This window comes from Talpa europaea, assembly GCF_964194135.1.
Source record: "Talpa europaea genome assembly, chromosome: 9".
NCBI classification, from domain to species: domain Eukaryota; kingdom Metazoa; phylum Chordata; class Mammalia; order Eulipotyphla; family Talpidae; genus Talpa; species Talpa europaea.
Genome location: NC_140076.1, coordinates 6,534,135 through 6,604,539, shown reverse-complemented (window position 1 = coordinate 6,604,539; position 70,405 = coordinate 6,534,135). Strand labels below are relative to the sequence as shown.

General features: G+C 50.7%; 4 protein-coding genes across 5 annotated transcripts; all 4 read right to left on the bottom strand.

Annotated features, from left to right (window-relative positions):
• Window positions 1–5,567: 5,567 nt before the first annotated feature.
• Window positions 5,568–12,593, bottom strand: CFAP107 (cilia and flagella associated protein 107; the record flags this gene model as incomplete). 2 transcript variants are annotated; one of them, XM_084241514.1, is made up of 4 exons in its annotated part: window positions 5,568–5,749; window positions 6,603–6,780; window positions 9,842–9,955; window positions 12,480–12,593. In XM_084241514.1, the coding sequence occupies 4 exons, from the start codon at window positions 12,591–12,593 to the stop codon at window positions 5,568–5,570; spliced, it is 588 nt and encodes a 195-aa protein (XP_084097640.1). The 2 variants fall into 2 exon arrangements, with proteins under 2 accessions (XP_084097640.1, XP_084097641.1); XM_084241515.1 differs by lacking the exon at window positions 9,842–9,955.
• A 7,107-nt stretch (window positions 12,594–19,700) lies between these two features.
• On the bottom strand, window positions 19,701–25,674 carry LOC311177839 (arylacetamide deacetylase-like 3; the record flags this gene model as incomplete). The annotated part of the gene is made up of 4 exons (XM_084244077.1): window positions 19,701–20,475; window positions 22,136–22,199; window positions 23,338–23,554; window positions 25,504–25,674. 4 exons carry the CDS (start codon window positions 25,672–25,674, stop codon window positions 19,701–19,703), a joined length of 1,227 nt encoding a protein of 408 aa, XP_084100203.1.
• A 14,132-nt stretch (window positions 25,675–39,806) lies between these two features.
• On the bottom strand, window positions 39,807–46,038 carry LOC311177838 (arylacetamide deacetylase-like 3; the record flags this gene model as incomplete). Its single annotated transcript, XM_084244076.1, has 4 exons — window positions 39,807–40,581; window positions 42,232–42,295; window positions 43,726–43,942; window positions 45,868–46,038. The coding sequence occupies 4 exons, from the start codon at window positions 46,036–46,038 to the stop codon at window positions 39,807–39,809; spliced, it is 1,227 nt and encodes a 408-aa protein (XP_084100202.1).
• Window positions 46,039–56,490: 10,452 nt separating this feature from the next.
• On the bottom strand, window positions 56,491–63,210 carry LOC311177351 (arylacetamide deacetylase-like 3; the record flags this gene model as incomplete). Its single annotated transcript, XM_084243302.1, has 4 exons — window positions 63,057–63,210; window positions 60,374–60,590; window positions 58,926–58,989; window positions 56,491–57,265 (listed from the first exon to the last, which is right to left on the bottom strand). Exons 1-4 carry the CDS (start codon window positions 63,183–63,185, stop codon window positions 56,491–56,493), a joined length of 1,185 nt encoding a protein of 394 aa, XP_084099428.1. The 5' UTR covers window positions 63,186–63,210.
• Between the last annotated feature and the right edge of the window lie 7,195 nt (window positions 63,211–70,405).

Sequence of the window (70,405 nt, the reverse complement as noted above, 5' to 3'; positions counted from 1 at the left end):
TAGCTTTCCAGAGGCTCCAGCTTCTCTGCAGAGGCGGTTCTTCTAGACCAGCAGCCCTGCCAGGCCCAGAGCAGGCTTGTCCTGGCACCAAGGTCAGGAGCCAGATTCAGGGACCCAGAGGAATTGAGTGCCCAGGCCTCGACATCAGAGAGGGCCCTACTGGAGTCTAAGCTCCCCTGCTCCTGGGCCAGGAACGGGCTCAGTTGTGTGGACTTTCCACTGAGCTGCCCTGAAGTTAGGATGACGTGAGAGACGCCCAGAGACAGGAGAGACATGGCGGAAATGGGAAAATGCTGTGCATCCCGGGACCAGCCTCATCCTGGTAGCTCCATCTGAGCACAGACTCCTCAAGGCTTTTTATTTCAGCGCCTGACCCCTGACATTCGCTTCCAATGATGTGAAGCCAATATCGAGAGCAGGATCTGTGTCCCAGGAGCTCCAGGTCCTAGAGGTCACCTTGCCTGTGCCCGAGAGAAATTTTTACAAACTCCCAGTGACAGTGTAGGGAGGGGGAAATACCGGCTCCCCAGCTGCTTCTCTGGATGCAGAGGCGCCAGGAATGTCGGAGAGCGCCACCTCCTGGTGCAGAGGAGGACCTGACTCCCCAGCCTCCTGGAGGCGCTAGGCCTTGCAGAGGCCCTGGGACCAGTCTAGACGCAGCTGTCCTCCCAGTGCAGCCCTGGCGGTCCAGTGCTGAGCAGACAGAGTTCCCCTGGGATCCAGTAAGTCTTTCTCTCAACAGACATCCTCTCCACCCTACTGTGGTTGCTGGTATTCCAAAGGGTCTGGCTCCACTTTAGACCTAATAACCTCTTGCCCTCAATTAGGGGGTGTGCCTCTCTCTTCCCCTGCAATACTAATAAGCCCCACTTGGAGAGCACCCGTGTGGGGGTAGGTGGGGGAGAGCACGTGAACTGACTAGTCCAGAGCAGGTGAGGTAAGGAAGAGGGAGGAGAGCGGGAGATGGAGGAGCTGCTATGGCCAGATGAGGGGGAGGAGATTGTGTCCCCTGGTGAGCCCTGTGGCCAGAAGGGCAGGATCTGGGGACTGTGACTTCCCATGGGTCTGGCTTTTGATGGTTGAGTCCTATTGCCCCTGGGCACTTAGACCCAATTTAAAAAAAACCCATGGCTTAAAAAAGAAACAATGGGCATAAAGATGAAGTCATTTTTGCCATGTCCCCTCAACTTAATTCACCTACACTTTAAGCCTCTCCTCAAAGTGGAATTTTAAACCAATTCATCTGGTTCCCTGATCCGCACAGCACTAAGGAAGCTATTAAGATAATTCCCTGATAAGATACCCTCCCTTCCCCGAGGGAAGGTGGCTTTGCCCAAAATTATTACATTTCCTTTGCTAATGAACTCATCCCAACTTCTTTCTGATTATAAAACCTTCGACTTTTGGAATAAAAATAAGCACACAGATCAATGGAATGGAATCAAGAGCCCAGAAATAGAACCACGTCTGTACAGAGTTTATTCAGGACACAGGAGCCAGGAGTACACAGTGGAGGGAGGAGCGTCTCTGACGGGCATTAGGAAAACTGGGCAGTCACAGGCAGAAGAATGAAACTAGGTCCTTATCTAGAAATCTGATGGCAGAATTGAGGATATCAGGGGAAGGGTGGAAGCAGGGGGCAGGGGTCCACTGGACTGGAGTGGAGGAACTTTGGTGCTTAGGTGGTGGATACAGTCACACACATCTGAAGCCGTGTGAACCTGTACCCTCAAATCATATACCGTGTTGTAAACCAATGTTACATTGATAAAAAGTAATACCATTAAACAAAAATTCCCACTCCTTGGAGCATCCTTCCCCTGGCTGGGTGGGATGCTGTGGGGCCCATGAGCCAGAGGCATGCCAATTAGATCCCCAAATTCACTGCAATGAGCTTTATTTGTCAATCCATCCACCCGTCGAGGACATTTCTTGTGCTTGATAGTTTGACTGATGATTCATACGGCCGTGGACGGGAATGTGCAGAATTCTCTGGAAGATGCTCACGCACAGCTTGGGGACTCCGGCTGATAAGGTGGTTCTGTATCTTTCCTGTTGCTTAAAGTAGATCTTGGGAACTCTCACCATGCACATGCAAACTTAACTATGGGAGGTGCTGGGGATGTTACTTAACTTAATCCGGGTAATCCTTCCACAATGCATGTTGTAGGGTAAGTGAAAAAGCATCAGGCTTTTCTGCCCTCCAGCCATTAGGATGGATGATGGATCCCTGCGGTCCTGAGTCCATGCCTGATGGCGGGCACCTGGAGTGGGGTGTGGGCATAGGTAGATGGGATTCACCTGGGCTAAGACTGTGCTTATAAGGGCGGCGTCAAGGAGACGCCAGCAGAAGCAGAGCAGAGCAGCAGAGAACCGCAACAGCAGCAGAAAACAAGACCACTAGAGAATGCCAGAGAGCCCAGGTAGAGTGAAGACTTGCTGGGGGCTGGGAGGCCTGCCAGCCTCCCGGCCCCCCAGCACCCCTGCCTGCCGTGTGCCTGGTAAATCCCAATAAAAGCCTGAAAAGCCACTGAGGGCTCCAGGACTCTCTCCTCCTTTACCCCATCTGCTCAGATCATAGAAAACCTGCCCTGTGTCCTCCTGCCCCTACGCATGTGTATATCAATGAATCTGTACCCTCTGAAGAAATACAATTCCAGGACCTGGTGAGCAGTACCCCTCAGTGGCTTCTACCAGCTGGTCATCTTTGCCAGAGAGTTAACATGAATCACGAACTCAGAGCTGGCCCAGCCCTTGTTGCCCAGACGCAGTTCTTCCGACCTGGAGGATGTGGGCACGGGGGTGGCTGGGATTCTGCAGAATCCTCAGGCCTGTGACCGCCCTTACTCCACCCCAGTCCTGTTAGGGTCACTGAACAGCCTGGTGGGATTTTGACCCTCACACCAGGTCTCTGCAAGTGGACCAGGCATTCCTGGGCAAGGAGGAGACTCGAGTCCAAGGCCCAGGCTAGACCTTGGGAGTGGCCCAGCTCAGGCCCAGATGCCTCGCCTGCAGACCGGAGGCTGGTTGGAGGGGAGGGCCTGGAGACCAGCTTCCTGCCCTCCCAGATGTGCAGACACAACCCCGCTGGCTCTCGGTTACACTGTGCTCTGTCTCAGGAACATTCCCTGGTCTTCTCCCAACCCTGCTCTCCAGGGCCATCACATCCCTGGGACCCTCTCCAGCCTCCCGGCCTCTCTGCTCATGGAGCCTTCCAGCCAAGTAGAGCCCCCAGCCACCAGGGAAGCTGTGCACCACCCCAGTCTCTGCAGAGATCATCAGGGGTGTCTCTTCTCTCAGATGAAGAAATCAAGGCCCAGGGGTGTGAAGTGATATGTCCAGCAAGCCCATGTCTGGCCAGAATCGGGACCTGGACAGGAGACCCACAGGCCTTTCCCAGCCTCCAGGGATTTGCCTTCAATTCATGTACAAACTCTCAGCAACCGTTCACCCAAGTTCGTCATCAGCCCCCAGATGTTTTCCAAGAATTATCAGAAAATAGCTGGGGGAGGTCAGGGAGGGGGATCTGGTTTTGAATTATTTCTACATGTGCCCCTTAGAATGAGTGCCCATCACAGAGCCGGACTGAACCTGAGACTCTACCCACCTGTAAATTAGCATCAAGTTGGCCACCAGGGGGCAGGCTTAACCGGCCGTGGGCCAAGCTCGGGCCTGCACCCAACTTGGCGCCTAGAGTTTTTCTGCAGCAGCTTCCACAGCCAAAGCACCCTGTCTTGGAGGAGGGAGTGCCTGCATGTGAGTGGACTCCGCCCGAGGTCTGGGTCGTCCTTGAGATTGTGGCTCCATCACACCTGTTGTCCTCGATCATACCTGTCAAACAGTAGGCCCTGCCATGTACTAGAGATTTCCTCTGTCCCAAACTCTGGGCTCAGTATTTTTATCTGAATTCGGGGTTACCATTATACTCATTTGAGACAAGAAGAGATGATTCAGAGAAGGACAGCAGCTCCTTCAAGGTCACACAGCCTGTAAGGGGTAGACTGGAAATGCTCATTTGAATGCTTTGTAACAGATGCCGGAGGAAGCCTCGGACTGCATCAGGCCTAGATGGGTACACGGCTATTTTTCACTACAGAATCTTTTTCCAAAGAAGTTGCACAAATAAAATAAGAGTGGAGTAGCTCTGCCCACCCCGGGGGTCCCCAGGGCGGGCTCCCCACACCAGCAGCCTCAGCAGCACCTGAGACCAGACCCTCAGGAGGGTCCTACCTTAACATTCCCTCCTGGGGATGCTGCTCAGGTGTGAGAGCGGAGACATTAAAACCCCACCCTGGAGGCGCCCAGCTGGGCTGGTGAGGGTCAGGACCACCCCCTTCGGAGCAGCCAGGCCCCCAGGAAACACTGACTCAAGGGGTTCCTGCCCTTTGCTTTCTTCTTTAGTTGCTAGAATGTGAGAGCAGGTGCCCAAAATGTCCGGAGAAGATCCTTGGAGGAATTGTTGTATCCATTATTGTTACTGTTATTATTTTGCAAAGTAGAAAACACCTGTTGTTTATTTGTGCTCATCTGCTTCTGTGGCAGGATGCATGGGTGGACGTCGGAACCGCGAACACCTGGCCCGGTGAGTGCTCTGTTTCTAGAGGTGGCGCAAGCACAGGGCTCCTCTGACCTGAGCAGGACTCGGGGGGCTGCTCTCCTCGGAGGGGAGAAGGGAGACACAGGGTTCCATTCTCAGGATGGCTGGGTCCACCTTGGTGGACACGGTGGGCAGAGACTCCGAGGGGAGCGCGAGAGGGAGACTCCGGAGGCCGACAAGCCCCCGGCCCGTGCAGCTGCCACCCTCCGTGTCTGCCAAGCGAGGGAGACCGGCGAGGTGGAGGCCGGGGCTCTCGCTCTCAAATCCCGGCAGAGCAGGCACCGCAGGGGTGTCCTCACCCCACTGGCTCCACATCAGGGGACAGCACAAGCCCAGGGAATCTGGTCCTGGGCCAGGACAGCACCCGAGTTCTTCTGTCGGGGGTTCCCCCTCGCTCCAAAACTGCTCACCCCAAGTCCCCTGTTCCCAATCACTAAAACGATTTGGGATCGCAGGGATGGAGGGGAGACGCGGGTGTCCTCCCTCCTTTGCCTGGGGTGCCTAGGGCACAGGGCTTGGCTGCCCCCCACCTGGGGTCCCGCAGAAGCAACCCCATGGGGAGGTCCCCGGAGTTTTCCGTGTGGATCTCAGAGTCAGATCCGCTTCTTGGCTGAATCCGACCCTCGCGGAGGTTGTGTACCCAGATGTGAGGCTGAGGAAGCCGCATCCTCTCGCTGGGCCTCAGTCGCCCCTGTGTGGAAGGAGGAAGTGGCACCCAAGTGCCTTCCATTCTCTGTGACATTCTGTCTTCCGCACACATGACACTCGTGGTGCCGAAAGCTTTAATGGTGGGATGGACCAGAAAGGAGCCTGAGGGGTTAGAGAAGGGGCAGGGACCCCAAAACACAGACCCTGACTCAGGGGCCCCTCGGAGGGACCGGATGAAACACTCTAGGGCTCTCCGGCTGGCCAGACAGTGCTGGGGGGTCCGGTTGGCTCTGCCTGCATGCCGGGGGGTTGGGGGGCATCCTCAGAAGTGTGGGATGGGGCTCAGCCGACGGGGAGGGACCGGGATGGCGTGCTCCCGCTGAGACATGGCACTCAGGGGGGGTCTGGGGTAGGAGGAGGTGTAAATGCTCTCCCTCAGGCCATGCGGGGGGGCCAGCCATCGCTGCTTCAGTTGCTCATAGAAGCCGTAGTTTGTAGGGGGGCCTGCAAGAGAAGCCAGGGTCGGGGTAAGAAGGACCCTCATTCGAGGGGCCTAAGCTTTCCCCAGGAGGCTGGCTCGGGGCCTTGGTTGCCCTGCTAAGGTTATGCAGAGGGCCAGGGGACTCACCCTGTCACTTCTGACCCTTTGCGTCCAGGGCTGCAGAGACAAGCAAAGGATGGGGGCCCCCAGGGCAGGTCAGCTGGAGGACACACTGGCCCACGAATCCCTCGCATCTTGTTGCAGCAGGAACGCACGCTTGCTGTGGCCTGTGGGCCCTGCGTGGTCTTCCTCTTTCACCCGCACTCCCGTCTGGGGGTGCTGTCCCCTGCAGACCCTGCCTGGCCCCCTCCTTCTAGCTCAACTGCCTCAAGAAAGACCATCCCTCATCCTTTCACCCGAAAGTGAGATGTTCTAATTCCAAGTACCTATCCCAGCACAGACCTGCCTTCTGTACTCGATTCTAAGTAATCTTGCTCATCAGTGGTGTCTTATCTGCCTCCCCACTGGAATGTTCGCGCCGCGGCCAAAAGTTCATGTTCGTCCCTGCTGTGTCCCCAGAGCTACAGCAGGGCAGGGCGCCAAGGCAGGTGCTGTGGTATTGCTCTCCCAGCTGTGCCCCAGGTGAGCGTGCCGCAGGGGTGCAGGGGAGGGCTTCCTTGCACTGTCCACATGGTTCAGGGTCAAAGGGAGGGGTGGGTGCAGCTGTGGGGGGGGTGGGAAACAGGGCCCGCCCTGTCACCTCATCCCAGTGCTGCCTGGACCAGGGTCACCTGTGGGTCCTTCTGCAAGGGCCGGGCACATCCCCGCCTATCCACACCCCTGTGGTGGGGGCCCCTCCCAGCCCCACTCAAGCACCGAGAAGGGGGAAGTCAGTTTTCTCCGGGAGCCACAGCAGCTTCTGTCCGCTCCAGGTGCGGCGCGAGGGCACCCCTGGGTTATAGTTGTGCCGGTTGAAGTGGTCGTCATAGCTGCTGACCAGGTAGCGGTGCGAAGGCTCCTGGTGGTGTGTGATCAGGTGTTTGTACGGGAGCCCCTGGATGGACAGACACAGCGGGCGTTACAGCTGGCCTGGGTGGAGCCAGACTGCTATGGGGGGGTAGACGGAGAGGGACCCCCCCAGGACCCCCCAACGGAGACATGCATGTCTGTCTCACCCAGTGCAGCTCACCTTCAGTCTCATGTCCAGCTTAGCTGCGCCCAGTTGCTGGTACGAAGGCCCCCCTCACCCATGCCAAGTCAGTTCACCCCCAGAATGAGGTATGGGGGCTGACGTGACAGCCCACCCAGCTGAATAGGAAAATCACACCCCCTGGCCTGAAATCACACCCCCTGACTCGTCCTGTGTCTCGTCCACCCAAGTGCCCATTTCCATGGCAAGTAGAGCCGTCGCCTACCGGGCCTGGCGCGGCATCTTGTATTTCAGTGACTGTGGGAAGAGCCAGAGAAACCCCATAAATTGTCTTCTGCAAAGGATTTACAGCTCCCTCAGCTGGAGACGTGGGGAGGGATTTCTTTGGTGGGGAGTTATTTACGGGGAGAAGAAAGTCGTGTCTCCTTACTCTGGAGTTTTGCCTGAATCAGTGCTTTTCCTAAGAAATCCTCTTGGCCCTGCATGAGAATCCCGGGGGCTGGGCTGATTTACAGGGGGACGATGTCGATTTCCATGCCCATCCTCTTGTCTGGAGCAGACAGGGAGGTCTGTGTCTGCCCTGGTCTGGAAACGCAGGCTGCACCCAATATTTCAAGTGCTGGTGCCATAAATAAGTCAGACCACAATGCCCGAGGGAGACAAAGGAGTGGACACAGACATTAAGCAGGGGTTCCCAAGATCTCCCTCGCCAGGTATCCAGAGTATACTTCAATGCCCAGGAAAGCAAGCTGGAGGGGTTCCTGGCCACAGAGGGAGCGGGCGGCGGCACTGCAGTGGGAAGGAGGGGCACCCTGCTGTTCCTCGGGTTAGGGCACAGCCCGGCTGCCTGGATCAGTGCCCAGGGTTTGATCTAATCAAATATGGCAGGTGACAGGCAGAGACAACAGCCTCTGCAGGAGGAGTCTGTTACTTAGTTCCCGAGAAGGTGGGGGCGTGTGACCTCCTGCAGGGCCGCCCCTGGGGCTGGTCAGGGGCCAGGAGGAGGGCAGAGAGCCTGGCCCAGAGCCTTCAAGGTGACTTCCCAGGAGGGACCGGGTTAGAAGTCTGGGATCATGGAGTTTGAACAGTTTCCACGGGCTCTGGGCTATCGGTGTCTCTGGTGTGGGTCTCGGGGCCGGGATGACTTAGCAGAGGGGGAAGCTAGACTAGCGTGTGAGCTAGATGAAGGGGGTGGCTGGGGGCCTGGGCCCCTGGTTTGCCTCTGAAAGGCCTGGTGTCAGGCGAGGTGTGTCCTCTCTAGGAACACGGCAGCCTCGGGAGGGATGTCTCTGCAGGAACAGCAAGGCCCTGACATGGCAGAACATCACAGAACACTCAAAACTCAGAACACACCAGCCTCGGGGAAGGGCGCGTGGGAAGGGTCCTGGGGGTGATGGCCCATCTATCCAGGTCCCCTAGGGGAGCAGAGGCCCGGTTGCTGAAGGAGAGGAGTGAGCAGGGGTGGGAGCTGGCAGAGAGATGCCCCAGAAGGGGAAATGGCACTCAAGTGGTTCCAGGGACCCAGCCTGGCATTTTGAACATCCCCAGGGGTGAATATCCAATTGTGTGTGTGTGTGTCTCGGGGAAGGGTTGTTAATTTCTATCATACTGTATGTATGTGTTACTCCTTAGTTAGGGTTTGTGATGGGCCCAAAGGTCTTGAAGAAAGGACACCTGGCGTGTCTTGACTACTAGGCTGTGTGTCTCCTGTGCGCTGGGGGCTGGGGATCTGGAACTTCAGAGGTTGGTTCTAATTTTCACCTTCTTAAGTGCATTTGTGTCCTTAGTGCACACTAATGCTGAAGGTGGCCAGTCTCAGACCATCAGCATGGCCTGAGGGTTTCAGCCAGGTGCAAGGATGCCAGTGTGGCCCAGGAGCCCAGCATGGCCCAGGGAGGCCAGTGTGGCCCAGGGGGGGCAGTGTGGCCCAGCAAGCCCATTGTGGCCCACGGAGGCCAGCGTGGTCTGAGGATGTCAACATAGAACTAAAATTAGGTGCTTTTTATCCTGACTAGGATTTCTAAATGCACAAGACAGTCCATGGTGGATGATGACAAGGGACATTCTTATTTGATAACAGAGCAGCCACCTGCTCAGACCCTTATCAACAGCTTCGAATATGATGCTTGCCACCCCCAGGCACCTTGTATCTGAAAATTAGGACTCTGGCTGAGCCGTCGCTTCTGGAATGTTCCCATTCCAGAGATGTTGCCCCTCCTTTCATGCCTCCCTGCCCACCCAGAGTTTGGGCAGGGGTTGGGAGGTGGGGTGAGGTAAGGGGATAGAAATCACCTCCCTGAGCAGCGGGCTGGAAAAATAAGCAACTTGGGGTATGTTCCAGAGCAGGATGGAGCACGGTGGTGCCCCTGGTGGGTGGGGGCAGGTGCCTGCTCTCCCCAGGTGCACCTGGTGGGCAGCACAGCCTGGGAGGAGGCCCCCCTCCTGCTCCTGGAAGAACATGATCTGCATCCAGGGAGCCTCTGGACACTCTCACCTAAGTTAACAGAAACCTGCACCCCACTTGGGTGTGGGGTGTGCTGAGAGGTCACAGTGTCCTGCTCCCCACCCTGTAGGCTGGAACACAACCAGGCACCCATGGGGCGGGGGCAGTGATGAATGGCCCTGTCTCTTCATAGGGGCCAACAGGAGGTTGGGGCACAAGCCATCCACAGCGTGGTTCTAACTCACACTACTTGCTTGTGGGGTTTCCTGTGGGGTCCTAACTAGTCACCTTGATTCAATATCTATCTTTTTCTCTGTTTCCCTTACCCTTCAGCTGCTAATAAGGGCGATGCTACTGGGCGTTCCCGGGCTGGGGAGGGTATGAGGGAGAGTCTCCCTGTGCTCCCAAGAAGGATCTAGACCTAGAAGAAGCTGGTGGGTGGTGTCTCCCCAGCTTTGGGTATGAGACCTGTGCACTGGGGGCTGGGAATCCGGATCCAAGTGGGGACCTGCTGTCTCTTACCTCAACTTTCTTCTTCCCATACCACCTGGAAATCTGGTCCGGCCTGTGGCCTGGGAAGGGGACATACTCTGCTCTGTAAACGGACTGGGGTGTCTTGTCAGTGGCTTTGGTGAACTGGAAAAACAAACAAATGTTCAGGAGAACCCCTGTGACACCCCCAACCCCCACCATCTCAAACTTGTGTTGCAGCCCCTCACCTGCCATCAGAGGATGGCAGAGAAAGAGCGCATATGAACCCCAGGGCACCCCACATGATGCAGGCTTAATTGTGCCCTCTCCCTTCAGCATTTGGAAAGGAATGGGGTCAGGACCCCGGCACTGCTGGGCTGGCCAAAGAAAGGCCATTGTTGGGGTCACCCAGCTGTTCTCACCCCTGCGCCTGCTCCAGTCCTCTCCCTTGTGCTCCCCACCCCTCCCTTTCTTTTTCTTCTCTCTTCTTCACCCTTCCAACCCCCATATTAGGCTTTATGGATGATGTTTTTTTTGATTTATTATGGTCAATAATGTATATTAACAAAATGTCATCGAGCACATTAACTATCAACATCATCCATCTCCAGAACTTTTTCATCATCTCAACTGAAACTCTGCCCATTAAACTCCCAACCCTCTCCCCCAGGCCCGTTTTCTCTATGAATTTGACTCCTCTGGGTGCCTCCTATGTCAGTGGAAGCATATGGGGTTTCTTTGTGACTAGCCTGTTTCACTTAGTGTAGTATCCACAAGGTCCATCTGCATTGTAGCATTTGTCAGAATTGTCTTTCTTTTTCAGGGTTGTGTAATATTCCATACCATGTAATGTCCCATTTTGTTTATTCATCTATCATTGATTTACTTCCTTTCCCATCCTGTGGGTTGTCATTTTATTGTTTTTGGTGTTCTTTGATGAAAACAAGTTTTTTTATTTTGATGAATTGAATTTATCTACTTTTTCTGTTGTTGCCTCTATTTTTGAGGTCACAAATAATTGCCAAATTCAAAGCCATGAATATTTTCTCCAATGTTATCCGCTAAGACTTTTATGGTATTAGGTCTTCCAACTAGGTCTTGATCCATTTTGAATTGCATTTTGTGTGTGACAAAGTAACGCTACAATTTCACTCTTGTGCATGTGGATTTACGGTTTTCCCAATGTCATTTATTTTGGTGTAGTTTCTCCATTGAAGAATCTTGGCATCCTTGTTGGAAATCATTTGACCAGATAGGTGAGGCTTCTCTTCTGAGATTTTTTTTTCCTATTCCATTGATTTATGTGTCTGACTTTATATGCCAATATCCCATTTTAATTACAGTTGCTTTGTAATTCATTTTGAAATCAGAGACTGTGTGTCCTCCAACAGTTCTTTTGCATATTTTTTTAAGATTTATTTATTTATGCATACAAGAGCTGGGGTACAGGCCAGAGATGTGGGGGCTGAGAAGATTCACAGAGACAGAGTGGGGAGCAGAGCAGGTAGAGCCACTGAAATACACTGCTGAGGGGAGCAGCAGGTGAGTCAGGAGAGGTCTGCCTCACCATGTGGGATCGAACTCGTGCTGCAGAGGCTACGGATTGCTTCATAGTGCGGTGCTTAACCCCTTGCACCACCAGGGAGGCCCCAAATTGGCTTTTTCTAACTTGGGCATTTGATTGGTTGCTGTAGATCGTTGGCTATTTTCCGCCTAAGAAGTTCTTTTAGTGAGACTATAGTTGTTTTCCAGCATTTCCATGGGAAAATGGGGTCTTGGATCTTTTCAGTCTCCCATCTTTCTGACACCACCATGACCCCACACTCATATGCAACCCCTTCTGGGTGTGAGCTGACTTGTCCACAGGGCCCAGGGATTGCCTGGCCAGTCCTTCCTGCCCTTGGAATTTCTCCCACACACACACACACCTGCTCCTCAAACCAGGGCAAGAGCAATCAACGCTAACAACAGTCCAGGCCACAGCTGGCCAGGGAGGTGGTGACTGCAAATGCTTTCCAAGAGCCACAGCCCTTATGGCTCTCAGAAGTCACTCGAACTTCCCCACATTACACAGAGATGTCCATTCTATCTCACCCTCTTGCACATTTCCCAAGAAGGCATGAAGATGTCTAGATGTGTCTGCAGGCATTGAAGTGACTCAAGACATTCACCTTTAAATAGGTCGATTCAAGCAAAGTGCTTCTCAGTGGCATTTCAATCACAGGGGATCCCAAGAGCCTATTTGCTCTGTCTTGAAAGTGAAAATTGAAATGCCCAGGCAGGGGCACGAGGATGGAGCAGGAACCCAAGGGTGGCAGAACCACCCTGGGTACCAGTCAGGGTTTATCAAACCTGGCTCAGCAGTTACCATATTCTAGAAGGATCAGGCCAGAGATAGCAGAGGTTCTTCAAATCAAGGTGCAGAGAAACTGGAGACAGGGATCATCAGATACCTAGAAACCCTCCTCAGACGAAATAACACTGGGAGGCACATGGTGCTGGCACACCTGCAGTGGCATTTTTAAGATACTAAGGGGACCTTGATGATCGCTGGAATGTAATTCCCCAATATGGAGCCCAGAGGCCTAACATCACTTTCCTAAGGCGTTGTTATCTGTGACCTTTGATTCGGAGACCTCCCACCCCTCCTGCCAATCCTCCCCCGAAGCCCTCTGCCTGCCTTCCTTACCTTCCTCCTCTCTTCCTCCCAGTTTCCCGTGAGCACTCTGCTGGAATACTTGGCCTCGACCTTCCAGCTTGGAGTAGAGAATGGCTGTGGACTTACTGCAGTCAAAAACTGCATGGTAAGGGTGTACCCCAAGTTTCTTCGACTCAGCCCAGTTTAAGGGATCAAGGGTAGGGAATAGATGTTATGCAGTTGCTGCGTTTGGGGTACCTTCTTTTTCTTCCTGGATCCCCTACTAAATGAACAGTAAATGACACCCTGCCAACTTCACAGGATACACAGGCCAAAGAGTCCACTTTCAGCCTGTGGGGAGAGGAGATAGGATCTTGGGTTCCCTGCTGTTGACTGTCTCCAAGGTGATGAGCTCTCCGTGGCAATAAACACTGTCCTTAAGGGAGCAGCTGATTCTTCAGGAGAAAAATCCACTCCACAAAAACAAATCCAATCGACTACCACCGCCACAAAACCAGGGGTTGGAGGGGCCTGGTTCCCCTGTTGTCACCCTGAGAACCGTCTCCCTTGCTGCATGTTTACAAGTGAGGTCATTGCTTGCTACTGTCACTTAATGAGAGGTGATGTGCCAGCCCCACACTGAGACATTCACACGCATTCACTTGTCTTATCCTGACAACGGCACTAGGGAGCCCTGGTGGTGTCCCCATTGCACAGATGAGGACACTGAGGCAAAGGAGAGCAGCTGCCTGAAGTCAGACATAAGAGAACAGGGATTTAAATGCATTCCAACCTGGGCCTGAACCCTGGCCTCCACTCCAAGCCTGTCTGCACCTAAGGGGCTTCCACAAGGGGCTTCCTAACTTTGTGCCTGAGCTGATTCAGTATGGTCTACTGGGCTCCTCTTCATTCTTCACGCCATGGTCATTTTATTGAGCATGTGCTACATCTTGGGCACTGAGCAGGTGCTGCCATGTCTCAGGGGCCCCATCCATGGGGCTCAGCCCCATGGGATAAAGGCTATTATCTTGCTTATCTCCTTGGGGGGAGGGGGAAGATCAGGATAATAAATCCCTAATGATAAATCCATGAACAGAGGACTGGTTCAATAAATTTTGCAAATGTGAGAAAGCTTATTGTCCATTTAAAATAAAGTGCAGATAATCGAATGATGGAGAGCAAAGACCCACAAAATCAGCAGGATCAAGATCAGAAACCTCAGAGGTGCCCAACGTGGCCCTCTCACCCCAGCCCCACTCCTGCAGCAGTTGTTCCTCGTTTGCTGTGTATGTCCACAGCAAAGGGAGCATTCAAAACACTGCTTAGCTGTGCTGTCTGTGAACTTTGGGTCAGCGCATCCTATCAGAAGCATTCACTTGAGTCACATCTCTTCTCCTCAATACAGTAAATGTTTCTGAGGTTGCCCATGCCGCCTGGGGCCAGGGTTGCTAGGATTTCTTGTCCATGGCCATGTCTTATATGCCCAGAAAGAGCCAACTCTCTAGGACAGTGGTCCTCAAATTGTTAAGGACCCAAAGGGCTTTTGAAAGTGGTGCTGAACGTCAGTTGCCTCAGCCAATGAGAACTGACTGTGGTCCTGTCCCCAACATCACAAGTTCTGTAAAGTCCATCTGTACCTTGAAATCAGTCGAGGTGGGAGTATTTATTTTTTTTTTAAAGATTTATTTATACAAGCACTGGGTACATTCAGAAGCCCGGGAGAGTGAGAGAATTCACCAGAGCCAGAGTGGGGAACAGAGCAGGCAGACTGACGAAATACACTGCTGAGGGGAGCAGTGGGCGCGGCAGGAAAGGTCGGTTGCGCCATGTGGGACCCTCGCCGGCGGCTGGGTATTGAACCAGCACTGCAGAGGCTGCGGGCAGCTCTCAGCCTTGCACTCAACCGCTGCACCACCAGGGGAGGCCCGAGGTGGGAGTATTTATATCACAGAACTGGCAGATACTACCTGTCAGTGCGGTTATTTTCCTTTAAAGAGTGGTAGTTACCAGCATGCCATTGGTTAATATCAATATTTAGCATATTAAAATCAAAATTGAGAAATTAAAATTATTTAACATTTATGACTATAGCAATGTTTATTGATTTATTGAAAATAAACAGATGGCATGTTAACATAATTGAATTGTATGAAAGCTCACTATGTTCTGAAACCCAGTTTAACCATAAATATACATTTAAATTAGTATATGAAAATACTAATTAATATGAAAATTAATATGAAATTTGAAATATGTTACTATGTTAACATAGTATAAATATGTTAACATAGTAATAGTTTTTCATTTCAAATAAGAACAAACTCATTGCATATTAACATAATTAAATGTTTACGAAAATTAACTGTTCTCCAAGCAAGACGTTTAGTGTACAGAGTTCATGTTTTTGTGAATCTCTTTAACATAGGACCCCATAAATGACTTCTGGGGGCTTACAGTGGCTTCTGCAGTCGGTCTGTTGTGATGTTATTTTGTCTAAAGGAGGAAACCCAACAATATGTAGTTAGGAGAGAGAGAAGTATTTTAATTGCCTTTGCAGTCATTGTGGCTGATGATAAACTTGGTGAGTGGTAGTTTCTTGGCGCTCTCCAGGGATTCCAGTTGAAATACTGAAAACCTAGGAGTGCAATGGCTGGGTCGTGGGATGCATGCAAGATAAAGCCAAACTAGGTTCCAATTGACATTCCTCCCATCGTACTGTTTGCTGCTATTACCCCATACTGTCCAACCTTCCAGAACCTTTTCGTCATCCCAAACAGGACCTCTGTACCCATTAAAAAATAACGCACGATCCTCTCCCACGCCCTCGTAACCTCTATTCTACTTTCTGTCTTTATAAGTTTGCCTTTTCTAGCTACCCCAAATGTGGGATCCCTGAATCTCCTTTTTCTTGGGGCTATTATCTTGGTGCCCAGAGTTCTTGCTGGTCAGCTAAACCTGCAATCATCCAGGAGGCCTCTCACCAAGGACAAAAGCCCTGGTGTGAGGTACATACCAGCATCTGCTAAAAACAGCTGGCAGATATTATGGCCAGATTAGCAGGATCAGCTGAAACTCCTTATTTGTAAGGATTAGCAGAAAGTTAGGTAAGAATGGAGATTAGAGATAACATGCTTTGACCAGCAGGAAGAATGAAGCCCCCAGGCAATAGCCTTTGGTCACTCCACCCTGACTTATGTCCCCCACAACCACCCCCACACATGCGTACTCCCTCCATGCCTGCCCCACCCGTGTATAGTGAGTCAGATAAACACGAGATACCTTTGGATGGGCCTGCAATTATTACTTCTGGTGTAAACCCCCTTGGTTGCTCATTGCTCCAACCCGCTTGGACTTTGTAATCTTTCCCTTGCCCGGCGCCACTCCCAGTGCTGCCGCTCTGCGAAGTGACACCCAAGTAAGTGGGATCACACAGTCTTTGTCTTTTTGTGTCTAGATTATTTCCTCAGCACAGTGTTTTCAAGGTTCATCCCCACTGTAGCCTGAGGCAGACGCTCACTCCTCTTCATGGCTGAGTAGTGCTCCTCTGCGGGGCACGCAGACCACACTTGGTTCATCCATTTGCCTGTGGCTTCTCCCTTTTGATTATTGCAAATAAAGCTGCTCTGCCTGCTGCTGGGCATTATGTCTGACCTACCCCTTTTCATCTCTTGAATGTGCAGCCAGGAGGGTTTGGCATCACCAAGCTGTTTTCCAGAGAGGCTGTGCTATTTTGTATTGCCACCAGCAATGTCAGTGGTCCTACTTCTCCACATCTTTGCCGACACTTGTATTTTTTGGTTCTGGTAGCAGTCACCATAACAGGGTGGGGGGCACCATGCTCGCTCTGCTGTGTGTCTCCCTGATGATGTAGCCAGTGCTCCATGGGCTCACTGGCCACTCGGATGTCTTTAGAGAACCCCCGTAGCTGTGCTGATAAAGAGAAGGTGCAGAGGCAACTCATGTTGATTCAGCACGCTGTGACAAGGGTCAGCTCTCTCGTACTGCATAAGACCCGATGAGCACTGCCTACACTCGGTACAGTCACCCCCATTTCCAGCAGGAAAGCTGAGGGACAGGGAGGCTAAGTGAACATGGGGCTTCGGATCGGCTCCAGACTCCGTGTCCCTCCCCGCCCCTCCTCCTCGAGGGCCTTTCCTGCAAGGTGGCAGGAAAATATGCAAAAGTGTCTCTTCACCTTAAAATTAAAACTGTTCCATCACCCTGTCATGATGATGACACAGGCAGGGAGTTGCTATATCATAGAGGAGAAGAGGCTTGAGAGTTGCTTTGAAACTGAGCCCAGGCACCATTTTACCTGATTTCACCTTGTGCAACAATTTGCAAAACAATGAGCTGAATGCTGGGATGGGGTGTCCTGGCCTGAACCTAACCCAATAAGGCATCAGCTTGCTGAGTCTGGCATCCTTTGCTCTGTTAGAGGGAGATAAGGAGGCTGCAATACCATAACCCGCCCCAGCTCCTTGGCTGATGCTGGTGAAAATTCACTTGAATTAAGGGACTTTCCTTTTGAAATGCACAGCTATCTGCTAACTGCCAAATTAATTGATTTTCTTTTTGCTTTGGGGATTGGTGGTTATAACCCTCCCTGCTGAGATCTGCTGTTAAAAGGGTAATGGTGTATCCACCCACATTTACAGTGTGCCCAGTCAACAGTTCTTGAATCCATTGCAGAGAATCACATTTGCAGAAGGGAGGGGGCTATGCAGAGAGTTCCTCAGATTTGTTTGCCACCAAGAAAAACTGGAAAGAGCAAACGTGTCCACTAGCGGGAAACAGGTAAGAACTGTAAGATAACCATTATGTGGAATACTATGCAGTCACTAAAAAGAGTGAGCTAAATCTATATTGTTTCTGAGGCTAGATCTCTGAGATATAGTGTTGAGTGGGAAAAGTCATTTGGTGCAACATGCACAGGAGAATATCTTTTGTGTAACAATAAATGGCAAAGTCATCCACAAAATAATACTCTGAGGGTACATATCTGTGTGTGTAAAGGCATAGAAACAGGTGTCGAAGGATGGGAATTTCACACACACACATGCTTGCAAAAGTTCACACACACATGTGCTTGTGTGTGCAAAAAAAAAAAAGGTAACAGAAGATCCACCTAGATTAAAGGGAATAATGTCTAGAGAAGGGGTTATTAGCCTTATCTCTGGGATTTTGAAGTTTTATTTAAAAGAAGACTATGGGGGCCTAGGTGCAACAGGTTGAGCACAGCGCTGTGAAGCTGTCTGCAGCTTCTGCAGCAGCACGGGTTCGATCCCGGCAAGCCAGGGAGATTCCCACATGGTGCAGCAGACCTCTCCTGTCTCGCCCGTTGCTCCCCTCAGCAGTGTCTTCAGTCCGTCTGCCTGTTCTACTCCCCGCTCTGTCTCTGGTGAATCTTCTCACCCTCCTGCACCTCTGGCCTGTACCCCAGCTGTTGTATAAATAAAAAAATAATCTTTAAAAAATAATAAGAAAAGAAGACTATGTTTTACAAATTATTTATATAATTTAACATTAATTTTTTAAGGATTTATGTATTTATACAAGAATCGGGGTACAGGCCAGAGGTGCGGGAGGGTGAGAGGATTCATCAGAGACAGCGGGGAGCAGAACAGGCAGACTGACTGAAATACACTGCTGAGGGGAGCAGCGGACGAGAAAGGAGAGGTCTGTCGCACCATGTGGGTATCTCGCCAGCCGGCCGGGATCGAACCTGCACAGCAGAGGCTGTGGACAGCTTCATAGTGTGGCACTCAACTGCCTGCACCACCAGGGGAGGCCCATAACATTAATTTTTGAAGGTCGGATGGCAGTGGGAATGTGATTGAGAGGGTGGTAAGCTGCACTGTGTCCAGAAATACCTCCTTCCCCTGCAGGGGCGGACTGTCAGGCCCGGCCATTTCACTTGCTCTGGTGGATGAAAACTGAGCAGATGTGATGAGCAGATAGCGTGGGGAGTAAGGCAGGATGCAATTCACTACATGCCATTCCCTCTACCACGAGACAGGAGGTGTCTCAAAGAGTAGCTCCTTCGTGACTTAGAACCCGGAGGAGCAAACATGGAGCAGTGACCCGTGAGGCCGTGTGATGTGATGTGTGAGAGGCCGTTGCTGTCACAAGCCGCAGAGATCCTAGGGATGTTTGTCATTGCAGCAGAGCCTGACTAGGATTAGCTACCACCCACCCAAGGATGAGAGGAGAGAACAGCGTGGGCAGGAGAAGGGGTCTGATTTGGGGAGAGAACAGTGTGGGCCTGATTTGGGGTCATAAAGGCAAAGAGATATTGGGGGGCCAGTGAGGAGTATCCGGAGAAGCACACTGAAAGGAAAGTGGGGTGAAAAGTGGCAGAGACTGATTTTTGCCCTTTTTACCATTTTGCCCTTGCTATGACTTTGTCCTCACTTGATTATTGGCCAGAGAAAGTGATTAGGGATGCAACTCGCTGTCTTTATCAAATGGTGCTCACCTTGTACACACATGTGGCAGGTATTTGCAGGGAAGCTCTGGGAATTCACTGAGAAAACACTCCTGGTGTATCTGGGTTAAAGGCGCGTGGGTGTGTCATCTCCCCTGAACCCCCTGGCTGTGCATTCCCAGAGGGGCCCGCAGTGACCAATGCTGGAATCTTTCAGACATTGTAAAAGCAAAGGAAATTAGAGGGTAAAAGACTTGACTCTCCCAACCCGATTCAGCTCAATAGCTGCTGACACCCTATGGGATGGAAAAGACCCCAGTAAGGTCCCTGTGGCACCACTGTCTTTCCTTTTAATCCTGAGTGATGGGAAAGACAGGAGCTGCAATTCAGGGCTAGTGTGCTGGAGGTGAGGGCTGAGACATGCCTCATGACCATCCCTGGGAACAAGCCACCCAGCCAGCTGGTGTGAGCCTGACTGGAGAGAGATAGGAAGTGGGCATTGTTATCAGTCTCTCTGGAGCCAGAACTCTCCCTCCAGGATCCCTGGAGCTCTTTCAGCTCGTCCATTCCTGTGGCCATTAAAGATTATCAGTCAGATTTTTCCAACATGAACAAGGCATAGAGTTCCCCTTACCAACCCCCACAGTCTGTCTGACCTGTGTGCTCCCTTCAGACATCAGAAACATGGAGCTATGGTTCTAGACTGGAGCAAAAAAGGAGATGATGACCATACCCCCTCCTGAGCTCACTCAACAAAACCTACATCCACACCAGAGAGGACGTCCTCACCCGTGGAGAACCTGGTCTGGTTCTGGTCTGGTCATGTGAGCGGGCCGGGGAGCAGGTCACAAGCCATTTATGAAGCAGATGGTGGCGTCCAGGATCTTCCTGGAGCAGGGGAAGGTGAAGAAGGGATAGTCCAGGTAGGACAGCACCCCATGGAAGCTGTCCTCCACGTGGTGCCAGGTCACCCGGACACCCTGGTCCTCCAGCCTCTTCTTGTAGAGCAGCGCGTGGTCCCGGGAAAGGTCGTGCTCGCAGCTGACGATGCAGGCTTCCGGGAGCCGCGACACCACCTCGTCCTCCGCGAGCAGGGGCGAGGTCGAGACGTCCAGGGCCAGGAGGCACTCCTGGTAGGCGTCCTCGTTCAGGGGCCCGGGGGTCTGGGGCTGGTAGCCTCTGGTCTTAAACCTCTCGGGGATGTTCTCTGCCCCCAGCCACTTCTGATACTTTGCCCAGACCTCCGGGGGCATGTGGGCATTTTGCAGGACGACGCTTTTCCACGCGGGGTTGATGCTCAGGCAGCTGCACCAACAGTAGAAGAAGAAATCCAGACTGAGCAATGGGCCATTCTTGTTCTGCTGATAGGACGGACTCTGGAAGTCAATACCTTGGAGGGCGGGGTAGACAAGGACCTGGGCACGGATCTTGGGGAGGTCTGGATAGCACAGGAGGTTTTGACAGACTATAGATGCCATCCCCCCTCCCATGCTGTCACCATAGACCACGACGCGGGCTGGATCCACCCCGTACAGCTTCAGGGACCTCAGGAAGTGGATGGTGGCGCAGATGGAATCTCTTCCCAAAACTGGAAACCTGCACTGGGGGACCATGCGGTACCTAAGAAACATCAAGGAAGACAGTTGAACTCATCGCCCCAGCAGAGCCCCAACACCTGTGTTTAGCACCCTTCACCCAGATCCCCCTCCCCAACCCCACACCCTCAACTTCCCCTTTTGAAGCCTCACCAGCTGAAGGTAAGGTGTGAGGCTGAATGAGGCGGCAGGCACACCCCAGACGTGGGGCGCGGGCTCAATACCTGGGAGCTGCTGTTGCCGCAGAACTCGGAGCCCTGGCGGTACCGAGGGCCAACAACCTGCCCATCCCCAGCCTGGCCTCTCTGCCCAAATCCCTGACCTTGTCTCCTGATTCCCCCGTTTTCCTGAATCTTCCATGAGCAACTCGAGCTTTGCCTGGTGTGATTCTAACCCGTCCTGCCACACTCACAAGCTCCTTAGGAGACTCCTGAAGACGTCAGTGCCACTGGGGCCAGCAGATGACACGCCTGCCTACCCCAGGCCAGCCACGGTGGACCAGGGCACCTACAACTGTGCTGAGCATGACCTGAGAGCAGGTTGCTGGCAGCAGATATGCCAGCCTGGCATGGCCAGACCTTACCAAATCCAAGAGAATCCAGAAATACAATTTGGGGAGACATCTCACCACTCTCAATGCTGGCCACAAGCACAATATGCACAAGGAAATTCTCCATGGGACCCACAATCTTTCTGCCAGACACATGCTCTCACCCATCCCCACGTTCCCAATTCTGGGCTCCCCAAGTCCAGGCAGGACAGCAGTGCTCTCAAGCCCCACACCCTGTCTGCCTTGGATTCAAACAATGACTGTCACAGACTCGCTCGTATGTTCTACTGAGGAGCCAGTGGCTCGGCACAGCCAGGCCGCAGGGTGTGTGGGGGCCACCAATGGGGTCAAGATCACTGTTCCCTGCAGAACCAGTTTTGGAGCCAGAAATGATAAAGTGAAGCCTTTTTCCAGGTCTTTCTCCCTCAGTCGGCATCTGTGTTCCTTCCTCTACTCAGCCAGCAGTGCCAGGAGGAAGCTGGCCAGTGCGCCCTGCAAGATGCTGGAAAGAGTTCCCTCAGCTGGTGCCCTTAAGGAGAAGTGCAGGAAAAGCCAATGGGCGGACAGGCCCTTCTTGTCCCCCCTTCATGTGATGAGGAGTCTGGCCCCAGGGACCTCAGGAAGAAATGGCCCCTTCTCTCTCCGCCCCACCTCCACCCTGTGTTTGAAGCTCCAGGTTGTTGGGAGACACCCCAGAGCAGTGAGGACAAAGCAGCTTTTGAATTTTCTGGCTTCCTCGGCAGGTACAGGACTGAGAAAGGGCGCGGCTGGGCTCTCGGGCTGCCCGGTGAAACACACCACACCACAGCGTGCCGTGTTGGAGGTGCTAGTGTCCAGAATGTACAGGGCTGTCCCCCCAAAGAGCTCTGGTTGAAGCACAGCACCATCTCTGCTTCCCAAAGAAGCTTGCCAAGGAATCCCCCACCCACCCCCCACCGCCATGCACAAAACCCCTTTGTTCACACTCACCTGGCAGGGAGGACCATTCCCCTGACCCCCTGTCGCCTGCCTCCCCTGCTGTCCCCCAGCTGCTCCTCACAGCCTCCCCTCCTCAAGGGGACCCTCCAACACCCCACCTGCCACCCACACCTACTTCCCACCCACATCCAGGTCTCAGTTGGGTCCCCGCACTCACCCAACCAACAGAACCACAGAGTCGCTCTCCTTGCACAGCTGACGGCAGATGCCATGGTGGGTCCCTAGAAAGTGGAAGGTTTTTCACATTCACTGGGGAGGCTGAGGGCAGCCCCTCTCAGCCACAGCAGCTCCACTGTGGGGTCCTAGGGCACAGGAGTCCAGAGATTTTGCGCGGGTCCCCCAGCCGCCCCCACCCTCCTCCACTCCTGCTGTTTTCCCCTGGGGCACTGTCCACCTCCTTGAAAATGCACCCCGGGGCCCACCACTCGTGCAGAATAGCGGAGGGGCGCTGGGCTGCTGGGCTCAGAGGTTCAAGGAGGGAGCTCTAAGCTCAGGATCAAGTTCAAATCCCAGCTCTGCCTTCTCAGCTGGAGCTGACGTCCTGCCAGGCCAGTCCCTTCGCTGCCCAGGGCGTGATTTCCTCATCTGCGCAGTGGGGATATGAGTAACAGGCCTGATGGGCTTTCGCTGACATAAGGCACTTTCTGGGCAGCCTTGGGACCGGCCCCAATAATATTAACCAGTATTGGCACGACATCATCCCGTCATTGGCAAAACCAGCCCCACCACTGACTTAACCCTTTCGTCTGAGAGGCTGCTGCGGTGGACACGCTCACGGCCCCATGGAAGTCAGTGCTGGTTTCTAAAGGGGTGTCCTCCTAATCCACAGGGGAGAAGTGACGATAACAAAGTTGTCCCCAATTCTAGCTTTTCTCACATTGATTTTCTTAAAAATTTTGGCTCCTTTGTCTTTCTGGGGCAGTTTGTCTTTGTCTTCTGTGGCAGAGTTTGTCTTGGCCATACGTGTTTCCTTAATAGAAAAGTCCTTTCCAGCTAAATAGAGGTGGTGGTCACAGCCTGGTGAATGTGGGGTGTCCCTCAACTGTACGCTTTTAAATGGTAGGTGTTGTGCTATGTGAATTTCGTGTATCCAGACAGACGCACAGACACTCACATAGTCCATGCACACGATGTATTCCCTGCATGAGCAGCGTGTTCCATATACATGCACACGTGTGTCACTCGTCACTTCCAGAAAGAGCTCACATCCCATATCTTTGATGTCTTTGCTCATTCAATGGGGAACCTGCTTGAAGTCCCAGGTGCTGACAAAGCCCCAGGAGCTAGAGGGACACCTCATGCTGGGCTCCATCTGCTGAGCCAGGTGCCCTGGGGGCTGGTAGGGGGGAAGGCACTTACTCAGGCTCCCTATGATGCCCCCGCCTCCATGGTAGAACACGATGCCTGGCCTGCTGGAGCAGGAGGTCGCCTTGGGCTGGTACAGCTTCACGGGGATGGTCCCGAAGCGGAGGTCCGTGACCACGACCTCAGGGTCGTTCTTGAGCGGGGGCAGATCGTGCATGAAACGGAAAAACTGGGGCATAGAGCAGATCCTCAGCTTCTCTAAAATAGTGCCCTGGGGTGAGAGAAGAGGCAATGTGGGGGGCGGGGGCTTCAGTGGGTCCTTGCTGCTGTCTGAGGCCTCACCTGTCTCTGCCAGAGAGGGGCGGCCCCAGCTCTGCTGGGCCCGGTGTCTCCATGGAACTGCATCAAGGCCACCCCCCCCCCCCCGTGGCCACGCTGTCCACCCCACCAGGCCTCTCCTACCCCTCCCCCAGATGCCTTCTCCCCAGGCCTACAAACCCAGTTTCAGGTGCCCCTACCTGAGGCACCCCCAGGATCTCCCTGCTCCTCCTTGGCCCGGACAGGTCCTCTCCTCCAGGGAGAACCCCCTAGAGCCCCCATCCCACCCCGGCCAAAGTGGATTGGGACAACGAAGCCATCTCCAAGATGGAATTGCTGCGCTGTGGTCATGCTTTTCAGAGGGAGGGGTCTTGTCTTTTAGGGAGACCTACTGAAATGTTTTTGGATCAAATAATGTGATTCTCAGATTTGCCCGGTAAGGATTGGGGCAGAGGGGGCAGCGGGGGCACCGAGGACCTTCAGTGTTGCTGGCGCTGCAGGAGCCCCAGTTCTGTCTCCCTCAGTTCCCACTGAACCCTTGTTTGCATAATAACAGGAGAAAGTGAGCAAAAGTGTGGGTTCTCCCCAGGGCTGGCTCTTTGCCATGGCCTCTCCCCCTTTTCTGTGCCAAGGTCACTTAGGGCTTCAGCGACCCTGGTGACCTCGTCGTGCGTGGCTGGAGAACAGGAAATGAAATATGGGGGATGACAAAGGAAGGCCATTGTATCTGACTCTCGATATCAGAGTAAATTGTGCTGTAATGAAATAACGCGTGTGGTCCCGACTGGCCCATGACTCCAAGAGGCAGCCGCCTCTGCACTGTCACCCTCCAAGGGACAGGAGCCTGAGCGGTTTTTCCACCAAAGTGCAAATGGCCGGAACCGCTCCTGCCGCGCCTTTGTGCCTCTCGGTGACCTTGGAAGCTGCGCCGCCAGCCTGTGGTCTCTGCCGCTCATCACGAGAAGAATGTCCAGTAGAGGGTTATGGAGACGGGGCCATTGAGACCCCATGTGAATTCTTAGCTCTCTTGCATCCTGTCTTCGTGGGGGCTCGTGGATCCCCCTGCGTGCACACAGGGGATCCCCAAACCCCCACCTCCCTTTCTGCACAGCCTGGTCAATCTGTACAGCATTTTGCTCCTTGCCGTGCCCACCCACCATGTGAGCCTCATGCTCCCCAGCACCGTCTGCCTGGACTCTGCTTCTCTCACTGTCCCCATCCCCAGAGCAGTGTCCGCCCGAGGACAGGTGGTAGTTGCAAAGACACTTTTGTGAGGGATACAAATCAATCAGCCACAAGAAGGAATTTCAGGAGCAATGGCTCTGCACCAAGGAACACCCCTGGGGTGCAGTGCCCTGAAGCCAGGCTGTTATCACTCCCTGTTTTTCAGTAGAAGAAACTCAGCCACTGCATTTGGGAAGGTGGACTGAGCATCGAGTCCAGGAGGACCCTGGGTGGAACCTCGCATCCTGTGAAAGCTGAGCCTGGAGGTGAGATACCTTTGGCCCCGGCTCTCCTCCATCGGGGTATCTGAGAGCACAAGTGCCAGCAACCAGTTCATTAAGAACCAGATTTCCTGTATTCAATATCTGTCCTACCCTGCCCCAGCCACTTGCTCTCAGGCATCACTGTTTACACGTGTGTTCTGAAATGGCACACACCGGATGGCAAGCAGGGTCAGGGTCCAACTCTTGAGGCTAACAGCTCAGTCCCACATGACACCACCAGCAAGAGGATGGGCATTATATCCCCTTGTGGGGGTTGTTCAGGTTTGAGAATATACTGTCTGCTCCTCCACCGACCACATGATATTTGTGTTCATTCGATGAAGGTGCTGGGATGTTTTTTCCCACCTCCCTCCTTACGCCTCCCAAGGAGGCACAAAGAGAACGCAAAACTCACCCACATTATCATTAGCTTAAAGATGCAATGTAGGAGCCTTAATTTTATTTTGCCGTTGATGCCCGCAGGGACGTCCATGGTGAGGAATTCAATGCAGAAAACCCACACCGACACCATGGCCAGGAGCACGCCCGCCAGCAGGAAGAACGGGAACAGAAGGATCAGCAACATGCTGTTCCAGTACGGAAGAGGCCAAGAGGAGGCTGGGAGGAGGCTGTGTCCTTGGCAGTCGACTCAGGACATGAGTTGAGGCCAGCAGAGAGGTCCACTTATACATCACTGCCTGCCCTCCACACCTCCCCATCTTGCACAAGCCCAGCCCAGTGCTGAGAGTCACAGACTCAGGTGAGACCCGGTCCTAGGACAGGACTGGTGTAAAGGGCAAAGTGTTTCTGCAACCTGACCCAGATGGAAATGAAAACTGCAGCTCACACCATGGGTCTGGTCCTCAAAATATCCTGGGGTGAGTCCCTATGAACATCACAAGCACCTTTCCCTCCACCTGCACCCTGACCTCATCGCTCAGCCGTTGCTCGTTCTGTGGTTACACCTGCTGTCCCACGCTTGCCTGCCCAGGAGGCCCCAGGAACTTTGCAATTGTTCTTCTCTATGCAATCTTCTTGCACAGAAGTCAGTAAGCTCAACCCACCCCCACTGCACACCTCTGTTCAAATGTCATGTCTCCCAGGCTTTTGTTATCTTGTGGCCCTTATCATTCTACACTGGCTCTCTATGGTCTGCAGAACATAACCTCTGTGAGGACAGGGATTTTGCTTTGTTTCTGCTTTATCTCTAGAAGATCGGTCAGGACTGTTCTTAGCCTGTAGAAAGAAGCATGACTTCATGAGCAGACTCTGCCCTTTTCATTCAAAAGTGAGAAAAATGGGGCTTATGGACCATCCAGCTCAGGTCAGACCTGTACCCCACAGAGGAAGGGAACCCCATCGCTGTGGTGATAAGGATATTCACTCTTCTCCCACCTCCCCAGTCAAGTGGGAGAGTGGTGGTCTCAGGAAGGGGGAAGTTAGCCCCTAAAGACATCTGACGTGTCTACAGACTTTTTTGCTTGTCATAGCTGGGTGAGTGGCTGACATCTCATGGGGAATTGCCAGGGATATTGCTAAACACACAAAAAGCACCGGGTGGACCCCCTAAAGTGGAGTAATCTGGTCCCATGTGTCAATGGGGCCACAGGTTTGGGTTTGGAACAGGCTTGGGTTTGAGTCCCAGGCTTGCCAATGTCAGTGTTCAGATTCCAAGCAAGTTTCTTAGACTGGCGAACCCTCAGCCTTCTCCGCATCATGGCGCCAATGTCTGCACAGTGTCCAGCATGAGCCTGGCCTGTAGAAAGAGTAGTAGGTGACAGTGAGCCAGGCTGACTTCAGTGTGGTCTCCAAGCCCAGCTTACGCCTCCTGGGCACACGAAAACACATTCCAGCTCCTGCTGCCTCTGGGGGACCCAGGGATTTGTTTTTGCTTGGGGGTGTGAGTGACAGAGCAGGGGCCACTCCAGGCCTGGCCATTGAGTGTCCATGCAAGCCCCCTGTGCTCCCTTCCAGAAGGGAAGGATTCAGGACACCTAAGTCTCTCGAGGGCACGCCCAAGATCCCGGAGCCATGCCCAGGAGGGAGGTCCCATCAGGTTTTGCACATCCTCTGTGCTAAGTTGGTGCCAGGTGTCCCGCAGCTGGTGACTCCTGAGTCAGGGCTGCAACTACAGAAGCAGGGCTTGAAGGGCTTGAGCAACACCAAAGTCGAAACTGAATTTAGTTCACGAAACTCTGTTTATTTCTTTGTCGTTTTAAACTCTGACTCTGCCATATAGGACTCCCTCCCGGAAGCAGCTGATGCCAGTCCCTGGGCCGGCATCCCCTGCAGCCTGGAGGAGCAGAGAAAGAAGGAGCAGGCAGCCTTCTGGGCGCCTCTCCAGCCCTGCCCCCACACTAGCCTCCTATCATGGCCCCTGCACCTTCCCCTGCTCTCTGCTTCTTCACTCCTATAATGAAGCTGACATCCCTCTGCGTTTGTTCACTTTAGTTCTCCCATCAGCCCTTCAGGTGGGTCCTGTTCTTGTCCCCATTGTATGTATAAGCAAAGTCACTCTCCACCAGGTGAAGTCACTTCCTCAAGGTAGTGAAACTCACAAGCAGAAGTCACAGAGGTGGGGTGTGCAAGACTCTTCCAGACCCCTTTACTTTGAGCAATGAGAAAATTTCTATGAACCAAGAAAACACTCCACAAAGTGTAGCCCCTTGCATGTCTCTTAACCATGCAGCCCCGCCATGGAAGTGGATTAAGCAGGTACAAATCCTCCAAAAAAAAAACCCAGCTGAAGGCGTAGCGGGCAGCGGGGTGACAAATCTGTGTTGTGGCTAAGATTCATTTTATGATGAAGGAAAAGAGGAATCTACTGGCTGTGTAGCTGGTCCATTTTTTAAACATTTTTAATAACCCAAGTAAAAAGTGCTCATTTTGGCATATCAGTACCCTGATTTTTTTGGCATGCTAATGAAATCTCAACTTCCAGATCTTTCTGCTATATGATGGAGCATTTAAGTACTACTTTCTGGATTTTTGTGATGTTTATGGTGGATTCTGCTTTCAAAATTCTGTTCTCAAAATAGTTTGCTAGAATTTCTTTTTTCATTCTATCTTCACTTTTGGGTTTGTTTGTTTGGTTTTTTTTTATATTGTTTTATTTTTTACATCATTGTTCATTTTTAAACAATATTTGCTTTCCCCCACCCCCTCAGGTGTAGTCCCCATAGAGTTTCCTTCACCAATGCCCCCGTGCACCATCACCTCAGTCCCCTGTGCTCCTCCCTCCCTCCCTCTGATCCCTCTCCCTCCTCCTCCCCTGCAGGATGTCTCTGATTTATAATTGCCTGTTTTTGCTTTGTTGTGTTTTGTGTTGTTATTATTTTTTAAGATTTATTTATTTATTTTATACAAGCACTCGGTATAGTCAGAAGCGTGGGAGGGTGAAAGAATCCACCAGAGCCAGAGCAGGGGGCAGAGCAGGCAGACTGACAAAATACACTGCTGAGGGGAGCAGTGGGAGCAGCTGGAGAGGTCATGTGGGAGCCTCACCAGCCAGCCAGGGTCAAACCAGCACTGCAGAAGCTGCAGACAGCTTCGCAGCCTAGCACTCAACCAGCATCACCGCCGAGGCCCTGTTACCTTTTTTTTTTTTTTAGATTTATTTATTTATTTATACAAGCACTGGTACAGTCAGAAGGGTGGGAGGGTGAGAGAATTCACCAGAGCCAGAGCGGGGAACAGCACAGGCAGACTGATGAAATACACTGCTGAGGGGAGCAGTGGGCGGCAGGATAGGTCTGTGCGCCATGTGGGACCCTCCTCTGGGGCTGGGGAGCAGCCGGGGATCGAACCGGCGCTGCAGTGGCTGCGGGCAGCTTCACAGCCCAGCGCTCAACTGCTGCACCACCGGGGAGGCCCCAGGTATTCTTTTGAATCAGTGCTTTTGTGTCCTTTGGGTAGATCCCTAGAAGTGGAATTGCTCGGTCAGATAGTAGCTCCATTTTTAGTAGACTGAGGAACCTCCAGACATTTCCTCTTTGGAGAAATGTCTTTTAAGTTCTGCCCATTTCTTGACTTGTTTATTTATTTTGTTTTTGTTGAGCCTTGTGAGTTCTTTGTATATCTTTGTGATCAGTCCCTTATCAGTTGACTGCAGTGGAAAGATTGTTTCCCAAGTAGTGGGGTGTCTCTCTGTTTTGGTTAATGTCTCTTTTGCTGTGCTTTATCTTCTCCTTGACTTTCTTTGCTTTGGGTGATGAGTCTTTAAAGATGTTGTTGCAATGTATGCCTTGTAATGTTTTACCTATATTTTCTTCTACACATTTTATGGTTTCAGGTCTTATGTCCAGTTATTTTATCCATTTTGAGTTGATTTTTGTGCACGGTGAAAGGTAGTGGTCTAGTTTCATTTTTTTGCAAGTGATAGTCCAATTTTCCCAGCACCATTTATTGAACAAACTGTCCTTGTACCATTGCATATTCTTTGCTTCTTTGTCAAAGATCAGTTGTCCATGTAAGTGTGGTTTTATTTCTGGGCTCTCTATTTGGTTGCATTGGTTTGTGTGTCTGTTTTTGTTCCAATACCAAGTTGTTTTAATTATTATGGGTTTGTGGTATAGCTTGAAGTTTGGAAGTGTGATACCTCCTTTCTCCTTTGTTTTCATAAGTAGGGCTTTGACTATTCATGGTTTTTTGTGGTTTCATATGAATTTCACCGGTATTTGTTCTATTTCTTTAAAGAATGTCATTGAGATTTTTATTGGAATAGTGTTGAATCTGTGTATTGCTTTCAGTAGGATGGACATTTTAATAGTGTTAATTCTTCCAATCCATGAGCAGGGGATGTCTTTCCATTTCTTTGTGTCTTTTTCTATTTCTTTTAACAGTGTTTTATAATTTTCTTTGTATAGGTCTTTCACCTCTTTTGCTAGGTTTATTCCCAAGTGTTTGATTTTTTTCAGTTATAAAAGTGATGTTTTTCTTGATTTCTTCTTCTTCAGATTGATTGTGTATAGGAAGGCTTCTGATTTTTGTGTGTTGATTTTGTATCCTGCTACTTACTGAACTGGTTGATTATTTTATGTAGTTTTTCTGTGGAGTTTTTAGGGTTCTCTATGTATACTATCATATCATCTACAAATAGTGATAGTTTTACTTCTTCTTTCCCTATCTAGATTCCTTGTATGTCTTTCTCTTGTCTTATTGCCTTGGCTAGGTCATCCAGTATTATATTGAAGAGCAGTGGTGAGAGAGGACATCCTTGTCTTGTTCCTGATCTTAAAGGAAAGGTCTTCAGTTTTTCGCCATTGAGAATAATATTGGCAGTGGGTTTGCTGTATACGGTTTTTATCATGTTAAGTTATGTTCCTTCTATCCCAAGAATTTCAAGGGCCTTCATCATAATTGGATGTTGGACTTTGTCGAATGCTTTCTCAGCATCTATTTATGTGATCATGGTTTTTATTTTTCTTTTTGTTGATGTGATGGATTACACTGATATCTTCATATGTTGAACCATCCTTGTGCCCCTGGGATGAATCCCACTTGATTGTGGTGTATTATCCCTTTGCGGCATTGTTGGATTCTGCTGGCAAGGATTTTGTTGAGGATTTTTACATCAGCATTCATTAGGGAGATTGGCCTAAAATTTTCTTTTTTTGTGCTGTCTTTGTTTGGTTTTGGTATTAGTTTAATGTTGGCTTCATAGAACATATTTGGTAGTATTCCTTCTTTTTCAATTTTTTGAAAGAGTTTGTGTAGGATAGGCACTGCTGAACGTTTGTTAAAATTCATTTGTGAAGCCATCTGGACCTGGGCTTTTATTTTGGGGGAATTTGATTATTGCCTCAATTTTGCTGCTTGTAATTGGTCTGTTTAGGTTTTCTATTTCTTCTTTGTCCAGCTTTGGATGATTATATTGTTCTAGGAATGTGTCTGTCTCTTCTATGTTGAATTTGTTTGCATGTAAGTGTTCATAGTAATCTCTGATTATTTTGATTTCTACTGAATTTGTTGTGATTTCTCTTCTTTCATTTATAATCCTATTTATACGTGTCTTCTCCTGTTTTTTCTTTGTGAGCCTGGCTAGAGGTTTGTCTATTTCATTTATTTTTTCAAAGAACCAACTTTTGGTTTCATTGATATTTTGGATTTTTTTTAAATTTCTGTTTCGTTTATTTCTGCTTTCATTTTTATTATTTCCTTTCTTCTACTAGCTTTAGGGGTTTTTTTTTAATTTATTGATTGATTGATTTACACATACAAGCACTGGGTACAGTCAGAATCGTGGGAGGGTGAGAGAATTCACCAGAGCCAGAGCAGGGAGCAGAACAGGCAGAGGGACCGAAGTACACTGCTGAGGGGAGCAGTGGGCGGCAGGGGAGGTCTGCGCGCCATGTGGGGCCCTCCTCTGGTGGCCGGGGAGCAGCCGGGGATCGAACCGGCACTGCAGAGGCTGCGGGCAACTTCGCAACCCAGCGCTCAACCGCTGTGCCACCAGGGAGGCCCTAGGGGGTTTTTTTGTAGTTCTTTTTCTAGCTCTTTGAGATGTTAGATTAGGTTGTTTCTTTGAGTTCTTTCATGTTTCTTGATGTGAGCCTGGATTGCTATATATTTTCCTCTTATAACTGTTTTGCTACATCCCATACATTCTGGAAAGTGGTGTCCTCCTTGTCATTCACTCAAAGTATTTTTTACTTTCTTCTTTGATCTCCTCATTAGTCCAGTGGTCTTCCAGTAGTGTGGATTTCAATCTCCATGAAGTAGGAGGGTTCCTTGGTTTTTTTTTTACATGATTTATTTCTAGTTTGATGCCTTTATGATCAGAGAAGATAGTTGGAATGATTTTGATCTTTATGTATCTGTTGATGTTTGTCTTGTGGCCCAGTATGTGATTGATTCTGGAGAATGATCCATGTGCACTTGAGAAAAATGTGTACTCTGATTTTTCTGGGTGCAGTGTCCTAGAGATGTCTGTTAAGTCTATGGGTTCTATGTGTTTATTTAGGGCTCTAGTGTCTTTATTATTTTTTGTCTCATTGATCTGTCCATTGGTGAGTGGACTGTTGAAGTCTCCCACTATATATGTATTTTCTTTAATGTCAGTTTTCAGAGCTGATAATAACTGTCTATTATATTTTGGTGCTCCTTCATTTGGTGAGTATATGTTGATGAGTGTTATATCTTCCTGATGTATTGTCCCCTTGATCATAATGTAGTGTCTGACTATGTCTCTTTTTACTTTTTTTAATTTGAAGTCTATTTCATCTGATATAAGTATAGGTGTTCCTGCCTTCTTTTTTGGTCCATTTCCTTGTAGGATTGTTTTCCAACCTTTTACTTTCAGTCTGTGTTTATCTTTTGTGTTTAAATGTGTTTCCTGGAGACAGCAGAAGGATGGATTTTGTTTTTTAATCCAGCCTGCTACACTGTGTCTTTTTATTGATGAGCATAATCAATTTACATTTGGAGTTCATATTGATATGTTGGCATCTGTATTTGCAATTTTGTCTTTTTTGTCATTTTATTCCTCACATTATTCTGTTCTTCTTGATCATTCTTCTGTTGGTTTTGGCTTTAGGATTTCTTGTAGAATTTTTTGGTGTGGGGGTTTAGTTGTAATGAATTTCTGGAGTTTCTGTTTGTCTGAGAAGGTCCATATTTTTTCTTCAAAGAGGAAGGAGAGCTTTGCAGGTTAAAGTATTCTTGGCTGGCATTGGCTGGCATTGAATATGTTACTCCATTCTCTTCTTGCCAGTAGTGTTTCTTTGGAGAAGTCTGAGGTTAACCTGAATGATTTTCCCTTATATGTTATCTGTTTCTTCCCCCTTGCTGGTTTCATTATTTTTTCTTTGTCTTGGACTCTTGCAAGCTTTACTATTATGTGTTTTGCTGTAGTTTTCTTTTCATTGTGGTAATTGGTGTTCTCCTAGCTTCCTGTATGTCTATATTCATCTCCTTCTTCATACTTGGGAAGTTTTCTTCAATTATCTCCTTGAATATTTTCTCAGATCCTTTGTCTCTCTTCTCACCTTCTGAAATGCCTATAACTCTTATATTTCCTCTCTTTATGGAGTCCATTTTTCTCTTTTGGTTCTTTCCATTTCTGTATCTTCAAGAGTACTGATCCATTCTTCCATTTCCTCAGTTCTGTTTTCAATGCTTTTCCAAGAGCTCTTTGTCTCGTCCAGTAATCTTTTAGTCTCCTCCTTTTCTTTGATTTCCTTTCTTAAGGTCTCATTTTCCTCCTTCAGTCCATTGATTATTTATCTCATCTCATTATATTTTTTAATCATGAAGATTATTAATTCTCTATCTGACAGGCAGAGAAGTTCTTCCATGTCATTGTTGAGATCTGGTGACTGAATTTCTTTTTGGGGTGTGTCCTTCATCCTGCAGGCTTGCTTGGTTATTTGTATTTTTCCATCTCCCTGCTGTTTGCTTTCTAATTTGTTCTATGAGTTGGGATATTGTGCCACTATTGTTGCCAGGCATCTCTTTGGATTGAGCCTTCAGGGGTGTCAAAAACTGTTTTCCAGACTGAGAGCAGAATTTGTAGGCCAAAACTCCACCAGGGTGTTGATGCTGTGGCTGTGTTGCTGGGCACTGTCTCTTACAGTTCCCTCCCTCCATATTTACTCAGTTCCAGCAGAGAATCAGTTCATTGGAGATTTTGCTCTGGTCACGAGGTGGTGCTGGAGACCTGTACTTGCCAACCTGTGCTTTTCCCCTGTTTCTCTGAGAAATTGGGGTGGGGAGGAGGGGGTAGCACCTCGACACAGGGCCTATTGCTCACGCTGGGTGCTGTGTCTGCCCCGTGTTCACCCAGTGCTATGCCTGTGGCTGTGTGGATCCCATGCCCTGAATTCTGTGCTCTAGTTCTCAATCTCAGTGTCTCAGATGCAAAATGATGGCTGTCACCCTGTGCAGAGCCCACTGTTATGGCTCAGCCCACACCCCAAATCCGGTGCCTAGCTCTCAGTTCCAGAATGGGGTCTTGCTCCACTCCTTTCCCTTCTTACCCCAGTTTGTGTGGCCCACCCTCTCTCAGAGCCTGAGGGTAGTTTTGGAAACCCTGGCTTTCAACTATTAGGAAGTTGGTGATTTTGTTCTGATTGCTAGGTAGCACCAGAGATCTTTCCTAGTATCCTTCCAGAGCTTTGCTTTTTCCCAGTGTGTCTCTGGGGAACTGAGTGGGGGTGGTGTGAAATGGCTCAACGGTGTCGGGTGCTGTCTCTTCCCAGTGCCACACGTCGTGGGGATCCCATGCCCCGAATTTCGTGCCCCGGGTCTCAATTCCAAAGCCCTCACATCTGGGACGCGGGTGGTATCCCTGTTCAGTGTCCACAGAAATGGAGCCGTTTGCACCCTGCTCCCATGCCCAAGTGCCTGGCTTTTGATTACTCAGTGGGGGTCTTTCACCTCAATGAAGGTTCCCACGTGTCTCCCCACGAATATAGGTCGCGGGCACGGGAATCTGGGCAGCCACGATCTGCATATGCTGTTTGAGCACACACGTGGTATTCCGCACAAGCTTGCCAGCTGGCCTTGGACTATATGTTGGTCTCCACGGAGTCCTTATCTTCCTCTAACGGCACCCAGAGCCACTTGCTTTACCTCCATGGAGATTCCTGCACGGTTCTCCACAGTTGCTGTTCACGGGGTGCAGCACCTGCAATAGTTCCTTTCCACTCACAGTCTCACTTGATCTGTAGTTTTTTCTCATTGTTGTTGTTTTCTTTCTGTTGGTCAGAGTGTACCAGCTTTGTCAGTGGGGGAGGGTAGCAGGGTTCTGAGCTTTCCTCTCTTTTCGTCCTCTTTTATGGCAACTTTCCTCTTGGAGCAGTTTGCCAGAGTCGCCTGTTTATCTTCTATGTCCTGGTTTTCACAGGAACCTTCCGCTTTTCCTTCCTATTAACTTGTTTTTATGGGAGGACTTACTTGCAGCAATCCAGGGTGTATAGGTGCATGTGTGTTTCTCTGTGTATGCCTGTTTAAAAGGGACATATGAAAGAAGTCCTTTGTAAACTGCCCTGTCAATAAATATATTTCAGTCACAAAATTTTCATTGATTTTAGGATTTTCACAATTCTGTTATTTTTCTGGACTGTGAACTATGATTAGACAATGCATCTCTGATTTTTCCTAAATCTTTCATAACTTCAATTCTTCCCAGGAATAAATGTCTAAATGGAGAACTGATGCATCAAAGATAAAAATATTTTCAGACTTTTGATACATCCTAACAAGTTACTCTTCAGCCAAATTGTTCAATGTACACTCTTCCCCAAAATAGACCCCAAAATGATGGGTCAGTGTTATCACCATCAGTGAATCTTATCATTATATTTCACATGAGCCAGATTTTTTGTCCTTTTAAAATTGCATCTCAGTGCTATTTCACTTTGCATTTATTTGAATCCAGTGACCTGGAGTGCTATTTTATATTTTTTGGTAATTTGAGTTTTCTGTGGACTCGTGAATTTATTTTGTGGGTTCATATCTTTTACCTACTTTTCTATTTCTGCTTATCTTTTTGCATTGACTTAAAAATATTTGTAAAGATACTTTTTCTAGTTGTTGGCCTTTTGGTTTATATTGTTTTCTGCACACATGTTTATCATGATGCAGTAAAATCTACTGTCAGGCTTGAGAGATCCTTTTATGACACAGTGCCTGCGACTTAACACAATGATTTGGAAGTGGAAGATGTCTCTGTCAAAATGTAAATATCCTAATTCACCCCAAAATAGTGAAAAATACATCAGTAAATATGAGAGGGATTGGAACATCAATCACCATTGACGTTTCTAAACATTATACCTTTTGCATGACCAAAACATACAGATGTGGGTTGTGGAATAAACACAGCAGTGCGGGTCAGTATTTTCTGCCTTATTCTCCATGAAATCTTCTTTTTTTCTTAAGCAGAAGGGGAATCAGGGACTCATACGGATAAATACAAGACCATTTCCGATTTCCTGGACTCATCAACTACGGTTAGTAGTGCCAATGCTGTAACAAGTGTCCATAGAGGCTATTTCCCCCTCAACTCATGGATAGGGGGGCATATGGTGAAGGCCCCAACACCAGAGATTGTGGGGTCCATGTTCCTCCACCTCACCTCACCTTCCCCCAGGCTCTCACTGACCCCCCTCTCCACTCTCTGTATTCACCAGGATAGGGAAGCTGAGTAAGAGAACGTCGTGCCTGCCAGAGAATTTCAGAACCAGAACACATCCCCGCGGCTTCCCTGACATGCCAGAGAACCTCGGAAATGCAGCCCTTTCAGTCACCAAAGGTAAAAATGTGACTGTTGGCTGATTCCTGAGAACTTTCCAGCTATACAATCTATTTCCCCTAAGTAGGAGGAGATTGAATATAGGGAAATGGAGACTTGAGCTACTTGGCTGGGTCAAGGAAGCAAAGGTCAGGGGAGGGGCTTGATTTCCATCAACAGGAGCTGCTGTCAACCTTCCCACCTTGAAGACCTGCCTTCCAGATCTTACAGGAAGGTTTTCCTCAGGAGAGTCGTAACAGGAACATTGCCAGCAAGAGTCTGGGAAATGCCAGTTTCCAGCGCCTGGGCCCTGGACACAGGTAAGAGCTCAGGAGGGCGAGGATGGTGCTGAGTGCCAGCATCTGACACAGGAAATCATGCTAGTGTGAGCTCGAATTCAGGTCCTGGAGCCTGGCCACTCAGGCATCCCTGCCCAGGCCAGGTCCACTACTCCATGCCAGGTATCCCTGTTCTATGTTCCTCTGGGCTTCCCAAGGTTCCTTTGTGTTAATTAAGAAATTTCTAGCATCTTTCTCTTGCAGATTTTGTTGCAATGCTCAGTGGCACAGTTTCACACTTGTGAAAGTTGTCTTCACCAGTTTGCTGGGGCAGCCTTAACACAATGGCAACAGTTGGGTGACCTCCTAAGCACTATGTATTGTCTCCGGGTTCTGGAAGCTGGATGTCCAGTATTGTGGTGAGGACAGGGCTGGTTCCTCCAGGGCTGTGAGGGAGAATCCATTCCCTCCCCCTCTCTGGTATTGGGGCAGATGACTGAAGCAGACATATGTCCTCACATGGTCCTCAATGTGTGTCCGTGTCCAGATTTCCCTATTCACGGGGACACTAGTCACATGGGATTAGTGTTCACTCTAATGACTGTATTTTAACTAATTACATCTGCACAACACTATTTCCAAATAAGGTCACACTCTGAGATATTGGGGATGGGATCAACTCGTGAACCGGGAAGGGGATCTTATTCAATCTGTAGCAGGAACTTCTCTTTACCACATTACCTTATGTCATGATGCTTTTTGCTTTGAATTCTACTGCACAAAGGTAAAAGCCAGGCAGTAACTAGGGTGCTTGTACCCCTTGGAATTGGGGTGCCCCTCTCCCGTAGGTGTGTAAAACTCTTCTCTCTCTCTCTACTTCCACACCCATTCCTCCCATGGGAAGAGAAGCAGCTTTTCCAAATGGAGATCTTGGGAGAAGGAAATGGGCACGCTTAAAACCTCTGTGGACTCTGCCTGCCTGCGGGGAAGGGGCTTTCTTGTGGAGGGTGGACAGGTACCCCAGAGAGAGGCGTGTGAGTGTTAGTGTTGTCTGGGATGAGGTGCTTATGTTCTCTGATCATCAGCTTCATCAGAACGAAGTGTGTCCCTCAGTTTCTCGACAGGAAGTAGATACCATGATAATGCTCTGGGCTGAGTGATTGTGAACCACAATATTCCTATTAAAACCAGATCCCCAACATGATGGCACTTGGAGATAGTTTCTTTGGCAGGTGATTAGGGCATGGGGGTGGGTCCAAGTCCATGTGGTTAGTGCCCAGTGACTCCCCAGCGCACCATGTGTGGACATAGCAAAAAGATGGCCACCAGGGACCAGGACACTGGCCCTCACCAGACACAGAATCTGCCAGCACTTTGATCTTGGACTTCCCAGCCTCCAGGAAGGGAAGAAATTCATTTCCACTATAAGCCACCTTTTCCATGGTATTTTTGTAACAGCAACTCAAATGCACTAAGACAACTCAAATTTGGATAATTTGCAGAGAGCTCAGCCAGGCGCAGTGTCAAGATGCTGGGGGCTAGTGTAGCTGGTGACAGGGGCCTCTGTCCCACTCCAGGGCCATGGGGAACAGTGGACCCCAGGCTGTGTGAACAGGGCTCCCATGAGGAGCCAAGCCAGCAGCGGAGGCACACAGCTTGCCCACGACCATCCCACTGACGGTCACTCTGTTTCCTCCCTAAACTTTCACCCCAGATGTTCGCCACCACCCACACCCTCAGGAAAGCAGAGGGCAAAGGGATCCATGTAGGTCAGCACCCCAGGCCAGAGTAGGGAGGTAAAGGTGAGGAGACAATGTCACAGGACTCTTTTCAGCTCCACCACCTCGCCTCCTACTCTGCTTCTCAATGGTGCACCCTCAGGCTTACTGCTGAAACCAGTTACTAGAAACTCCAGGCTGGAAACAGTACCCATTTATTCTCCCGGTTCTGGCAGATGTACAGTAAATAAGGGCAATAAGTATCCTTATCCCAGTTTACACCCGAGGAGCTCAAGTCATTCTCCAACAAGTTGTGTAAAACTCTCAGATCTCCCAGCTGCTGGGTCCTCGAACTTTGGATAAGGAATTCTAGGCCTAATTCCACTAAGACACTAAAGAAATTATCTCAGTGGACAGACGAGAGCGCATTCTAGGGGAAGATGCTGCTTGTTCATTCTTTGGCTCAGCCACCTGATCGATATTTTTGTTAACTGACTATTGTCCAGCGAAAGAGTCTCTTCCTTTACAAAGCCGGGGAAGGGAGCACCTACCAGAGGTTCCCTCAGTGGCAGAAGATGATGCCTCATGGGTGCTGGGGGCACCCCTGGGACTGGAGCAGCCTCATTGGTGGTCCCCAAACACACATTCTCTCTCTGAATGGGGCTATTTTGAGTTGGTTCGGTGTCGACACAGAAACCATTCTCCATATCCATCCCTTCATTTCCCACCATGAACATGGATATGGTTGGGTTAGGTCAGACTCAGCCTTGTGGGTCACTGCCTTGAGTCAGTTTCCCTCCTCATCCTGTCCGCTGACTCTCCATATGTTGCTTGTGGAAGGCAGCTGAGGCCAGAGCTCTGGAGTCAGCCCCCGGGTGGCTCCATGCTGTCATCATCTGTCACCAAGTGTCACCATGGAGGTCCTGTCCCTCCTGTCCTAAGGCTCCGGCCCATCCAGACATGACTCAGCTCCGAGGCTGGGGAACATCAGGGGAGGTGCCAGCAGGAGGAGAGCAACACCAGTTTCCCCACACCCACCTGCAGTCTGGACAGCAGTGCCCAGCCTCTGAGCCAGATTGGAGAAGGCCCCTGAGGTTGGCTATTCACAGGTCCAGGCCCAGGATTGCTGTCCACGGCCTGGAGCAGCCTGAGCAGCCAGAATGCACTCCGGGGTCCCTGGAGCTCGTCCAGCTCATCCACTCTTGTGGCCACTGAAGATTATCACTCAGATTTGTCCAACATGAAAAAGGCAGAAAGTCCCACCACACCCTTAACACCCCCACCCCATGACTGTCTATCCTGTTGTTCTTCCTTCAGATGTCAGAAACATGCAGCTGTGGTTCTAACTCTGGAGCAAGAGGAGATGGTGACCTTGACTCCCTCATGAGCCCGCTCAACGACATGAATGTCCACACCAGAGAGGACGTCCTCACCCGTGGAGAACCTGTTCTGGTTCTGGTCTGGTCATGTGAGCGGGCCGGGGAGCAGGTCACAAGTCATTTATGAAGCGGACTGTGGCGTCCAGGATCTTCCTGGAGCAGGGGAAGGAGAAGAATGTCATGTCGAGGCAGGAGAGCACCCCATGGAAGCCGTCTTCCACGTGGTGCCAGGTCACCCGGACACCCTGGTCCTCCAGCCTCTTCTTGTAGAGCAGCGCGTGGTCCCGGAGAACGTCGTGCTCGCAGCTGACGATGCAGGCTTCCGGGAGCCGCGACACCACGTCGTCCTCCGCGAGCAGGGGTGAGGTCGTGACGTCCAGGGCCTGGAGGCACTCCTGGTAGGCGTCCTCGTTCAGGGGCCCTGGGGTCTGGGGCTGGTAGCCTCTGGTCTTAAACTTCTCAGGGATGTTCTCTGCCCCCAGCCACTTCTGATACTTTGCCCAGACCTCCGGGGGCATGTGGGCATTTTGCAGGACGACGCTTTTCCACGCAGGGTTGATGCTCAGGCAGCTGCACCAACAGTAGAAGAAGAAATCCAGACTGAGCAATGGGATGTTCTTGTTCTGCTGATAGGACGGGCTCTGGAAGTCAATACCTTGGAGGGCGGGGTAGACAAGGACCTGGGCACGGATCTTGGGGAGGTCTGGATAGCACAGGAGGTTTTGGCAGACTGTAGATGCCAACTGCCCTCCCATGCTGTCACCATAGACCACGACGCGGGCTGGATCCACCCCGTACAGCTTCAGGGACCTCAGGAAGTGGATGGTGGCGCAGATGGAGTCTCTTCCCAAAACTGGAAACCTGCACTGGGGGACCATGCGGTACCTAAGAAACATCAAGGAAGACAGTTGAACTCGTCGCCCCAGCGGAGCCCCAACACCTGTGTTTAGCACCCTTCACCCAGATCCCCCTCCCCAACCCCACACCCTCAACTTCCCCTTTTGAAGCCTCACCAGCTGAAGGTAAGGTGTGAGGCTGAATGAGGCGGCAGGCACACCCCAGACGTGGGGCGCGGGCTCAGTACCTGGGAGCTGCTGTTGCCACAGAACTCGGAGCCCTGGCGGTACCGACGGCCAAAAACTTGCCCATCCCCAGCCTGGCCTCTCTGCCCAAATCCCTGACCTTGTCTCCTGATTCCCCCGTTTTCCTGAATCTTCCATGAGCAACTCGAGCTTGCCAGGTGTGATTCTAACCCGTCCTGCCACACTCACAAGCTCCTTAGTAGAATCCTAAAGACCTCAGTGCCACTGGGGCCAGCAGATGACACGCCTGCCTACCCCAGGCCAGCCACGGTGGACCAGGGCACCCACAGCTGTGCTGAGCATGACCTGAGAGCAGGTTGCTGGCAGCAGATATGCCAGCCTGGCATGGCCAGACCTTACCAAATCCAAGAGAATCCAGAAATACAGTTTGGGGAGACATCTCACCACTCTCAATGCTGGCCACAAGCACAATATGCACAAGGAAATTCTCCATGGGACCCACAATCTTTCTGCCAGACACAAGCTCTACCCATTCCCACGGTCCCGATTCTGGGCTCCCCAAATCCAGGCAGGACAGCAGTGCTCTCAAGCCCCACACCTTGTCTGCCTTGGATTCAAACAATGACTGTCACAGACTCTCTGGTATGTTCTACTGAGGAGCCAGTGGCTCAGCACAGCCAGGCCGTAGGGTGTGGGGGGGCCACCAATGGGGTCAAGATCACTGTTCCCTGTGGAAGCAGTTTTGGAGCCACAAATGATAAAGTGAAGCCTTTTTCCAGGTCTTTCTCCCTCAGTCGGCATCTGTGTTCCTTCCTCTACTCAGCCAGCAGTGCCAGGAGCAAGCTGGCCAGTGCGCCCTGCAAGATGCTGGAAAGAGTTCCCTCAGCTGGTGCCCTTAAGCAGAAGTGCAGGAAACGCCAATGGGCGGACGGGCCCTCCTTGTCCCCCCTCCATGTGATGAGGGGTCCGACCCCAGGGCAGGGTTGCCCCGTCTCTCTCCGCCCCACCTCCACCCTGTGTTTGAAGCTCCAGGTTGTTGGGAGACACCCCAGAGCAGTGAGGACAAGGCAGCTTTTGAATTTTCTGGCTTCCTCGGCAGGTACAGGACTGAGAAAGGGCGCGGCTGGGCTCTCGGGCTGCCCTGGTGAAACACACCCCACCACAGCGTGCGGTGTTGGAGGTGCTAGTGTCCAGAATGTTCAGGGCTGTCCCCCCAAAGAGCTCTGGTTGAAGCACAGCACCATCTCTGCTTCCCAAAGAAGCTCACCAAGGAATCCCCCACCCACCCCCCACAGCCATGCACAAAACCCCTTTGTTCACACTCACCTGGCAGGGAGGACCATTACCCTGCGCCCCTGTCCCCTGCCTCCCGTGCTGTCCCCCAGCTGCTCCTCACAGCCTCCCCTCCTCAAGGGGACCCTCCAACACCCCACCTGCCCTCCACGCCTGCTTCCCACCCACCTCCAGGTCTCAGTTGGGTCCCCACACTCACCCGACGGACAGAACCACGGAGTCGCTCTCCTTGCACAGCTGACGGCAGATGCCATGGTGGGTCCCTAGAAAGTGGAAGGTTTTTCACATTCACTGGGGAGGCTGAGGGCAGCCCCTCTCAGCCACAGCAGCTCCACTTTGGGGTCCTAGGGCACAGGAGTCCAGAGATTTTGCGCGGGTCCCCCAGCCGCCCCCACCCTCCTCCACTCCTGCTGTTTTCCCCGGGGCGCTGTCCACCTCCTTGAAAATGCACCCCGGGGCCCACCACTCGTGCAGAATAGCGGAGGGGCGCTGGGCTGCTGGGCTCAGAGGTTCAAGGAGGGAGCTCTAAGCTCAGGATCAAGTTCAAATCCCAGCTCTGCCTTCTCAGCTGGAGCTGACGTCCTGCCAGGCCAGTCCCTTCGCTGCCCAGGGCGTGATTTCCTCATCTGCGCAGTGGGGATATGAGTAACAGGCCTGATGGGCTTTCGCTGACATAAGGCACTTTCTGGGCAGCCTTGGGACCGGCCCCAATAATATTAACCAGTATTGGCATGACATCATCCCTTCATTGGCAAAACCAGCCCCACCACTGACTTAACCCCTTCGTCTGAGAGGCTGCTGCGGTGGACACGCTCACGGCCCCGTGGAAGTCAGTGCTGGTTTCTAAAGGGGTGTCCTCCTAATCCACAGGGGAGAAGTGACGATAACAAAGTTGTCCCCATTTCTAGCTTTGCTCACATTGATTTTCTTAAAATTTTTGGCTCCTTTGTCTTTCTGTGGCAGAGTTTGTCTGTGCCATACATGTTTTCTTAATAGAAAAGTCCTTCCCAGCTAAGTAGAGGTGGTGGTCACAGCCTGGTGAATGTGGGGTGTCCCTCAACTGTACACTTTTTTTTTTAAAGGAGACATGTTTTATTTATTTATTTGTTTGTTTGTTTTGTTTATACAAGCACTGGGTACAGTCAGAAGCGCGGGAGGGCGAGAGAATTCACCAGAGCCAGAGCGGGGAGCAGAGCAGGCAGAAGGACCGAAGTACACTGCTGAGGGGACAGCGGGAGGCAGGAGAGGTCTGCGCACCATGTGGGACCCTCCTCCGGTGGCCGGGGAGCAGCTGGGGATCGAACCAGCGCTGCAGAGGCTGCGGGCAGCTTCTCAACCCAGAGCTCAACCACTGCGCCACCGGGGAGGCCCCCTCAACTGTACACTTTTAAATGGTAGGTGTTGTGCTATGTGAATTTCGTGTATCCAGACAGACGCACAGACACTCACATAGTCCATGCGCAAGGATGTATTCCCTGCATGAGCAGCGTGTTCCATATACATGCACACGTGTGTCACTCGTCACTTCCAGAAAGAGCTCACATCCCATATCTTTGATGTCTTTGCTCATTCAATGGGGAACCTGCTTGAAGTCCCAGGTGCTGACAAAGCCCCAGGAGCTAGAGGGGTACCTCATGATGGGCTCCACCTGCTGAGGCAGGTGGCCTGGGGGCTGGCTGGGGCAGGCACTTACTCAGGCTCCCCATGATGCCCCCGCCTCCGTGGTAGAACACGATGCCCGGCCTGCTGGAGCAGGAGGTCGCCTTGGGCTGGTACAGCTTCACGGGGATGGTCCCGAAGCGGAGCTCCGTGACCACGACTTCAGGGTCATTCTTGAGCGGGGGCAGATCATGCATGAAACGGAAAAACTGGGGCATAGAGCAGATCCTCAGCTTCTCTAAAACAGTGCCCTGAGGTGAGAAAAGAGGCAATATGGTGGGCGGGGGCTTCAGTGGGTCCTTGCTGCTGTCTGAGGCCTCACCTGTCTCTGCCAGAGAGGGGCGGCCCCATCCCTGCTGGGCCCGGTGTCTCCACGGCACTGCATCAAGGCCACCCCACCCCCCCGTGGCCACACTGTCCACCCCACCAGGCCTCTCCTACCCCTCCCCCAGATGCCTTCTCCCCAAGCCTACAAACCCAGCTTCAGATGCCCCTACCTGGAGCACCCCCAGGAGCTCCCTCTCCACCTTGGCCCGGATATGACCTCTCCTCCAGGGAGAACCCCCTAGAGCCCCCACCCCACCCCAGCCAAAGTGGATTGGGACAACGAAGCCATCCAAGATGGAATTGCTGCGCTGTGGTCATGCTTTTCAGAGGGAGGGGTCTTGTCTTTTAGGGAGACCCACTGATATGTTTTTGGATCAAATAATGTGATTCTCGGATTTTCCTGGTAAGGAATTGGGCAGAGGGGGCAGCGGGGGCACCGAGGACCTTCAGTGTTGCTGGCGCTGCAGGAGCCCCAGTTCTGTCTCCCTCAGTTCCCACTGAACCCTTGTTTGCATAATAACAGGAGAAAGTGAGCAAAAATGTTGGTTTCCCCAAGGGCTGGCTCTTTGCCATGGCCTCTCCCCCTTTTCTGTGCCAAGGTCACTTAGGGTTTCAGTGACCCTGGTGACCTCGTCGTGCGTGGCTGGAGAACAGGAAATGAAATATGCGGGATGACAAAGGAAGGCCATTGTATCTGACTCTCGATATCAGAGTAAATTGTGCTGTAATGAAATAACGCGTGTGGTCCCGACTGGCCCATGACTCCAAGAGGCAGCCGCCTCTGCACTGTCACCCTCCAAGGGACAGGAGCCTGAGCGGTTTTTCCACCAAAGTGCAAATGGCCAGAACCGCTCCTGACGCGCCTTTGTGTCTCTCGGTGACCTTGGAAGCTGCGCCGCCAGCCTGTGGTCTCTGCCCCTAGTCACAAGAAGAATGTCCAGTAGAGGTTATGGAGACGGGGCCATTGAGACCACATGTGAATTCTTAGCTCTCTTGCATCCTGTCTTCGTGGGGGCTCGTGGATCCCCCTGCGTGCACACAGGGGATCCCCAAACCCCCAGACCCTACCACACAGCCTTGCCAATCTGTGCAGCATTTTGCTCCTTGCTGTGCCCACCCACCACGTGAGCCTCACGCTCCCCAGCACCATCTGCCTGGACTCTGCTTCTCTCACCATCACTATCCCCAGAGTGGTGTCCGCCCGAGGACACAGGGTAGTTGAAATACACTTTTGTGAGGGATACAAATCAATCAGCCACAAGAAGGAATTTCAGAAGCAATGGCTCTGCACCAGGGAACACCCCTGGGGCGCAGTGCCCTGAAGCCAGGCTGCTATCACTCCCTATTTTTCAGTAGAAGAAACTCAGCGACTGCATTTGGGAAGCTGGACTGTGCAGGCTGAACAGCCAGGCCAGGGGGACCCTAGGTGGAACCTCGCATCCTGTGAAAGCTGAGCCCCAGCTCTCCTCCATCGGGGTATCTGAGAGCACAAGTGCCAGCAACCAGTTCATTAACTAGATTTCCTGTATTCAATTTCTGTCCTACCCCGCCCCAGCCACATGCTCTCAGGCATCACTGTTTACACGTGTGTTCTGAAATGGCACACACCGGATGGCAAGCAGGGTCAGGGTCCAACTCTTGAGGCTAACAGCTCAGTCCCACATGACACCACCAGCAAGAGGATGGGCATTATATCCCCTTGTGGGGATTGTTCAGGTTTGAGAATATACTGTCTGCTCCTCCACCGACCACATGATATTTGTGTTCATTCGATGAAGGTGCTGGGATGTTTTTTCCCACCTCCCTCCTTACGCCTCCCAAGGAGGCACAAAGAGAATGCAAAACTCACCCACATTATCATTAGCTTAAAGATGCAATGTAGGAGCCGTAATCTTGTTTTGCGGTTGATGCCTGCAGGGATGTCCACGGTGAGGAATTCAGTGCAGAAAACCCACACCGAGACCATGGCCAGGAGCACGCCCGCCAGCAGGAAGAACGGGAACAGAAGGATCAGCAACATGCTGTTCCACCGCAGAGGAGGCCGGGAGGAGGCTGGGAGGAAGCTGTGTCCTGGGCAGTCCACTCAGGACATGAGTTGGGGCCGGCAGAGAGGTCCACTTATACATCACTGCCTGCCCTCCACACCTCCCCATCTTGCACAAGCCCAGCCCAGCGCTGAGAATCACAGACTCAGGTGAGACCCGGTCCTGGGACAGGACTGGTGTAAAGGACAAAGTGTTTCTGCAACCTGACCCAGATGGAAATGAAAACTGCAGCTCACACCATGGGTCTGGTCCTCAAAATATCCTGGGGTGAGTCCCCATGAACATCACAAGCACCTTTCCCTCCACCTGCACCCTGACCTCATCGCTCAGCCGTTGCTCATTCTGTGATTACACCTGCTGTCCCACACTTGCCTGCCCAGGAGGTCTTTGCAGTTGTTGTTCTCTATGTAATCTTCTTGCACAGAAGTCAGTAAGCGCAACCCTCCCCCACTGCATTCCTCTGTTCAAATGTCATGTCTCCCAGGCTTTTGTTATCTTGTGGCCCTTATCAGCTGAGAGACTCATTCTACACTGCCTCTCTATGGTCTGCACAACATAACCTCTGTAAGGACAGGGACTTGCTTTGTTTACTGCTTTATCTCTAGAAGGTAGTTCAGGACTGTTCTTAGCCTGTAGAAAGAAGCCTAACTTCACGAGCAGACTCTGCCCTTTTCATTCAAAAGTGAGAAAAATGGGGCTTATGGACCATCCAGCTCAGGTCAGACCTGTACCCCACAGAGGAAGGGAACCCCATCACTGTGGTGATGAGGATACTCACTCTTCTTCCACCTCCCCAGTCAGGTGGGAGAATGGTGGTCTCAGGAAGGGGGAAGTTAGCCCCTAAAGACATCTGACGTGTCTGCAGACATTTTTGCTTGTCATAGCTGGGTGAGTGGCTGACATCTCATGGGGAATTGCCAGGGAATATTGCTAAACACACAAAAAGCACCGGGTGGACCCCCTAAAGTGGAGTAATCTGGTCCCATGTGTCAATGGGGCCACAGGTTTGCGTGGAACAGGCTTGAGTTTGAGTCCCAGGCTTGCCAATGTCAGTGTTCAGATTCCAAGCAAGTTTCTTAGACTGGCGAACCCTCAGCCTTCTCCGCATCATGGCGCCAATGTCTGCACAGTGTCCAGCATGAGCCTGGCCTGTAGAAAGAGTAGTAGGTGACAGTGAGCCAGGCTGACTTCAGCGTGGTCTCCAAGCCCAGCTTATGCCTCCTGGGCACACGAAAACACATTCCAGCTCCTGCTGCTTCTGGGGGACCCAGGGATTTGTTTTTGCTAGAGGTGTGAGTGACCGAGCAGGGACCACTCCAGGCCTGGCCATTGAGTGTCCATGCAAGCCCCCTGTGCTCCCTTCCAGAAGGGAAGGATTCAGGACACCTAAGTCTCTCGAGGGCACGCCCAAGATCCCGGAGCCATGCCCAGGAGGGAGGTCCCATCAGGTGTTGCACATCCTCTGTGCTAAGCTGTTGCCAGATGTCCTGCAGCTGGTGGCTCCCGAGTCAGGGCTGTAACCACAGAAGCAGGGCTTGAAGGGCTTGAGCAACACCAAAGTTGAAACTGAATTTAGTTCATGAAACTCTGTTTATTTCTTTGTCGTTTTAAACTCTGACTCTGCCACATAGGACTCCCTCCAGGAAGCAGCTGATGCCAGTCCCTGGGCCGGCATCCCCTGTAACCTGGAGGAGCAAAGAAGGTGCAGGCAGTCTTCTGGGCGCCTCTCCAGCCGTGCCCCCACACTAGCCTCCTATCATGGCCCCTGCACCCTCCCCTGCTCTCTGCTTCTTCACTCCTATAATGAAGCTGACATCCCTCTGCTTTTGTTCACTTTAGTTCTCCCATCAGCCCTTCAGGTGGGTCCTGTTCTTGTCCCCATTGTACGTATAAACAAAGTCACTCTCCACGAGGTGAAGTCACTTCCTCAAGGTAGTGAAACTCACAAGCAGAAGTGACAGAGGTGGGGTATGCAAGGCTCTTCCGGATCCCTTTACTTTGAGCAATGAGAAAATTTCTATGAACCAAGAAAACACTCCACAAAGTGTAGCCCCTTGCATGTCTCTTAACCATGCAACCCCACCATGGAAGTGGATTAAACAGGAACAAATCCTCCAAAAAAAAAAACCCAGCTGAAGGCATAGCAGGCCGTAGGGTGACAAATCTTTGTTGTGGCTAAGATTCATTTTATGATGATGGGAAAGAGGAATCTACTGGCTGTGTAGCTGGTCCATTTTTTAAACATTTTTAATAACCCAAGTAAAAAGTGCTCATTTTGGCATATCAGTACCCTGATTTTTTTGGCATGCTAATGAAATCTCAACTTCCAGATCTCTCTGCTATATGATGGAGCATTTAAGTACTACTTTCTGGATTTTTGTGATGTTTATGGTGGATTCTGCTTTCAAAATTCTGTTCTCAAAATAGTTTGCTAGAATTTCTTTTCTCATTCTATATTCACTTTTGGGTTTTTTGTTTGTTTTTTACATTAATTTTTTTATTTTTTACATCATTGTTCATTTTTAAACAATATTTGCTTTCCCCCACCCCCTCAGGTGTAGTCCCCATAGAGTTTCATTCACCAATGCCCCCGTGCACCATCACCTCAGTCCCCTGTGCGCCTCCCTCCCTCCCTCTGATCCCTCTCCCTCCTCCTCCCCCATAGTATGTCTCTGATTTATAATTGTCTGTTTTTACTTTGTCGTGTTTTGTCCTGTTATTATTTTTTTAAAGATTTATTTATTTATTTTATTCAAGCACTCGGTATAGTCAGAAGTGAGGGAGGGTGAGAGAATCCACCAGAGCCAGAGCGGGGAGCAGAGCAGGCAGAAGCACCAAAGTACAGTGCTGAGGGGAGCAGCGGGAGCAGCAGGAGAGGTCATGTGGGAGCCTCACCAGCTGGCCTGGGGTCGAACCAGCACTGCAGAATCTGCAGACAGCTTCGCAGCCCAGCACTCAACCAGTGCCACTGGCGAGGCCCTGTTACCATTTTTTTTATAGTGATGTCTTATTGGGTTCCCCTATATTCCTGCTATAAGTAAAACCATCTGATATTTTTCTTTTTCCTTCTGGCTTATTTCACTGAGCATAATTCCTTCTGGTTCCATCCACATTGCTGTGAATGGCATGACTTTATCTTTTTTGATTGCTGAATGATATTCCATTTGTATATATGCCACATCTTCTTGATCCAGTCATCTATTTTGGGGCATTTGGTTATTTCCAGGTTTTACCTGTTGTAAATAGTGCTGCAATAAACATAGGAGTACAGGTATTCTTTTGAATCAATGCTTTTGTGTGTTTTGGGTAGATCCCTAGAAGTGGAATTGCTGGGTCAGATAGTAGCTCCATTTTTAGTAGACTGAGGAACCTCCAGACATTTCCTCTTTGGAGAAATGTCTTTTAAGTTCTGCCCATTTCTTGATTTGATTGTTTATTTTTTGTTGAGCCTTGTGAGTTCTTTGTATATATTTGTGATCAGTCCCTTATCAGTTGACTGGGGTGGAAAGATTGTTTCCCAAGTAGTGGGGTGTCTCTCTGTTTTGGTCAATGTCTCTTTTGCTGTGCAGAAGCTTTTCAATTAAATGTAATCCCACATGTTTATCTTTTCCTTGACTTTCTTTGCTTTGAGTGATGAGTCTTTAAAGATGTTATTTCAATGTATGCCTTGTAATGTTTTACATATATTTTCTTCTACATATTTTATGGTTTCAGGTCTTATGTCCAGTTATTTTATCCATTTTGAGTTGATTTTTGTGCACGGTGAAAGGTAGTGGTCTAGTTTCATTTTTTTGCAAGTGATAGTCCAATTTTCCCAGCACCATTTATTGAACAAACTGTCCTTGTACCATTGCATATTCTTTGCTTCTTTGTCAAAGATCAGTTGTCCATGTAAGTGCGGTTTTATTTCTGGGGTCTCTATTTGGTTCCATTGGTCTGTATGTCTGTTTTTGTTCCATACCAAACTGTTTTAATTATTATGGCTTTGTGGTATAGCTTGAAGTTTGGAAGTGTGATACCACTTTTCTCCTTTGTTTTCATCAGTAGGGCTTTGATTATTCATGGTTATTTGTGGTTCCGTACGAATTTCACCAGTATTCTATTTGTGCCACTGATGTTGCCAGGCATCTCCTTGGATTGAGCCTTCAGGGGTATCAAAAACTGTTTTCCAGACTGAGAGCAGAATTTGTAGGCCAAAACTCCACTAGGGTGTTGATGCTGTGGCTGTGTTGCTGGGCACTGTCTCTTACAGTTCCCTCCCTCCATATTTACCCAGTTCCAGCAGAGAATCAGTTCATTGGAGATTTTGCTCTGGTCACTAGGTGGTGGTAGAGACCCGTACTTGCTGACCTGTGCTTTTCCCCTGTAGTTCTCTCAGAAACTGGGAGGGGGGCGGTAGCACCTCGACACAGGGCCTATTTCTCACGCTGGGTGCTGTGTCTGCCCCTTGTTCACCCAGTGCTATGCCTGTGGCTGTGTGGATCCCATGCCCTGAATTTTGTGCTCTAGTTCTCAATCTCAGGGTCTCAGATCCAAAATGATGGCTGTCACCCTGTGCAGAGCCCACTGTTATGGCTCATCCCACACCCCGAATCCGGTGCCTAGCTCTCAGTTCCAGAATGGGGTCTTGCTCCACTCCTTCCTTCCCTTCTTACCCCAGTTTGTGTGGCCCACCCTCTCTCAGAGCCTGAGGATAGTTTTGGAAACCCTGGCTTCCAACTATTAGGAAGTTGGTGATTTTGTTCTGATTGCTAGGTAGCACCAGAGATCTTTCCTAGTATCCTTCCAGAGCTGTGCTTTTTCCCAGTGGGTCTCTGGGAAACTGAGTGGGGGTGGTGTGAAATGGCTCAACAGTGTGGGGTGCTGTCTCTTTCCAGTGCCGCACGTCATGGGGATCCCATGCCCCGAATTCCGTGCCCCGGGTCTCAATTCCAAAGCGCTCAGATCCGGGATGCGGGCGGTATCCCAGTTCAGTGTCCACAGAAATGGAGCCGTTTGCACCCTGCTCCCATGCCCAAGTGCCTGGCTTTTGATTACTCAGTGGGGGTCATTCACCTCAGTGACGGTTCCCACGTGTCTCCCCATGAATATAGGTCGCGGGCACGGGAATCTGGGCAGCTATGATCCGCATATGCTGTTTGAGCACACACGTGCTTTTCCACACAAGCTTGCCAGCTGGCCTTGGGCTATTTGTAGGTCTCCACAGAGTCCTTATCTTCCTCTAATGGCACCCAGAGCCATTTGCTTACCTCCATGGAGATTCCTGCACGGTTCTCCACAGTTGCTGTTCACGGGGTGCAGCACCTGCAATAGTTCCTTTCCACTCACAGACCCACTTGATCTGTAGTTTTTTCTCATTGTTGTTGTTTTCTTTCTGTTGGTCGGAGTGTATCAACTTTGTGAGTGGGGGAGGGTAGCAGGGTTCTGAGCTTTCCTCTCTTTTTGTCCTCTTTTATGGCAACTTTCCTCTTGGAGCAGTTTGCCAGAGTCGCCTGTTTATCTTCTATGTCCTGGTTTTCACAGGAACCTTCCGCTTTTCCTTCCTATTAACTTGTTTTTATGGGAGGACTTACTTGCAGCAATCCAGGGTGTATAGGTGCATGTGTGTTTCTCTGTGTATGCCTGTTTAAAAGGGACATATGAAAGAAGTCCTTTGTAACCTGCCCTGTCAATAAATATATTTCAGTCACAAAATTTTCATTGATTTTAGGATTTTCACAATTCTGTTATTTTTCTGGACTGTGAACTACGATTAGACAATGCATCTCTGATTTTTCCTAAATCTTTCATAACTTCAATTCTTCCCAGGAATAAATGTCTAAATGGAGAACTGATGCATCAAAGATAAAAGTATTTTCAGACTTTTGATACATCCTAACAAGTTACTCTTCAGCCAAATTGTTCAATGTACACTCTTCCCCAAAATAGACCCCAAAATGATGGGTCAGTGTTATCACCATCAGTGAATCTTATCATTATATTTCACATGAGCCAGATTTTTTGACTTTTTAAAATTGCATATCAGTGCTATTTCACTTTGTATTTATTTGAATCCAATTACCTGGAGTGCTGTTTTATATTTTTTGGTAATTTGAGTTTTCTGTGGACTCGTGATTTTATTTTGTGGGTTCATATCTTTTACCTACTTTTCTATTTCTGCTTATCTTTTTGCATTGACTTAAAAATATTTGTAAAGATACTTTTTCTAGTTGTTGGCCTTTTGGTTTATGTTGTTTTCTGCACACATGTTTATCATGATGCAGTAAAATCTACTGTCAGGCTTGAGAGATCCTTTTATGACACAGTGCCTGCGACTTAACACAATGATTTTGAAAGTGGAAGATGTCTCTTTCAAAATGTAAATATCCTAATTCGAGCCCAAATAGTGAAAAATACATCAGTAACTATGAGAGGGATTGGAACATCAATCACCATTGACGTTTCTAAGCATTATACCTTTTGCATGACCAAAACATACAGATGTGGGTTGTGGAATAAACACAGCAGTGCAGGTCAGTATTTTCTGCCTCATTCTCCATGAAATCTTCTTTTTTTCTTAAGCAGAAGGGGAATCAGAGACTCATAAGGACAAATACAAGACCATTTCCAATTTCCTGGACTCATCAACTACGGTTAGTAGTGCCAATGCTGTAACAAGTGTCCATAGAGGCTATTTCTCCCTCAACTCATGGATAGGGGGGCATATGGTGAAGGCCCCAACACCAGAGATTGTGGGGTCCATGTTCCTCCACCTCACCTCACCTTCCCCCAGGCTCTCACTGACCCCCCTCTGCACTCTCTGTATTCACCAGGATAGGGAAGCTGAGTAAGAGAACGTCGTGCCTGCCAGAGAATTTCAGAGCCAGAACACATCCCCGCGGCTTCCCTGACATGCCAGAGAACCTCGGAAATGCAGCTCTTTCAGCCGCCGAAGGTAAAATGTGACTGTTGACTGATTCCTGAGAACTTTCCAGCTATACAATCTATTTCCCCTAAGTAGGAGGAGATTGAATATAGGGAAATGGAGACTTGAGCTACTTGGCTGGGTCAAGGAAGCAAAGGTCAGGGGAGGGGCTTGATTTCCATCAACAGGAGCTGCTGTCAACCTTCCCACCTTGAAGACCTGCCTTCCAGATCTTACAGGAAGGTTTTCCTCAGGAGAGTCGTAACAGGAACATTGCCAGCAAGAGTCTGGGAAATGCCAGTTTCCAGCGCCTGGGCCCTAGACACAGGCAAGAGCTCAGGAGGGCGAGGATGGTGCTGCGTGCCAGCATCTGACACAGGAAATCATGCTAGTGTGAACTCGAATTCAGTCCCTGGAGCCTGGCCACCCAGCCACCCCTGCCCGGGCCGGGCCCATCGCTCCATGCCAGGTATCCCCACTCTATGTTCCTCTGGGCTGCCCAAGGTTCCTTTGTGTTAAGAAATTTCTAGCATCTTCCTCTTGCAGATTTTGTTGCAATGCTCAGTGGCAGAGTTTCACACTTGTGAAAGTTGTCTTCACCAGTTTGCTGGGGCAGCCTTAACACAATGGCAACAGTTGGGTGACCTCCTAAGCACTATGTATTGTCTCCGGGTTCTGGAAGCTGGATGTCCAGTATTGTGGTGAGGACAAGGCTGGTTCCTCCAGGGCTGTGAGGGAGAATCCATTCCCTCCCCCTCTCTGGTATTGGGGCATTTGACTGAAGCAGACATGTGTCCTCACATGGTCCTCCATGTGTGTCCGTGTCCAAATTTCCCTATTCACGGGGACACTAGTCACGTGGGATTAGGGTTCACACTAATGACTGCATTTTAACTAATGACATGCACAACACTATTTCCAAATAAGGTGACACTCTGAGATATTGGGGATGGGATCAACTCGTGAACCGGGAAGGGAATCTTATTCAATCTGTAGCAGCATCTTATCTTTACCACATTACCTTATGTCATGATGCTTTTTGCTTTGAATTCTACTGCACAAAAGTAAAAGCCAGGCAGTAAGTAGGGTGCTCCTACCCCTTGGAATTGGGGTGCCCCTCTCCCCTAGATGTGGAACACTCCTCTCTCTCTACTTCCACACCCATTCCTCCCTTGGGAAGAGAAGCAGCTTTTCCAAATGGAGATCTTGGGAGAAGTAACTGGGCAAGCTCAGCCCGCTGTGGACTCTGCCTGCCTGCGGGTAAGGGGCTTTCTGGCCGGGGTGGTCAGGTACCCCCAGAGAGAGGCGTGTGAATGTTAGTGCTGTCTGGGATGGGGTGCTTATGATCAGGCGGCACACCTGTTCCCACCCCTGAGCCACATTCTCTGATCATCAGCTTCATCAGAAAGAAGTGTGTCCCTCAGTTTCCCGACAGGAAGTAGATACCATGATAATGCTCTGGGCTAAGTGATTGTGAACCCCCATATTCCTATTAAAACCTGATCCCCAACATGATGGTGCTTGGAGATAGTTTCTTTGGCACGTGTTTAGGGCACTGGGGTAGTGTCCAACTCCATGTGGATAGTGCCCAGTGACTCCCCAGCGCACCATGTATGGACATAGCAAAAAGATGGCCACCAGGGACCAGGACACTGGCCCTCACCAGACACAGAATCTGCCAGCACTTTGATCTTGGACTTCCCAGTCTCCAAGAAGGGAAGAAATTCATTTCCACTATAAGCCACCTTTTCCATGGTATTTTTCTAACAGCAACTCAAATGCACTAAGACAACTCAAATTTGGATAATTTGCAGAGAGCTCAGCCAGGCGCAGTGTCAAGTTGCTGGGGGCTAGTAGCTGGTGACAGGGGCCTCTGTCCCATGCCAGGGCCATGGGGAAGAGTGGACCCCAGGCTGTGTGAACTGGGCTCCCAAGAGGAGCCAAGCCAGCAGCGGAGGCACACAGCTTGCTCACGGCCATCCCACTGATGGTCACTCTGTTTCCTCCCTAAACTTTCACCCCGGATGTTCACCACCACCCACACCCTCAGGGAAGCAGAGGGTAAAGGGATCCATATAAGTCAACACCCCGGGGCCAGAGTAGGGAGGTAAAGATGAGGAGACAATGTCACAGGACTGTTTTTAGCTCCACCACCTCGCCTCCTACTCTGCTTCTCAATGGTGCACTCTCAGGCTTACTGCTGAAACCAGTCACTAGAAACTCCAGGCTGGAAACAGTACCCATTTATTCTCCCGGTTCTGGCAGACCTACAGTAAATAAGGGCAATAAGTATCCTTATCCCAGTTTACACCCAAGGAGCTCAAGTCATTCCTCCAACAAGTTGTGTAAAACTCTCAGATCTCCCAGCTGCCTGGGTCCTCGAACTGTAGATAAGGAATTCAAGGCCTAATTCCACTAAGACACTAGAGAAATGAATTCAGTGGAGAGTCGAGAGCACATTCTAGGGGAAGATGCCGCTCGTTCATTCTTTGGCTCAGCCGCCTGATCGATATTTTTGTTAACTGACTATTGTCCAGCGAAAGAGTCTCTTCTTTTACAAAGCCGGGGAAGGGAGCACCTACCAGAGGTTCCCTCAGTGGTAGAAGATGATGCCTCATGGGGGCTAGGGGCACCCCCAAGACTGGAAGAGCCTCATGGTTGGTCCCCAAACACACATTCTCTCTCTGATTGGGGTCAATTTGAGTTGGTTTGGTGTCTCGACACAGAAACTGTTCTCCATATCCATCCCTTCATTTCCCACCGTGAACCTGAACACAGTTGGGTTAGGTGAGACTCAGCCTTGTGGGTCACTGCCTTGGACTCAGTTTCCCTCCTCATCCTGTCCGCTGACTCTCCATATGTTGCCTGTGGAAGGCAGCTGAGGCCAGAGCTCTGGAGTCAGCCCCCGGGGGGCTCCATGCTGTCATCATCTGTCACCAAGTGTCACCATGGAGGTCCTGTCCCTCCTGTCCTAAGGCTCCAGCCCAGCCAGTCATGACTCAGCTCTGAGGCTGGGGAACATCAGGGGAGGTGCCAACAGGAGGAGAGCAACACCAGTTTCCCCACACCCACCTGCAATCTGGACAGCAGTGCCCAGCCTCTGAGCCAGATTGGAGAAGGCCCCTGAGGTTGGCTATTCACAGGTCCAGGCCCAGGATTGCTGTCCACGGCCTGGAGCAGCCTGAGCAGCCAGAATGCACTCCGGGGTCCCTGGAGCTCGTCCAGCTCATCCACTCTTGTGGCCACTGAAGATTATCACTCAGATTTGTCCAACATGAAAAAGGCAGAAAGTCCCACCACACCCTTAACACCCCCACCCCATGACTGTCTATCCTGTTGTTCTTCCTTCAGATGTCAGAAACATGCAGCTGTGGTTCTAACTCTGGAGCAAGAGGAGATGGTGACCTTGACTCCCTCCTGAGCCCGCTCAACAACATGAATGTCCACACCAGAGAGGACGTCCTCACCCGTGGAGAACCTGTTCTGGTTCTGGTCTGGTCATGTGAGCGGGCCGGAGAGCAGGTCACAAGCCATTTATGAAGTGGACCGTCGCGTCCAGGATCTTCCTGGAGCAGGGGAAGGAGAAGAATGTCATGTCGAGGCAGGCGAGCACCCCATGGAAGCCGTCCTCCACGTGGTGCCAGGTCACCCGGACACCCTGGTCCTCCAGCCTCTTCTTGTAGAGCAGCGCGTGGTCCCGGAGAACGTCGTGCTCGCAGCTGACGATGCAGGCTTCTGGGAGCCGCGACACCACGTCGTCCTCCGCAAGCAGGGGCGAGGTCGAGACATCCAGGGCCAGGAGGCACTCCTGGTAGGCGTCCTCGTTCAGGGGCCCGGGGGTCTGGGGCTGGTAGCCTCTGGTCTTAAACCTCTCGGGGATGTTCTCTGCCCCCAGCCACTTCTGATACTTTGCCCAGACCTCCGGGGGCATGTGGGCATTTTGCAGGACGACGCTTTTCCACGCAGGGTTGATGCTCAGGTAGTTGCACCAACAGTAGAAGCCGAAGTCCAGACTGAGCAACGGGACGTTCTTGTTCTGCTGATAGGACGGGCTCTGGAAGTCAATACCTTGGAGGGCGGGGTAGACAAGGACCTGGGCACGGATCTTGGGGAGGTCTGGATAGCACAGGAGGTTTTGACAGACTATAGATGCCATCCCCCCTCCAAAGCTGTCACCATAGACCACGACGCGGGCTGGATCCACCCCGTATAGCTTCAGGGACCTCAGGAAGTGGATGGTGGCGCAGATGGAATCTCTTCCCAAAACTGGAAACCTGCACTGGGGGATCATGCGGTACCTAAGAAACATCAAGGAAGACAGTTGAACTCGTCGCCCCAGCAGAGCTCCAACACCTGTGTTTAGCACCCTTCACCCAGATCCCCCTCCCCAACCCCACACCCTCAACTTCCCCTTTTGAAGCCTCACCAGCTGAAGGTAAGGTGTGAGGCTGAATGAGGCGGCAGGCACACCCCAGACGAGGGGCGCGGGCTCAGTACCTGGGAGCTGCTGTTGCCACGGAACTCGGAGCCCTGGCGGTACTGAGGGCCAACAACCTGCCCATCCCCAGCCTGGCCTCTCTGCCCAAATCCCTGACCTTGTCTCCTGATTCCCCCGTTTTCCTGAATCTTCCATGAGCAACTCGAGCTTGCCAGGTGTGATTCTAACCCGTCCTGCCACACTCACAAGCTCCTTAGGAGACTCCTGAAGACGTCAGTGCCACTGGGGCCAGCAGATGACATGCCTGCCTACCCCAGGCCAGCCACGGTGGACCAGGGCACCCACAACTGTGCTGAGCATGACCTGAGAGCAGGTTGCCGACAGCAGATATGCCAGCCTGGCATGGCCAGACCTTACCAAATCCAAGAGAATCCATAAATATGGATTTGGGGAGACATCTCACCACTCTCAATGCTGGCCACACACACAATATGCACAAGGAAATTCTCCATGGGACCCACAATCTTTCCGCCAGACACAAGCTCTACCCATCCCCACGGTCCCGATTCTGGGCTCCCCTGGGTCCAGGCAGGACAGCAGTGCTCTCAAGCCCCACACCCTGTCTGCCTTGGATTCAAACAATGACTGTCACAGACTCGCTGGTATGTTCTACTGAGGAGCCAGTGGCTCGGCACAGCCAGGCCGTAGTGTGTGGGGGGGGCACCAATGGGGTCAAGATCACTGTTCCCTGCAGAAGCAGTTTTGGAGCCACAAATGATAAGGTGAAGCCTTTTTCCAGGTCTTTCTCCCTCATTCAGCATCTGTGTTCCTTCCTCTATTCAGCCAGCAGTGCCAGGAGGAAGCTGGCCAGTGCGCCCTGCAAGATGCTGGAAAGAGTTCCCTCAGCTGGTGCCCTTAAGCAGAAGTGCAGGAAACACCAATGGGCGGACGGGCCCTCCTTGTCCCCCCTCCATATGATGAGGGGTCCGGCCCCAGGGCAGGTCTGTCCCGTCTCTCTCTGCCCCATCTCCACCCTGTGTTTGAGGCTCCAGGTTGTTGGGAGACACCCCAGGGCAGTGAGGACAGAGCAGCTTTTGAATTCTTCTGGCTTCTTCAGCAGGTACAGGACTGAGAAAGGAAGACAGGACGTGGCCGGCTTTCAGCTGCCCTGTTGATGTACAACCCACCGCAGTGAGCCGTGGAGGGAGTGTCAAGAATCCAGAACGTGCAGGTCTGTCACCCCAAAGTGCTCTGGTTTGAAACACTGTCTCTGCTGTGCTTCCCAAAGCGGCTTGCCAAGGAATCACCACCCTACTACGCACAAAAAACCTTCGTTTACACTCACCAGCCAGGGAAGATCACCCCCCCAACACGCCCTCCCCCCCCCCTCCTGCCTCCCTTGCTGTCTTCCTACTGGCTCTTCACAGCCTCCTCTCCTCCAGTAACCCTCCAACATCCCACCTGCCACCCACACCTACCTCCCGCCCACGTCAGGTCTCAGCCTGTGTCCCCGCACTCACCCGACCAACAGAACCACAGAGTCGCTCTCCTTGCACAGCTGACGGCAGATGCCATGGTGGGTCCCTAGAAAGTGGAAGGTTTTTCACATTCACTGGGGAGGCTGAGGGCAGCCCCTCTCAGCCACAGCAGCTCCCCCCAGCAATTTGGCAGTTGGTCCCCTCTCTGCCCCCACCCTCCTCCTACTCCTGCTGTTTTCCCCTGGGGCTCTGTCCAATTTCTTAAAGATGCACCCCAGGGCCCACCACTCCTGCACAATAGCTGAGGAGCGCTGGGCTGTGGGGATCAGAGGTTCAGGGAGGGACTCTGGGCTCACAATCGAGTTCAAAACCCAGCTCTGCCTTCTCTCAACAGAGCTGAAGTCCTGCCAGGCCAGTCCCTTCACTCTCTGGGGAGGGATTTCCTCATTAGCAAAGTGGGTAATGAGAATAACAGGACTGATGGGCTTTCAATGACCTTAAGGGCAGCCCTGGGGCCTGCCGCGTGCATATGAACATGAGAAATATTAACCAGTATTGGCATGACGTCATCCCTTCGGCAGCCAAACCGGCCCCACGACTCACTTAACCCCTTCGTCTCAGAGGCTGCTGCGGTGGACACGCTCATGGCCCTGTGGAAGTCAGTGCTGGTTTCTAAAGGGGGTGTCCTCCCAATCCACAGGGGAGAAGTGACGATAACAAAGTTGTCCCCATTTCCAGCTTTTCTCACATTAATTTTCTTAAAAATTTTGGCTCCTTTGTCTTTCTGTGGCAGAGTTTGTCTGGGCCATACATGTTTCCTTAATAGAAAAGTCCTTTCCAGCTAGGTAGAGGTGGTGGTCACAGCCTGGTGAATGTGGGGTGTCCCTCAACTGTACACTTTTAATTTTTTTTTAAGATTTATTTATTTATACAAGAACCAGGGTAAAGGCCAGATGCGCGGGAGGGAGAGAGGATTCACCAGAGACAGAGTGGGGAGCAGAACAGGCCGACTGATGAAACAGACTGCTGAAGGGAGCAGTGGGCGAGACAGGAGAGGTCTGCCATGCCATGTGGGACCCTCGCCAGCTGGCTGGGATCAAACCAGCAATGCAGAGGCTGCGGACAGCTTCACAGCGCCGCGCTCAACTGCCTGCGCCACCAGGGGAGGCCCCTCAACTGTACACTTTTAAATGGTAAGTTTTATGCTATGTGAATTTTATGTATCCTGACAGACACACAATACTCACATAGTCCATGCACACAATGTATTCCCTGCATGAGCAGCGTGTTCCATATACATGCACACGTGTGTCGCTCATCACTTCCAAAAAAGAGCTCACATCCCATATCTTTGATGTCTTTGCTCATTCAATGGGGAACCCGCTTGAGTCCCAGGTGCTGACAAAGCCCCAGGAGCTAGAGGGGCACCTCATGCTGGGCTCCACCCACTGAGGCAGGTGCCCTGGGGGCTGGCTGGGGCAGGCACTTACTCAGGCTCCCCATGATGCCCCCGCCTCCGTAGTAGAACACGATGCCCGGCCTGCTGGAGCAGGAGGTCGCCTTGGGCTGGTACAACTTCACCGGGATGGTCCCGAAGCGGAGGTCCGTGACCACGACCTCAGGGTCATTCTTGAGCGGAGGCAGATCGTGCATGAAACGGAAAAACTGGGGCATAGAGCAGATCCTCAGCTTCTCTAAAATAGTGCCCTGGGGTGAGAGAAGAGGCAATGTGGGGGGCGGGGGCTTCAGTGGGTCCTTGCTGCTGTCTGTGGCCTCACCTGTCTCTGCCACAGAGGGGCGGCCCCAGCCCTGCTGGGCCCGGTGTCTCCACGGCACTGCATCAAGGCCACCCCACCCTGGCCACGCTGTCCACCCCACCAGGCCTCTCCTACGCCTCCCCCAGATGCCTTCTCCCCAGGCCTACAAACCCAGCTTCAGGTGCCCCTATCTGGAGCACCCCCAGGATCTCCCTGCTCCTCCTTGGCCCGGACAAGACCTCTCCTCCAGGGAGAACCCCCTAGAGCCCCCACCCCACCCCGGCCAAAGTGGATTGGGACAACGAAGCTATCTCCAAGATGGAATTGCTGCGCTGTGGTCATGCTTTTCAGAGGGAGGGGTCTTGTCTTTTAGGGAGACCTACTGATATATTTTTGGATTAAATAATGTGATTTTCAGATTTTCCCGGTAAGGAATGGGGAAGAGGGGGCAGCGGGGGCACCGAGGACCTTCAGTGTTGTTGGTGCTGCAGGTGCCTCAAGCTCTGTCTCCCTCAGTTCCCACTGAACCGTTGTTTGCAAAATAACAGAAAAAAAATGAGCAAAAATGTGGACTGTCCCTGGAGCTGGCTCTTTTCCATGGCCTCTCCCCCTTTTCTGTGCCAAGGTCACTTAGGGTTTCAGTGACCCCGGTGACCTCGTCATGCATGGTTTGAAAACATAAAATGAAATATGTGTCATTACAAAGGCAATTTTATTTGACTCCACATATCAAGTAAATTGTGCTGTAATAGGGCCTCCTCGGTGGTGCAGTGGTTGAGCGCTGGGTTGCGAAGCTGCCCACAGCTTCTGCAGCGCTGGTTCGATCACTGGCCGCCAGGCGAGGGTCCTACATGGTGCGCAGACCACTCCTGCCGCCCACTTCTCCACTCAGCAGTGTATTTCGTCAGTCTGCCTGTTCTGTTCCCTGCTCTGGCTCTGGTGAATTCTCTCACCCTCCCACGCTTCTGACTGTACCCAGTGCTTGCACAAATAAATAAACAGATCTTTTAAAAAAATTGTGCAGTAATAACAATAACACATGCGGTTCAGACAGGCGCACTGTCACCAAGATGCAGCCACCTCTCCACTGTTACCCTTCAAAGGGACAGGAGCATAAGCAGTTTTTCACCAAAGTGCAAATGGCCAGAACCCCTCCTAACATGCCTTTGTACCTCTCAGTGACCTTGGAAGCTGCACTGCCAGCCTGTGGTCTCTGACCCTCGAAACAAGAAGACTGTCCAGTAGAGGTTATGGAGATAGGGCCATTTAGAACCCATGTGAATTCTTAGCTCTCTTGCATCCTGTCTCATGGGGGCTTGGGGATCCCCCTCGTGCATGTGGCCTGCTTCCCTTTTCTCACAGCCCGACAATCTGTGCAGCAATTTGATCCTTGCCATGCCCACCCACCGCTTGAGCCTCCACGCTCCCAAGCACTGTCTGTCTGAACTCTGCTTTTCTCACTGTCTCCATCCCCAGAGTGGTGTCTGCCCGAGGACACGTGATAGTTGCAAAGACACCTTTGTGGAACAGATCAATCAGCTGCAACAAGGGGTTTCAGGAGCAATGTCTCTGCACCAGGGAACACACCCCATGGCATGAAGCCGGGCTACTATTCCTTTGTTTTGCTTTAGAAGAATCTCAACGACTGCATTTGGGAAGCTGAACTGTGCAGGCTGAGCGTTGAGGCCAGGGGTACCCTAGGTGGAACCTTGCATCCTGTGAAAGCTGAGCCTGGAGGTGAGATCTATTTGGCCCCAGTTTTCCTCCATTGGGGCATCTGAGAGCACAGGTGCTGGCAGCAGCTCATTAAGAACCAGATTTCCTATATTCAATTTCTATCCTTCCCTGCCCCTGCCACATGCTCTCAGGCATCACTGTTTACACATATGCTATGAAATGGCACACACCGGATGGCAAGCAGGATCTGACTCTGACAGGGAAAGTCTGTCTCTCAAAGCCCCAGTTGGCATCTACACACACGTGTATTCACTTGTCCTGACAGGTCTCTATGTGTCTAGTTTGCCATTGGCGGTGCTAGCTGGCAGGTAGGTAGGAATACGGGCCTCAGATTCAGAACAAGCCACCCCATCTTTAACGTGTCACAGAGCATCAAGTCTGTGAGGGGCTTAATTGAAGCAAGAGTGGGGCAGTGGGGAGAGAGGCTTCTCTCTTTTTCTGTGAACTGAGAAAATGAATCTTCTGAATCCTGAGGCTAAAAGCTGAGTCCCGCTTAACACCACCAGCAAAATGATAGGGATTATTATTCCCATGAGGATTACTAAGGTTTAAGAATATATTGCTCCTCCACCACCAGCCACATGATGTTTGTGTTTATTGAACTCGAAGCTGCTGGGATGTGTTTTCCCACCTCCCTTCTTATGCCTCCAGAGCAGCACGAAGAGTAAGAAAAACTCACCCACATCAGCAACAGCTGAAAGACACAATGGAGGAGCCGCAGTCTTATAGGGTAGTTGATGCTTGCAGGGATGTCCACAGTGACGAACTCGGTGCAGAAAACCCATACTGAAACCATCGCCAGGAGCATGCCAGCCAGCAGGAAGAACGGGAACAGAAGGATCAGCAACATGCTGTTCCACTGCAGAGGAGGCCGGGAGGAGGCTGGGAGGAGGCTGTGTCCTGGGCAGTCCACTCAGGACATGAGTTGGGGCCAGCAGAGCGGTCCACTTATACATCACTGCCTGCCCTCCACAATTCCCCATCTCGCACAAGCCCAGCCCTGCCCCATACGTCACAGACTCAGGTGAGACCTGGTTCTAGGACAGGACTGGTGTAGAGGGGAAAGTGTTTCTGCAAACTGACCCAGATGGAAATGAAAACTGCAGCTCACACCATGGGTCTGGATCTCAAAATATCCTGGGGTGAGTCCCCGTGAACATCACAAACACCTTTCCCTCCACCTGTACCCTGACCTCATCGCTCAGCCCTTGTTCGTTTTGTGATTACACCTGCTGCCCCACACTTGTCTGCCCAGGAGGCCCCAGGATCTCTGTACTTATTGTTCTCTATGCAACCTTCTTGCACAGAAGTCAGTAAGCTCAACCCTCCCCTACTGCACACCTCTGTTCAAATGTCATGACTCCCAGGCTTTTGTTATCTTGTGGCCCTTATCAGCTGAGAGACTTCATTCTACACTGACTCCCTATTGTCTGAAGAACATAACCTCTGTGAGGACAGGGATTTTGCTTTGTTTCTGCTTTATCTCTAGAAGATAGGTCAGGACTGTTCTTAGCCTGTAGAAAGAAGCCTAACTTCATGAGCAGACTGCCCTTTTCATTCAAAAGTGAGAAAAATGGGGTTATGGACCATTCAGCTCAGGTCGGATCTCTACCCCACAGAGGAAGGGAATCCCGTCCCTGTGGTGATGAAGATGGTTACTCTTCTCCCACCTCCCCAGTCAGGTAGGAGAGTGGTGGTCTCAGGAAGGGGGCAGTTAGCCCCTGGAGACATCTGACTTGTCTGCAGACATTTTTCCTTGTCATAACTGGGTGAGTGGCTGACATATCATGGGATATTGCCAGGGATATTGCTAAACCACCGAAAAGCACAGGATGGGCCCCCTACAGGAGAGTAATCTAGACTGATGTGTCAATGGGGCCGAGGCCCTGCATGGGGCAGGCTTGAGTTTGAGTCTCAGCTCTGCCAATGTCAGTGTTCAGATCCTGAGCAACTTAACACTGGGAAAGCCTCAGTCTACAGATCTGTAAATGGGGTGGGGGTGGAACAGAGCCCTCCATGGTGTTGTTTGCACATCAAGACTCCAATGTATGCACAGTGTGCAGCATGAGCCTGGCATGTTTCCACATGGAAACACTGATACATGACAGTGAACCAGGCTGACACTTCAGTGTGGTCTCCAAGCCCAGCTTACCCCTCCTGTGCACACAGAAACACATTCCAGGTCCTGCTGCCTCTGGAATACCCAGTGATTTGATTTTGCTGAGGGTGTGAGTGACCAAGCAGGGGCCACTCCAGGCCTGGCCTTCGAGTGTCCACACACCCCTCTGTGCTCCCTTCCAGAGGGGAAGGACTCTGGAAACCTAAGCCTCTTGATGGCTTGCCCAAGATCCCGGAGCCACGCCCAGGAGGGAGGACTCATCAGGTGTTGTATATCATCTGTGCTAAGGTGTTGCCAGGTGTCCTGCAGCTAGTGGCTCCTGTGTCAGGGCTGCAACCACAGAAGCAGGGCTTGAAGAGCTTGAGCAATACCAAAGTCTAAACTGAGTTTAGTTCACGAAACTCTGTTTATTTCTTTGTGGTTTTAAACTCTGACTCTGCCACATAGGACTCCCTCCCGGAAGCAGCTGATGCCAGTCCCTGGGCCGGCATCCCCTGCAGCCTGGAGGAGCAGAGAAAGAAGGAGCAGGCAGCCTTCTGGGCGCCTCTCCAGCCCTGCCCCCACACTAGCCTCCTATCATGGCCCCTGCACCCTCCCCTGCTCTCTGCTTCTTCACTCCTGTAATGAAGCTAACATCCCTCTGCGTTTGTTCACTTTAGTTCTCCCATCAGTCCTTCTGGTGGGACCTGTTCTTGTCCCCATTGTATGTATAAGCAAAGTCACTCTTCACGAGGTGAAGTCACTTTCTCAAGGTAGTGAAACACAAGCAGAAGTGACAGAGGTGGGGTGTGCAAGGCTCTTCCGGGCCCCTTACTTTGAGCAATGAGAAAATTTCTACGAACCAAGAAAACACTCCACAAAGTGTAGCCCCTTGCATGTCTCTTAACCATGCAGCCCTGCCATGGAAGTGGATTGAGCAGGAACAAATCCTCCAAAAAAAAACCCAGCTGAAGGCGTAGCAGGCAGTGGGGTGACAAATCTGTGTTGTGGCTAAGATTCATTTTATGATGATGGGAAAGAGGAATCTACTGGCTGTGTAGCTGGTCCATTTTTTAAACATTTTTAATAACCCAAGTAAAAAGTGCTCATTTTGGCATATCAGTACCCTGATTTTTTTGGCATGCTAATGAAATCTCAACTTCCAGATCTCTCCGCTATACGATAGAGCATTTAAGTAATACTTTCTGGATTTTTGTGATGTTTATGGTGTATTTTGCTTTCAAAATTCTGTTCTCAAAATAGTTTGCTAGAATTTCTTTTCTCATTCTAAATCTATATTCACTTTTGAACCTAATTTGTGGCATTCATAATTTTGCATTTCTTTTCTTACAGGATGTGTGGTTGCATGTGTTTGTATGTGTGACTGTTTAAAAGGGGGCTTGTGAAAGAAGTCCTTTGTAACCTGCCGTGTCAATAAATATAATTCTGTCATACGGTTTTCATTGGTTTTAGGATTTTCTGTCATATGGTTTTCATTGATTTAGAATTTTCTACAATTCTGTTATTTTTCTGGACTGTTAACTAGTTCCCTAAGGTTGGGCAATGCATCTCTGATTTTTCCTAAATCTTTTACAACTCCAAATTCTTCCCTGGAATAAATGTCTAAATGGAAAATTATATGTCAAAGATAAAAATATTTTCAGACTTTTGATACATCCTTACATTCAGCAAAATTGCTTCAATTTACACTTTTACCCAAAGTGGACCCAAAAATGGTGGTTCGGTATTCTCACCATCAGTGAATATTATCATTATATTTCAACTCAGACAAATTTTTTGTCTTTTTAAAATTGCATCTCAATGATGTTTCACTTTGCTTTTCTTTGAATCCAGAGCACTGTTTTATATTCTATTGGTGATTTGAGTTTTCCGTTGACTCATGAATTTATTTTGTGGGTTCATATCTTTTACCTACTTTTCTATTTCTGCTAATCTTTTTGCACTGACTTAAAAATATTTGTGAAGATACTGTTTCTGGTTGTTTTGGCCTTAGTTTATGTTGTTTTCTGCACACATGTTTTCATGATGTAGTAAAATCAGTCGTCAGGCTTGAGAGATCCTTTTACACACAGTAACTGCAACTTAATACAATTGAAAGTGAAATATTTCTCTGTCAAAATGTAAATATCCGAATTTTCCCCCAAATAGTGAAAAATACATCAGTAATTATGAGAGGGATTAGAACATCAATCACCATTGACATTTCTAAGCATTATACCTTTTGCATGACCAAAACATACAGATGTGGGTTGTGGAATAAACACAGCAGTGCAGGTCAGTATTTTCTGCCTCATTCTCCATGAAATCTTCTTTTTTTCTTAAGCAGAAGGGGAATCAGAGACTCATAAGGACAAATACAAGACCATTTCCGATTTCCTGGACTCATCAACTACGGTTAGTCGTGCCAATGCTATAACAAGTGTCCATAGAGGCTATTTCCCCCTCAACTCATGGATAGGGGGGCATGTGGTGAAGGCCCCAACACCAGAGATTTTGGGGTCCATGTTGCTCCACCTGACGTCACCTTCCCACAGGCTCTCACTGGCCCCCTCTGCATTCTCTGTATCCACCAGGAAGGGGAAGCTGAGTAAGAGAACGTCGTGCCTGCCAGAGAATTTCAGAGCCAGAACACATTGTGGCAGCTTCCCTGAAATGCCGAGAGCCTGGGAAATGCAGCTGTTCCACCCACTGAAGGTGACAATGTGACTGTGTTGGCTGACTCCTGAGAACTTTCCAGCTACACAATCTATTTCCCCTAATTAGGAGGAGATTGAATATAGGGAAATGGAGACTTGAGCTACTTGGCTGGGTCAAGGAAGCAAAGGTCAGGGGAGGGGCTTACTTTCCATCAACAGGAGCTGCTGTTAACCTGCACACCTTAAAGACCTGCCTTCCAGATCTTAGAGGAAGGTTTTCCTCAGGAGAGTCGTAACAGGAACATTTGCCCCCAAGAGTCTGGGAAATGCCAATCTCCGGCATGTAGGCCCTAGACACAGGCAAGAGCTCAGGAGGGTGGGGAGGGTGCTGAGTGCCAGCATCTGACACAGGAAATCATGCTAGTGTAAGCTCGAATTCAGTCTCTGGAGCCCGGCCACTCAGCCACCCCTGCCCGTGCTGGGTCCACCACTCCATGCCAGGTATCCCTGCTCTATGTTCCTCTGGGCTGCCTAAGGTTCCTTTGTGTTAAGAAATTTCTAGCATCTTTCTCTTGCAGATTTTGTTGCAATGCTCAGTGGTACAGTTTCACACTTGTTGTGAAAGTTGTCTGCACCAGTTTGCTGGGGCAGCCTTAACACAATGGCAAGAGTTGGGTGACATCATAAATATTATCTCCAGGTTCTGTCTTTCTGGATGTCCAGGATTGAGGTGAGGGCAGGGCTGATTCCTTGCAGGGCTTTGAGGGAGGGCCCATTCCTGCCCCATCTCTGCGACCTAGAGCAGGTGACTGGCTCAGCCATGTGTCCTCACGTGGTCTTCTGTGCATATCTGTGTCCAAATTCCCATTCGCGGGGACACCAGCCACGTGGGATTAGGATTCACCCTAATGACTGTCATTTTAACTAATTACATCTGCACAACACTATTTCCAAATAAGGTCACACTCTGAGATATTGGCGATGGGATCAACGGTGAATAGGGAAGGGGGTTCTTATTCAATCCGTAGCAGCAATTTATCTTTACCACTTTATCTTTTGTCATGATGCTTGTGCTTTGAATTCTACTGCACAATGGTAAAAGCCAGGGAGTAAGTAGGGTGCTCCTCCCCCTTGGGATTGGGGTGCCCCTCAAACCTAGGTGTATTACACTCCTCTCTCTCTTCCTACTTCCACACCCATTCCTCCCATGGGAAGAGAAGCAGCTTTTCCAAATGGAGATCTTGGGAGAAGGAACTGGGCACGCTCAGTCTGCTGTGGACTCTGCCTGCCTGCGGGGAAGGGGCTTTCTGGCCAGGGGTGGTCAGGTACCCCCAGAGAGAGGCGTGTGAGTGTTAGTGCTGTCTGGGATGGGGTGCTTATGATCAGGCGGCACACCTGCTCCCACCCCTGAGCCACATTCTCTGATCATCAGCTTTATCAGAAAGAAGTGTGTCCCTCAGTTTCCCGACAGGAAGTAGATACCATGATAATGCTCTGGGCTGAGTGATTGTGAACCCCCACATTCCCATGTTGAAACCTGATCCCCAACATGATGTTATTTAGAGATAGTTTCTTTGGCAGGTGATTAGGGCATGGGGGTGGGGCCCAAATCCATGGGGATAGTGTCTAGTGACTCCACAGGGCACCATGTGAGGACATAGCAAAAAGATGGCCAGCAGGGACCAGGACACTGACCCTCACCAGACACTTTGATCTTGGACTTCCCAACCTCCAGGACTGGGAGAAATTCATTTCCATTGTTTCGAAGCTATCTCGTTCATGGTATTTTTGTAACAGCAACTCAAATGCACTAAGACAACTCAAATTTGGATAATTTGCAGAGAGCTCAGCCAGGCACAGTGTCAAGATGCCAGGGGCTAGTGTAGCTGGTGACAGGGGCCTCTGTCCCATTCCAGGGCCGTGGGGAGCAGTGGACCCCAGGCTGTGTGAACAGGGCTCCCAAGAGGAGCCAAGCCAGCAGCGGAGGCACACAGCTTGCCCACGGCCATCCCACTGACGGTCACTCTGTTTCCTCCCTAAACTTTCACCCCGGATGTCCGCCACCACCCACACCCTCAGGGAAGCAGCGGGCAAAGGGATCCATATAGGTCAGCACCCTAGGGCCAGAGTAGGGAGGTAAAGGTGAGGAGACAGTGTCACAGGACTGTTTTTAGCTCCACCACCTCGCCTCCTACTCTGCTTCTCAATGGTGCACTCTCAGGCTTACTGTTGAAACCAGTCACTAGAAACTCCAGGCTGGAAACAGTACCCATTTATTCTCCCAGTTCAGTATCCTTATCCCAGTTTACACCCGAGGAGTTCAAGTCATGCCTCCAACAAGTTGTGTAAAACTCTCAGATCTCCCAGCTGCTGGGTCCTCGAACTGTGGATAAGGAATTCTAGGCCTAATTCCACTAAGGCACTAGAGAAATGAACTCAGTGGACAGTCGAGAGCACATTCGAGGGAGAAGATGCCGCTCGTTCATTCTTTGGCTCTGCCATCTGATCGATATTTGTATTGACTGACTATTGGCCAGCGAATGAGTCTCTTCCTTCACAAAGCCAGGGAAGGGGAGCACCTATCAGAGGCTCCCTCAGTGGTAGATGATGAGGCCTCATGGGGGCTGGGGGCACCCCCGGGACTGGAACAGCCTCATGGGTATGGTCCCCAAACACACGTCAGTTACCTGTTTGCTCTGAGTCTGTCATGTACAACACTGACTGAACTGGGCATGGAATAAATGCCCAATTTCTCAAAATTATATCCCCATTTCAAAGCAGGGAGGAGAGAGAGAGGCCGCTTGATTGCTGTGCCGGTGAGTGATTTGTTGCTCCACAAGCCAACATTTGGAAATGCTCTGTGTTGTCTGTGCCCTGCAGCAGCGATTATCAGAGCTGCCTCCTGAGCCCTGGGAAGGTGGATGTGAACAGGAAGGGGAGGGAGTGATTTCTTCTTACCACACATGCCCAAAAAGAAGTCAGCATGACCCATGATTTCCTGGATCAAACCATGCCTCAGTGAGCTCTGGAATTCATAGCTACAGAGGCCAATCCATTCTCTTCCTGACTGAAGCCAATTTGAGCTGGTTTGGTGTCTCAAGACAGAAACCGTTCTCCATATCCATCCCTTCATTTCCCACCATGAACCTGGACATGGTTGGGTTAGGTCAGATGCAGCCTTCTGGGTCACTGCCTTGGACTCAGTTTCCCTCCTTATCCTGTCCTCTAACTCTCCTAATGTTACTTGTGGAAGCCCAGCTGAGCCCAGAGCTC